This window comes from Trifolium pratense, linkage group LG2 (genome assembly GCF_020283565.1).
Source record: "Trifolium pratense cultivar HEN17-A07 linkage group LG2, ARS_RC_1.1, whole genome shotgun sequence".
Lineage (NCBI taxonomy): Eukaryota > Viridiplantae > Streptophyta > Magnoliopsida > Fabales > Fabaceae > Trifolium > Trifolium pratense.
The window spans coordinates 54,472,255-54,543,321 of NC_060060.1; the positions used below are offsets into that span (position 1 = coordinate 54,472,255).

Consider the following 71,067-nt stretch of genomic DNA (forward strand, 5'->3'; position numbering starts at 1 on the left):
TATCTGTGCTTAATGCTTTTATCGATTGATCACCGTTAAATTGATTTACGATTCATATTGTGATACGGGAGTTGAATTTATGAATGCTTTGATATAAGAAATTCTTGCCTTTGTAATTTAGGAATAGATGCAAACCCTTGAAACCAATTTAGAATTCTTGTTCATTCATGCTTAATTCTAATCTTAAATTCACTAAGGAATTAGGAATTATTTTAGAATTAACGACTCTGTCACTAAGGAATTAGGGCACGAATACTTTAGGGAATTCGGTAATAATTTGATAAATACCTTCAATAGTCATAATCAAGTCACTACATTAAGATAGTAGTCTAGTGAAACTCATCCCTGACATTTTTATTATTATCAAATACAAAGTAATTTTCGTTGTTATTATTATTATTGCTATTGCAACCAATTAAACTGAAACCTTTTGTTCAATCGAGTAAAAATCACAATTCAATAGTATAACGCGATCCTTGAGTTCGACACTCGGTCTTACCGTTTTAAATATATTACTTGCACGATTTCGTACACTTGCGAAAATCGCCATCATGAAACCACCCCTAGGAGACGAAGCAAGCCGAGGGTTTCGAGGCATAAATAGAGCTCGGCAATGAACTAATCAATGTTACTAATTAATGTTTGAAATTTAATTGTTATCGATACTTAAGCATCGCCCAGCCCAACCCATAACTGCTATCATTTGAAAAGTGATTTTGCATCATTCATTCATTTAGTTGGTTTTGTTTTCTTTCTTTCTTTCTTTCAAACATTCATTTAGTTAGTTGAAACAGTCTCAACAAATAATTGATGGATTATGGCCATGTTGTACATTGGAGTGATTGGACCACTTTGATAGCTTTAGTTCTAAATATACACCAATAATTGATATCTTTAATCCTAATTGATGGGCTAATCTTTATAGATATGTTTTCAAACTAATTGAATTCTTTCTTTCATCTTAGAATTATTTGGAGTGCTTATGTAATGTGGATATATTTCCTTCTTGTACCGGGACTTTGTAATTTCTGCATTGTCCTTGACTACTTGTACTATATGTGCTTGGACTTGTGCCATCTTAATGCATGTTGCCTTTTTTAAAAAAGTAATTAGACTTAAAGCATGATATGTTCTCAAGACTTGACTCCTAATCCTTTCTCCTCATCTTTCTAAAACTAGTCGGTTACCATTTTTATTCTTCTCTTTCTTCGTATATGGGAGAGGGGTGATTTAAGATTAATTTTGACAAGGAATCACCCCTCCCAATAGTCTTTCTCCTGAATGGTCAAGCTGATAAGCTCTGTTGTTGACCAAGTCGATGTTGAGCTTGTTGTGAGTGGTCAAGCTGGTGAGCTTGTTTTGAATGGCCAGGTTGATTGAGTTTGTCCTTACGATCCAAACTAGTGTTGAGCTGGTCCTTAATAATCATGTCGGTGAGCTCGTCCGAAAGAACAAGCTGGTCTTGATCTTGATCGTTCGTTAGAAAGGACCAAGCTGTAATTGAGCTCGTCTGGAAGAACCAAGTTGGTGTTGAGCTCACCCTAAATGGCAAGCTAACGAGCTCGTCCTGAAAAACCAAGTTAGAGTTGATCTCGTCCAAAACAACCAAGCTGGATGTCAAGCTAGTGTTGATCTCATCTAGAAAGACCAAGCTGGTTGAGCTATTCCTAAATGGCTAAGCTGATGTATAGTGTGACCTTAATGCTTGAGGTGAGCTGGACTTGACCTAAATAATCAAGTTAGTGCTTATTAGAGTCTAGATAGTCAAATTGAAATAGTAAAGGACACTTGATATGACAATCTATATCAGTTCATTCTCTAATTATCGTCACTAAGAGTCTCTTTGATTTTATGGAGAAAAAAAAATGGGAGGAAAGAAAATTACGCAAGCCAATGCGTGAACTTGAACTAAAATTAGTCTAAATGCATGCATTGATTTGCGTAATTTTATTTCCTCTCATCTTCCTTCCGTAGAACCAAACTGACGTTAAATGATGTGGTTTCCAAACAAATCCGAGAGCACTATTTATTATAAAGAAAGATATACTTAAACAGTTTAGTGGATATATCACATATATTGAGAAATTGAGAAGATCTTAATCCGCAAGCATATTTCCATAACATTAGAGATTAGATATGAAAAGGTGTAAATTCTTTAGTTAATTAGTATGTACTACATAATCAAGATTAGTACTATCTAAGGATATCTAATCTAAATAAAACTTTGCATGACAAGACATTATGATTTTGCATTATAAATGAGATCTCTCGCATGCTTTGTCTTTTTACGGCATCAGGTACTTGAATTGATGTTTTTCCCTGTTGAAGGAATGGATTCAAATGAAGTGGGAAAAACAGTGCAGCCTTTTTCATGAGAGGATGCCAAAAGCTGTTCATCTTTTTGAGTTTAGGCTCAAAATTGTAGGGCACTATGTCTTTGCGCGGGTGTGTGTGTGTGACAGATAAAAGAAAAGATAGTCTTTTACTGTTTAACCCTTATAGTATGCTTTCTTAGTTGTAGCCTGAAAAATGGTGCAGGGGAGAGTGATGAGAAAAAACCATCATTGCTAAAGAGCAAGTGAAAGTTTTGTTCATTGCTATGGGCCCTAAAATGAAATGTCAAACTTCACAGAAAGCATGCCCTTCACAAATCTCTCAAAATCCATTTTCTAATCATTTGAGTTTTATTTAAATGAAATGTAATTGATAAAGTTAATGTGAAAAAGTGTATCCACTTTTGTGAAAGTAATTTTCCATGGTTCATGTGACTCACTTTTTTATTAAAGAAAATAAAGATTCAATTTTTATTTTATTTTTTTCTAAGTGGCCTACAGTTTTAAAATTTCATCCGTAAATAAGTGAAGTGTCAAAAAGTCGAACTTAACTTCCGGCATATATAATACGATGTCTCTACCAACTAAGTTAAATTTATGAAAAATTAATGGTTACTTGTTAATAAATATTTAATTTTTAATAGTTTGTGCTAACAAGCATCTTCAAAATAATTTTTAAGGATAAAATTTCTAATTACTAATATATTTGACAAAAAAAATTAACTATACATAATTTTATAAAACTTATTATTTAAGATTTTAAAAAGTATACCGAAAGTACTTAGCTTGTTGGCGTTTACTTTTTTAATCTTACCCCATATATCTCCCCTGCTCATGTCTCATCATTTTAATTTTAAACACCAAAGTTTTTTCTTTTTTTGTTGGAAAAACTCCAAAGTGAAATCATGAAAAAGATCATGATATATCAATCAAAGAAATGAAAAAGATTAGTAACTTTTGGATGGTTATAATATATCCTTCCCGGCCCAGCTAGCCCTTTCATGCAAAGGCAAATCACTTTAACTTCACAATTCAAAAAATTAAATTTCATAATTGAACATCATAGTAGTGGCTGCAATGTGTTGATATATTAAAGGCTTATTTAAATTTTCCAGAATGATGATTATTATTATTATTATCTCTCTTTCTATATATGAAAAAGTTTGATTTGTTCCTCTTTACTCGACCGACAAAAATTGCCGAAATTGTTAGGTCTGACGTCATAATAAGGATTTGAACTCTGACTTTTTAACTTGTGTGTGAATTTATAATGGCTTTGATATTTCATCAATCTACCAAAAAAAAAATTTATTTGATTTAACTTTTTTTTTTGTTTTGGTATTAATCTTCTAGTTTCTAGGCCAATAATTATTTTCAAGAATCAAACTCGAATTCTCTCAAACAATTCATCTTAAAAAAAACTTATTAACCACTTGACAAAACATGAGAAAATCAACACCAGATTATCTTCCTCAAACATATGATTAAAAAATGAAAAAACATATGTTAAAAGAAATTATCTTCTTCAACAACAAATTTAAGTTACACTAAGATATTAATCTCTGCGGTTATAGCATGAGAAAATCAACAAAAACAATTTGTCACAATGATGTTGGACAAAAAGATGAAATTAAATATTGCTAATTCTTTCTTTCAAAATGTAATTGCTAATTTATCGCCTAGATAAATTGAAATGCAAGTGGGGTAGAGGATGCCATATATAATCATGCTGGGGATGAGTAGTTAATTCGAAAGCATCATTAAAATCTCTTTGATTGGAATTAAAATCTCACTATCACCTATGAATAGGAGAATCAAATCATATAGCGTCAATGTTAGCATTAGGCAGCTACCAATAGCCAGAGGGGTAAACAACAAAACAAAAGGCAACGTTAGTTTTTGCCATTCTTTTGTTTATTTGGTATGTGAAATTTCAACAGAGAATTTCTAGTTTCTAATTAAGAAAGTTTTTCAATGATTATTTGAATTTTATTTTATTCTTTTTTTTTGGTTGACTATCCTAAAATTTAGAAATTTATCACTTGAGATGGATAAATGAAAAAATTTGGGTTCAAATTACGACGACTATCAAATATATAATGCGTTGTTCCTACTAACTGAACTATTGAATTATTATTCTCTAAAGTTTAAGATGCATTAATTAATTTTTCACAAAAAAAATTTCTAATTAAATAGAATTCAAATATCAACTAGATATTTATCTTTTTTTTCGTCAAAATAAAAAACTATTTATCTTTCTTAATTATTGAAGACTTATTTTGAAAAAAATATATAAACAATTTTAATTAAAAAAACTATTTTTTTAACTTCTATATTTTTGTCGGAAGAATTTATATTTAAAGATGAGTTAGTATTATTAAGGTATCGTTTGACCTGACTTTTTGTCCTCTTATTTAGAGTTTCTGCAAACAACTTATGCAGTTTTTATATATTATTATAAATTTGTCAAGATAGTTTATGATAAAATAACTTATAAAATTATAATTTTCACTAGTGTGAACTTATAAAATAACATAAAACTTAATTTATATTACATAAGCTATTTGCATAAGCTTAAAAAAAAAGTTTGGCCAAACGGACCCTAAGGGTTAGAACAATCATGGTTTGCCATTAAAAAAGTCATGGCTTGCGTATAGAAATAGTACCATATATCATGGCGATTGAAAAAAATGCTCTCTTGAATTTTTCCACATATTCTAGAACTAAATTGAATTAAAATTTAAAAATAAATAAAAAATGTTCATGCTCTAAATTAAATTTAATCCTTATTATTTTTTGTTTAACCAGAGTTAGTAATTAGAATTTTACATATAAAATGAATAAACGGAGTTTTAGAGATTCAAACTCCAATTTATATATATAAAATGTAACGTTTCTATTAACTGAATTAGACACGCGAAATCATTCCTTCTTATTCTAGTTAAAGAGTGATTAAGGTCGTATTCAAATTTTAAAAAGGAATATGAAACTCTAACTAATTAAATCTTACACATGAACAAACAACCATCAAAGTCTCATTCCTTTGAGAGATTTCGATCTACATATATAATTAGTATTTTAAATTGAAAAACCATATTATAGACATTCCATTCCCCACAAACAAAGTTTTGTAAAAGAGCTGATTAAAGAAAAAAATTGCCGGAACAATTCACGAATACGATTTTCATTTTCCCTTTCCTTCATGCTAAAGTGTATGAAATGCGAGTTCACAAGTCATAACTCAATTGTTAAAAATATCAAAATTATTAGATCAAACATTATTATTAGGATTCGAACCTTGACTCTCTCATTATTATTAGTATTTTATAATGATGATGCTGCCATTTTATTTATCTACTAAAAAAATGTGATGCGAAATTAAATAAAACAAACAAATATGGTGGAGAACAATATCCTTTGAAAATAATAATATATCAATGGGTGCTTCTATATGCATCCTCCTTTTTTCCGTCTTTTCTACAAAATGTATTTTAATTGAAATGCATTGTACATAATTGACATTCTATTTTGGTACATCATGGTTACATATTCTTCTAGCAAAAAATAAGTAAGACGAACACTTCAAAATTAAGGAGTTTTGTTGGATATCTATTTATCATTTAATTATTTAATCACTTCAAAATTATGTGACTTATTTTGAATTTTTTTATAGCCTTATTTTAAAATGGTTATTACACATGCATTATATTTGCATGCACATGCATCATGCATGCATGTTATAATATTACTAATATCTTCATTGATTTTTTTGTTTTGTTTACGATGAGCTGAGAATCGAACCCAGGACCTATAACATACTACCCCAATCCCTCACCACTAAACCAAATCCAGTGGTGTTTTTAAAAATAAAACCGTACCAAATTAACTGTTTTGGTTGATCATCTTAAAATGTTTCATTTTTCAAACAATACATTCATTTTGTGTATTTCTTGCCATCATTTTTTTTTTATGTGTTATCTGCTATCAATTTTTTAAACTATTAAATTTTCATACAAACTATTTCATGCTCTCTATTTTTCAAACAACCTCAAATTAAATAAATTGATACATCATACTTAAAATAAAATAAAACTAATCAAAGACTGTCAATAAGATTTTTTATGAAATTATGCTCCACAATTGTAAGATTTTAAATGTGTTCCTAGAGTAATTTTATTTATGTACCAAAAAAAAGAGTAATTTTGTTTATTATTTTATTAAAATTCAATATGTTTTATGAAATTATGCTCCACACTTGTAAGATTTTAAAAGCATTCCTAGAGTAATTAATTTTATTTATATAAGAAAGTTCATATGAATTGGATCTTGCAGAACAGAAGGTGGCAGCTAGTGGAAGTTGAACATACATACTAACAGGCAGTTGAGGGAGTTTAATTTGGCTCTTTTAGGAAAATGGTGTTGGAGGATGTTGGTGGATAGAGAGGGGCTGTGGTTTCGAGTCTTGGCAGCTCGGTATGGGGTGGAGGGAGGAGGGAGTTTGCGAGTTGGAGGGAGGCACGGGTCGGTGTGGTGGCGAGATATAGCGAGTATTAGGGAGGGTGGCGAGGGGTCAGGAGGGAGTTGGTTCGGGGATCATGTGGTTAGGAGGGTGGGGGATGGATCCGATACTCTTTTTTGGATTGATCCTTGGTTGGGTGAGAATCCTTTGCGTGAACGGTTCGGACGCTTGTTTGATTTGGCTGAGACCAAAACGTGTTCGGTAGCTGAGATGTTCTCTTTAGGGTGGGGGTTTGATGGGGAGGCGTGGGTGTGGCGGAGGCCGTTGAGGGCATGAGAGGAGGAGTTGTTGAGGGAGTGTCAGCTATTATTATCTAACATTTCATTGCAGGCACAATCTCTAGATAGGTGGCAGTGGAGGTTAGACCCTGATACAGGCTACACTGTACGGGGAGCATATCAGTTTTTGACTACTATTGACTTGGTTACTATGGATGATGCGGAGCACCTCATTTGGCACCCTCAGGTTCCTTTAAAGGTTTCCATATTGGCTTGGCGTCTCTTGCGTGATAGGTTACCCACGAAGACAAATCTGGTTATTCGAGGCATCTTATCTTCTGCAGCTCACTTTTGTGTATCTGGATGTGGGGAGGCCGAATCGGCACAACACTTATTCATCTCATGTAGCACATTTGGTTCTCTTTGGACTCTTGTTTGCACTTGGATTGACATCTCTCCGACAGCTTCTACTTCTATTCGGGATCACTTTGTTCAGTTTACTTCTTCAGCTGGTGGATCTAGAGCGCGACGGTCTTTTTTGCAGCTTATTTGGTTGGCCAGTGTTTGGGTAGTGTGGACAGAGAGAAACCATAGAGTGTTCGGTGGCTCACCTTGTACTTTGCATCAGATGTTGGACAAGATTAAGCTTTTTTCTTATCGGTGGTTGAAGACAACGAGTTTTACTTTAGTCTTAAACTACCATAGCTGGTGGTCTAGTTCTTTGCTATGTTTGGGCCTTGTATGATTTGTATGTTGTGATTGGCCGTTCTTTCTATGACATGTTGTAAACCTTTTAGTCTATTTTGGCACATCTTGTGCTGAGAAGGCTGTTTGTTAATATATCTCATTTTAGCTTCTTCAAAAAAAAAAAAAGTATAATTCAATTTCTTACCAAATAAATCAAACTTTTATTGCCTCCTAAAAGTAAATTCCTACTTTGTCAAAAAAAAAATAAAAAATAAAGTAAATTACTACTATTTGTGTGTTAGATAGCGCACACATGAAAACAAATTTGTAATTATTATATTTTGTTGGTAATATAAAATTTATAATAATTCCCCTGTGTTTTATTCACGGGCATAATTATTTTTTTTGCAAAGACTCACGAGCATAATAATGAAATGAAATATTGAAATATAAAAAAACACATCTTGTCAACCGAAAAATAAAAAAGGAATAAAAGAAATGCCTAGCTATAATAAAAAACATATCTTTGAATTTGAAAAAGTAGATTACGGCGGCTAAAAATCCCCCCAATCTTGCCACCAATTACTCCTAGAATCTACAACAATTTTATATATAATTGTCCTTAAATTAATAATTGAAATAAAAAATGTAGAATATTAATAAATAATATATACACTTAAATATATAAATAAACTATAAAGCCTATAGAGGCTGCAAGACAATAGATACAGCCAACATGTATGTAACTTGTCAATATTGTTCAATTAATTAGATGAATGAACATTGCAATGATCTGAATAATAATAATCTCACACTTGTCATAAAACCAAAGTTTAATTATATAATTATCTAATAAAAACATGATTAAGCTATAGTGTATTATCAAAGACACAAATGAAGTAATAAACATTGAAACCTACTAAAGGTTTCTCTTGTATATTGCTATATATATATCATCATTAAAAAAAGCATAAATGAGATTAAAAAATAATGAAGAGTAGAAAGAGAAATACAAGCTACTCCATAGCCTAGTTGTTATAATTCTAAAAGGACTTAATGAAAAAGCAAATAAAAAACATTGTTGAATTAATTTGATTTGATGGTCGTGGTTTATGATGAAGATACCAAGATTCTTCTTTTCTTTCATTTCATGCACATTAGCGTTGTACTACTACTCTGCCAGCATAATTTAGTTTAAATAAATTATAAAAGTATAGAAAATAATAATTATATATATGTACGAACCTACCTTCTTAATTTACTTCTCTTTTCTTCATTAATTAATTTTGATTAATTATGTTAATCAGAAGAAGAACAATTAATCCATGATTCCACCGTACCTTCACCTCTTGTTGTAGCCACAGCACATTCTTGTCCTTTCTCTATACCAAAATCTGATGTACAATTCCTTTCTTCAATGCAACTCAAAGACCCAAGATTTCCTCCATTATTCGTTCTCGTACCCCACTGATTCCCCGACGAAGAACTACCCATATTATTGTTGACCACCACGTCCGACGACGACGATGTGGGAACCATGTTCTGACGATGAAGAACATTACCAATATTGTTGGTGTTGTTAACATTAACATGATGAGATAATTCTTCAAAAAGAGAACCCCTTTTGATATGAGAATCAACATTGGGCGAGATTTCCAAGGAGGTTTGTTGTTGGTGGGACCCAATTGGATATTTTGTTGTTGCTGTTTCAGAAATTGATTGAAAACCGAGAATTTGGTTGTGTTGCATTACAGGATGATGACTCTGCTGATTCTGATGCTGCTGAGATAAATGGTAGTTAATGGTAGTTGAATTATTATTAGACACTAGCAAATTTTCCACCATGGATGAAGAAGGTGGAAAAGAGTGAATTTTCTGAGCAAAAGGCCGAAGAAGATAAGGTGGTTGGAGTGGCGGCGGTGGCGGTAGAGAATCCATATGAGATGATGAAAAAGATGATCTTGAAGAACCAAAAAGATCCAATCTTGTTCTTGGAAAAGGTGAAGAAAATGGTTGTGCTGGTATACCAGTAAATTCTTGAACCATAGCTCTGAAATTCGTTGTATCTGTTGTTAAAACTGTTGTTGGTGCACGTCTTGAAGCTCTTGATCTTTTCTTAGGATTATTGTTTCTACCCATATTGCTATTGTTGATGTTTTGAAGATTTTGTTGATCATTGGTAAGCGATGTTCCACGTTGTTGACGATGATGATGATCTAATGGCTGAGAATGGTGTGTGGTAGGAACAGAACCACCAACAACGTTAATGTTTTCTCTTGTTTCACCAACCACTTGACTCAACAAAAAAGCTTGTTGATTTTGATGAGAAGATGATGATGGTATCATTAAGTTGCTAAGATCATTGCTATTTTGTTCAGATCTACCTGTAGCACCTTTAGACCACATCATATCAAGATTTAGAAATGAGTTTTGGTTTGATGGTGTTGATTTTTGTAATGAATCCATGTAATAATTTGCTAATGGATCAAACATTTGTTGTTGTAAAGAAGAAGATTGTGGTGGTGGGTTTAGAAAATGACTTATTGATCTTGTTGTTGTTGTTGTTGTTGAAGGTAATAATTGATTGTTCAGAAACATCGACAACTGATCCGATTCAGGTTTTGATGAATCATACTCTTCAATTTCATCACCACAGCTTGAAGATTGCATACTACCACTATTTCCTGAATCCATGATGAGAGAGAGACAGAGAGAGAGAGAGAGAGAGATTTGGTTTTTCTTTCTTTTGCTTTAGTGTAGGTGGTTACTAATACTACTACTACATGCTATAATAGTACTATTTACACCTCCACACATACTCCATATTTAAGTGGTGTGATCGTACAAGGACAGAGAATGAGGTATGGGACAAAAGAAAAAAACATGAGAAAGGGGTGTTTATGGACTAAGGTAATTATTAACAAAGAAAAAGATTGTATTCTTTCTTTCTTTCTTGAGAATATATTGTACTAGCTATACTCATCACACATAATATGACACACCCACGTTTTTTCATTCAAACCTTATGGATCTGAAAGAAAAACAAAAACCGTACACTGTTCTTACTTCTTTGCCTCACTTTTTATTACTTAATATGTCTTTGTGACAAACAAAAGGAAATATATGTGTATAATACATAAGAGGGAAGATGTGTAAACACGAACTTACTCTGTTTGGATTCAAGAGAAGAGAGTGATTCTTTGTAGTATTATTAGGGTTTCATGACAAACATATGAGTATGAGGGGGGTGTATAAGAAGAAAAGGATAGTTTTTTTTTTAGCTTTTTTGTTGTTTTGAAAGTGAGATTGTTTTTATGTTTGGGTTTGGGGTTTGATTCATCTGGAAAATATCAGAGTGGTGGTGAAGGGTGATGATAGGCTTATGTATGTATGGTCAAAGTATGTGAGAGTTGTGGTTTTTATTTGCAGTGTGAAATGGAGAAAAAAGTAAGATTAAGATATACTACTAGTAGTAGTATGATAGGGGTTAAGGTTAATTGGAAGTTGTTAATAATTTAATGAATCATTAAATTAATAAAATATTAATATATTTTTTTGTTTTTATTACAGATTTTTTTTTTTACTAGGAATAATGAGGTGGGCATGCAGTCAGATTGGAGTGATGGTTGTTGAGTTGCGTAAAGAGAACCACCATATGATATCTACCTTTTCTATACGCTTCAATAATTAAACCAATACAAAAATACTTGCATAAATATATGATTTATTACACATAATTAAAAGGATTAAACCAATAAAAAAATACTATATTAAAGAATAGTTTTGACGGTAAACCGGTCAAACCTTATATACCAACCCGTCAATCATGCATAAGCCAAAACCAAATAATAAAAAAAAAATTGTATATTGATTTCATTTTTGAATAGATTTGACTAAGTCAGAAGCAGTACTACACTAGAAAAAATCTGAGGGAAAATCGTGATACTACTTAATTCTCACGTAAAACCTAATATATTCCACTTTTAGATGGTCTTCCGCTAATACTATTATTTATTATTTATTCATCTATGCTAAGGGTGCGTTTGGCCCTACTTTTTTTTGGTTTAAAAGTCACTTTAAACTTAAAGTTGAAAATAAGAAATTTTAAGTTAAAGTTGAAGTTGTTTGGTATTTTTTATTTTTTTCAACTTAATTAGTACTTTTAAGTTACAATCTGTTTGGTGAAATATTTCTATATTTTTTTTGACATTGAAATACAAATTTATCATAAATAACATGAAATTCAAAGAGGATCCTTTTTCTTAATCTAATGGTTAATTTTCTCTCATTTTTATTTTTTGTAATTACTAACCCCTAGATTAAGAAAAATGAGAGAAAACATGAGAGAAAATTGGAGAGGATCCAAATTGGTTTTGTATGCGAGACATGGATCATCTTATTTCATGCAATTTGCTTGCTATTTGTTCTACTCTTACTGATCTAGGCATGACTTACAACTATTATTAATTCAATCATATCTCTTTGCATTTGAAAAAAATGCAAATATATAGTAAAGAAAATAAATAAATTTTACAAGATAGATAATAGGTGATAAAGAACAAATAGACAAAAAAAAATTAATAGAAACTAAGGAATAAGAAAGCAAAAACTGAATGATGTATATCTCAAATAAATGGCATAAAGTAAAAAACAAAACTAAGCAACAAAAGGACAAAAAATAACAAAATGGTATGAATTAAACAAATCAAAAAGAAAATCATACCTGCTGCAACTATGCAAGTGTCAGGCGGCGTTAGGGTTTTGGCATGTGGTGTAAGCAAAGCATAATAATAATATATAGCAGTCAGAACATTGTAAAAAGGGCAAACAATTGTAGCGGGAACTATTGCCTAAAATAAAATAAAAGCGGGAATTGTGCGTTTTTTTACGGTAAAAAGCGGGAATAGTGCAGACAAAATAAAATAAAATATAAATTGGCATACACGGGAATCGATGGGCAGACCTCTAGAGTGAATCATCCGTATAAGTTGGTTTTAAGTTGGTTTTTTCTTCTTTTTTATTAAGTCACTTATATTATATTTTCTTCACAAAAAAAAAGACACTTTTTATTTTAAGAACTTTTTCAAAATTATGTTTGGCCCTACTTCCACTTAAAAGAAATAGTAAAGTAGAAAATAAGTGAGGCCAAACACTACCTAAATTGCTGAATCAGTTGAACAACATCATAAGTTCGCTCCAACAGTCGAATCTAAACACTAAAATAGGAAGAAAACATTACTATCATCGATTATTTATTAATTAGTTATAATTAAGGGCTCTTTAATTTCTACATTAATATATAGATTTAATATTTTAGGTAAGAATATATAGATCAAATTTAATAATCCATTTTTATACCACAAATTTAATATATTATCCTCATAATAATCTACTTGATTTTTTTTTTATTTCATTGATATTAAATTTTAGAAATAATATATAAAAAAATGTAAAATCTATTGTTAATCAATAATAACTGTTAGATCATTATTGAAGTCCTTTACGGCGGAAAAATCCACCCGAAAAGCATCCAAGAATTTTTAAAAAATAATAATAATTTGTGGTGGTTTCTTTGAAATTAGTAGCGGTTTAAATCCGCCGGAAAAAAAAGCCAGGAATTAAAAATTGAAGAGAGGGATTTGCGACCGGAAAAGCAATGTAGATTAGCAGTGGTTTAGAAACAGCCGAAAAACTTTAGACGGGACGTTGAACTTCGAGAAACCGCCGCAAAAGAGGTCCAATGGCTATGAACTGTTTGTGGCAGCTGCAAACTAGTGGAAACACACACATAATTATTTCCCAGTCATTTGCGGCGGTTTAAACCGCCGGTAACGCCAACAACCATTTTGTTGCGGCGGTCTGATTCCGCTGGTAATTGCGATGTTTTTTTTTTTACCTATATATTCAACTCCACTTCTTTTTTTTTTTTTTTCATACTCATTTCTTCAAAATTTCTTCTCTTTATACACATTATCTCTCCCTTCTCACTAAATTTTTACGTACTACTCTTGCATTTAGCCAGTGTTCTATATATGTTATTTCTTTAATATTAATTTTAAATTGTTTTTAATATTAATTCTAACTATTTATTTATTTGTTGATAGATTAAATATACCATAAGTCTAGGAGAAAAAAGAATATGCACTGACAGTGTAAAATAATTTTACACTGTCAATCAATACCAACCATGTTTTCCGCCATATCACTCGACTAAACCCCACTTTCTTATATGATGTGAAAGAATGCTTCATTCTTATTGATTATCAGTGTAAAATTAATTTATACTGACGGTGCATAGTCTTTAAACTCTAAGTTTAATTTGGTAACCGAGATGAGATTAAACGTTAAGTAGTGGAGTCATAAGAAGTCCAACATTTAATTTTGAAGAAAAAATAATTAATTAGCAATATTATCATTAAAAAAGTATATCTTCTTTTTATACTTGAAATAAAAGTTATATGCATATATACTCTGGTTTAAAAAGATTATATTGTATATACAATTTTGTCAAAAAGAGAAAAGATTATATACATAAAATCAACTTGGTTTACAGAATATATATAGCGGTCCTTGTCATTTATACGTGTAATATCTTTATTCTTTTTCCTTTTTTAATTTATACACCTATGGTCTGTATTTACCCCCTATATATAATAATTATAATATAACCAATCTATACTCCAAATATATAATGTACTCGATTCTCACGTCTTCAAGGTCTACACGTAATGTATAATATGGATATAATTCACTTCATCATAACATTATTTTAACCCCCCTTTTCGCGTTAGATGGGTCGCCAAAAAAAAATCTCTTTTTTGCTTAACATTATTTAAATGGAGCCTAGAATCTCTTTTTTGCTTTTCACCAAAAAAAAATCTCAATTTTGCTTTATGGTATAAATAGTGTGTCAATTAATTCATTAGGAAGGCAAATTTGTCAACAATTCTAAGTGTGTGTAGTTCAATGGAGGTGCAATTTTAAAAAGTTGTGCATGGTTAGAGGAGAAAAGAGGGGAAATAATGAGAGACAATTGTTTTGTTACAATAATTAATTACATACAACATTATTCACCAAAGTGAAAAAAAGTCGTAAGAGAAAATATATATTATATGTATTTTGTCTCTATAAGTATAGTTAAATTAGTAGATGTATTGCATGAAATATATATATCCGCTTATAACAAACATAAATACAAAAACGCATTCAAAAACACGATTTTATTGTTCATAAGCATTACACTAATTTTTTTACATTTCTTAGTGGAAGGTATCTTTGCAAATTCTCTAAAAGCTCGAAGATTTTCTGTCTTAAACTGAAACACTATCCCTTTCTCCTAAAGTTTTTCTTATAAAGAGAAATAATTAAAAAAAAAACTACGCATAAAGGTCAGACCTATTTATACCTAGTTAGTTTTGTTTATGTACCAGTATAATTTAGGTCATTTAGTCTCTATTTAATATTGTAGACATAAAACTCCGCATAGCCTTCGGAGAGATTCTTAGTTTGAGCCCTATTAATATTTTTAGAGGAAAATAAATGTAATTATCTTTACAAATGTTATAAAAGCTCAAAGATTTTCTATGTATTGGACTGAAGCACTATCCATTCCTCCTAAATTTTTTTCTTATAAAAGGAAATTTAAAAAAAAAAAAACTGTTCCAACCTTTTGTACTACTCCTGAGTCCCTGCATACCAAAACTGCTGAGCTACATTTGGTACGACCAAGAATATTCTGAAAGGGTCATCAATTTATTTTATTTTGGGTAAAGTGGGTCATCAACAAATTAGAGTACATTCCTTTAAAAAAAAAAAACAAATTATAGTACATAATTAAAATTATATTATTAAACAAAGTTAAATATTTTGAATATAGATTTGTGTCGTTGGTTGCTTGTGTGTAGAGACTAGAGAGATATTAGAGATTCAGAGCCACTCACTTGATGTCCTTCAATCCTTCGTTGCATATAATTATGTATTAATTAAGTTACTTAAACATATAAAATTACTTTAATTTGGATTAACGGATGAATGTGGTCACCGTCCCTCCACCTACAAAAAAATTGTGGCAAATCTATGAAAGATTGGGAAATGATGATGGGACCTCTAATCTAATGCCCATTATTGTCATCATATGGATGGTACATTGGTATGGTTAGATTACTGTTCAACATACACATTTCCATGGTTAGAGTACTGCTCAACATACACATTTCCACGTTGGATATCTTAATTAGGACGGTTCAAGTGTAATCATTTTTCTTGCCATATTAAATAAGAGTTTTTTTTTATGTTCAGGTTCCGTGAGCTTAATTCATGACAGCGACATTGCATTATATATAGAGGTAGATCGATTATAAGTGAAAATTGATTCTGAGTGAGAAACTGATTATAAGTGAAAATTGATTCTGATTGAGAAGCTGATTATTGAGTCGCGATTATGAGTGAGAAGATCGATTCTGTGTGAGAAGTGATTATATGATTGAAGGATCCCTTTTCATCGTGATTATGAGTGAACTGGACGAAAAAAAGAAGCAAATAAGTAATTGAGTGAATTGAACGGAAAAAATAAGTAAATAAGTAATTGAAAAAGAATTTGGTAAAAAATAAATAAATAAAGATTGACGGTTAAATGGAGTGCTTTTTGATTGGGATTAACCACCAACACAGTTCGTAGCAAATGTTTTGTAGCAAATCTTATATTTTCTTGCAATGAGAGTTCGAAACATGATATTCGACTTATCTATTTTAAGAGTGAAATTTCTTACCGCTATACTATTTGACCAAAAAACAAATAAGGTTTTCTTTATGAGACGGTTAAATATGTTTTGAACCATTGTAAATCCGCCAGAAGTTAGAATTTGTTGGTGGTCAGTGATGGCCAAAATCTGCCAACAAATAGCTCGTCGGCGTCGCTATATTTCTTGGCGGCCAAAGCCGACAACAAATATATATATATATATGGGGAGGGATCAAATTACACCGATGTAACATTTGAGTAATGTTACACCGCTCAATAACGCTTTAACGAATACAAATTTTACAAAATCCACCGTTGGATTGAAAGCTTATATCGTATAGATCATCCATGTTAAATTTTACAAAATTCTAAAATCGTTTAATATGTTTTTTAGATAGATCAAAATTAATGGTTTATGCGTTTTTATTGAATACCGTTAATCTTGATCTATCTCAAAAACATATAAAACGATTTTAGATTTTTATAAAATTTAACATAGATGATCTAGACGATATAAACTTTCAATCCAACGGTGGATTTTGTAAAATTTGTATTCGTTAAAGCGTTATTGAGCGGTGTAACATTACTCAAATGTTACACCAGTGTAATTTGATCCCTCCCCTATATATATATATATATATATATATATATATATATATATATTATAAAATTATACCGTGAAAAAAAAAAAACTCTATCAATTAACGTGCATCCACAAAATAATCCCCAAACTCAGAACAATTGACTTTTCTTTTTTTTTTGTTCAAATCTCATAACAATCTTGATACGAAAACTCAAAACAATCAAAAATACTGCCAATCTACAATAATGAACAATTTTTCAAATCTGAAAGTAAAATAATGAAAACAAAATCAATGAATTAAAATAACAATTTTTATGTTTTTCAAATCTGAATCCAAAATAATGAAAACAAATTTATATTTTTTTTAACATGAGATGAATTTTTTATGTGTAAAAAACTAAAAAAAAATATATTTTATTCATCTATTTTTTTTTAAAAAGAAATTAACTTTTGCAAGAGAGATTCTTATAATGTATTACACATGGGCTTTTTCTAACATGAACAAGTGGTTCATGTGGTGCACCATGCACAAGTCTCGAATAACATTATAACGAATACGAATTTTACAAAATCGACCGTTGGATTGAAATATTATATCATATAGATCATCTATGAAAATTTTTAGAAAAATTGAAAATCATTTGATATGTTATTGAGATCCATCAAAAGAAACCTAGAAGAAAAAAAATAGCTTACCCAGTAAAACAAAACAAACAAATGAAACCCGGAAAGAAGAGAAAGAATAAAGTAAGAAGAAGAGAAAGCTGGCGATATTCTAGGTGAGAAAGAAGATAAATTTTCTGAGTTTCAACTTCTTTGGGTTGCTGATGAGAAGAGAAATAGAGAGAAAATTGTTGAGTTAAGACACAAAGAAGAAATATGATGGATTGTTTTGAGTTCACGTTTCCAATATTTTTTAACTTGTTGGCGGCCCAAACCGCTATAAATTTTAGACTTTTTTTTAAAAAAACGGTCAACATTTGTTGGTAGTCCAAATAGCCAATAATTGTTTTTTCATATATTTTTTAATTAAGAAATATTTGTTGAGGGCTTAAGCCCTCAATAAGTTGTTTAGGGTTTTTGGCCCTCAACCAATTTTGTTAACAAATTCATTTTTTCTTGTAGTAGATATTCACCCTCTCAGTTTCTCTACCTTGCCATATCTCCCATACCAAAAAACCCTAAGCTAGCCTTATCTGACTAGAATTGGAAATCTGCAATGCAATCTAAATTTTATGTAATTATTAGAATTAAGATGTGAGATTTAGTTCCCGACCTTGTATTGTAATCTTATTCGATGTTTGTGGATTTTTAGGCATAAGAAATATTTTGATGCCTCCTTTGAGCGTTATAAGGCTCATCTTGTAGGTGATGGCAGGTCACTGTTTCGCTTTTTTAAAGACTTGTGCAAGTATACACAGTCAATTGCAATAAAGTAATAAGATAGAGTATCGTACCCACATGGATTGCGAGTGGAACTTAATTTCAATTCGTATTCAGTCAATTCTTAACTTATGAGCATAAAGGTAACAAAATATCATTTTGGGGTTTTTATAACAAAGAAATATAAATGACAATAATGAAAATAGGTTTTGATGACAAGAGTTGGAAAGTGTTGGAATCAATGATCAGTTCAACTACGGTTCAATGCTTGTGTGTGATAAGTGCTGTCATGTGAACAAGCTTCCTTGTGGTGTATGTCTACAACGTTAGGTAATAAAATGAGGGATAAGGTGGGTCCTATGTCTAGGTCACGCTTAATTCATTTTAGTTCATAAAAGATCTTGCTTGTTTTAAATCACTATGGCCTCAAGGCTTATGTTTAAAGTCCTAGAGTAAGAAGTATGTGTCCATCCTCTATTTAACCATATTAGTTCATTAATTCCATTTACTATTAGATGTCTCATAATAATAAACTTGTATTTAATCCTAAGTTGATCAAGCTGAGAATCAAATATATAACAAAATAGCAAATGAACCAAAATAGCATAACAACACACAACACATCACATAAATGACATTAAACTTTCATTGAACTTCACATAATTCCAACATCAAGAGGTTTAGCTCATGGTGAGCGTTACAACACAAATAATAAGAGGAATAGATCTACACATCATAAGAGATAAGAAATGTAAACCTACAAATACGACCACCTAGAGATGATGTATCGACCTCCAAGTCTGCAGCGTCACGCCTCCAGTCATCGGAATTGCATCAGAGTTGTGGCGGCGGCTCAACTAGCTCTCCATGAAACTTAGGTATTCTGCCTCCAAGCTAGCACTTCCTTCTCATGCATACAGATTTAGGGTTATTGGCTCCTTTATATAGAGATCAATCTTGGATCATGAGCCATAACCACTTAGAATAAGACAACCCAAAAGAATAAGACATATTTCCTTAAGATAACAACAGACAATACAATCTGCACATGGGAAATCTGCCAACTGTCTTATCTTTCGTCTGATAGTGCTTTTGTCTTCTTTCACAGCATACGTGGAGTTTTGACTGCACATGCGACTCCACTCAATCTTAGTTGTACGAAACTCAAGTATTGACTCTAATTATCAATGCATTATCTCTGAACCCTTTTTGTCTTGCTTTAGGTCCAGTGGTCTGTCTTGACTCAAGTTATCATCAGAACTCCTCTTTTTGGACGAAGGATTACAATTATGTCCTATTTACATACTAGACTCAAAATACATAAAAATGACTCAAAACATTGAATGATCACCTTATGGTCAGGCAATAACAAAAGTAAATAGGGATAACAAATATCACATAAAGTGAGTTATCAGTCACATGTTGCATGTGTGGATTGTGATGTGACTTTTAGCCCTGTGGTGAAACCCGCTACCATTAGAATAACACTCACCATTTGCTCTATCTAAATCTTGGCTCATTCATCATCTAGATGTCCATAATGCCTTTTTTACAGGGTGATCTTCATGAAACTGTCTACATGCATCAACCATTAGGTTTCTGCGACCCCCATCATTTAGATTATGCATACCGTTTGAAGAAGTCACTTTATGGTCTCAAGCAATCTGGTACCAATGCTTTGTTGACTTCGTCACTACCATTGGTTTTCACCATAGCACATTAGACCACTCCCTCTTCATATATCGACAGGGTTTTGACATGGCCTACATTCTTCTATATACGACATCATCTTCAAACCACCAGTCACTCCTGTTGACACCAAGCAGAAACTCGGCACTTTCTTCGAGACTCCTTATGAGGATCACCTTCACTCAACCTGACATATCATATGTTGTCCTGCAAGTTTGTCTTCATATGCATGCACCTCGCACGAAACACATACTTGCTCTCGAGTGCATTTTGCGCTATGTTCAGGGCACCATACATTATGGATTACAATTGTCACCATCACCATTAAAAAGTTTATATCCTACACTGACGCTGATTGCACTAAATGTCCTGAACTAGATCTTCTACGTCTGGTTACTGTGTTTTTCTTGGTGACAACCTTATATCTTAGTCTTCCTAATGGCAACCTATTATCTCTCATTCTAATGTTAAGGTCAAATATAAGGGTATTGCCAATGTTGTCTCCGAATCGTGTTGGATTCATAATCTTCTCCCATAGCTTCATTTTCCTATTTCTCAGACCAATTTTGTGTATCGTGACAGTATTAATGCCTTATATATCTCTTATAAAAAGATGGCGAACCTAGCTATCAAGGAACATTGATGACATTCGGTCATTTGAGAATTTTTAATTATTATTTCATAGTATTTTAATTAATTTTTAGGAATATTACATGGTCAAAGAGAAGAATTTATGAAGAAATTGAGCTATGAAAGAGTTTGAAGAATAAAGACTAAGGGAAGAAAAACTTAGAAAAATATTCAATATATTGAGCTGATTTTCGCCCAACTCTCTGCTTTTCTCGCGTCCCCACAAGAATTTCATAGTGACACGATTTGCCACTTTCCTGCCCACTTGAATTATGCTGCACATGCACATCTCAAGCTGACACGTCATATAAAAAAGGAAGATTGATTGAATTGCTCTAGTGGGACCCGCCAGTCAAACAAGTGATGGTTTGTTTTGCTAGTGGTACGATTTGTCTCTCCGGGAGCATATAAATAGGGGATTATTTTATTAACCTAAAGGAGATCACGCACGCCGGGAGGAGAAGAAAAGCAGTCACGCACGCAGACGAGGCTTCACCTTGGAATAACAGTTCTTTGGTGCTGGCTTTCTACACATTCAATCACAATTTTATGTGTAATTCTTTATTCTCTATTATTATGTGTAGCTAATTTTCCAATTATTAGGGATGAATAAACCTAGATGACAATTTTTATTATATGATTTGATTTATGACTATTGAAGAATTCTATTGATTATTTTTCTTATATCTGTGTTTAATGCTTTTATCGATTGATCACCGTTAAATTGATTTACGATTCATATTGTGATACGGGAGTTGAATTTATGAATGCTTTGATATAAGAAATTCTTGCCTTTGTAATTTAGGAATAGATACAAACCCTTGAAACCAATTTAGAATTCTTGTTCATTCATGCTTAATTCTAATCTTAAATTCACTAAGGAATTAGGAATTATTTTAGAATTAACGACTCTGTCACTAAGGAATTAGGGCACGAATACTTTAGGGAATTCGGTAATAATTTGATAAATAGCTTCAATAGTCATAACCAAGTCACTACATTAAAATAGTAGTCTAGTGAAACTCATCCCTGACATTTTTATTATTATCAAATATAAAGTAATTTTCGTTGTTATTATTATTATTGCTATTGCAACCAATCAAACTGAAGCCTTTTGTTCAATCGAGTAAAAATCACAATTCAACAGTATAACGCGATCCTTGAGTTCGACACTCGGTCTTACCATTTTAAATATATTACTTGCACGATTTCGTACACTTGCGAAAATCGCCATCAAGTTTTTGGCGCCGTTGCCGGGGATTGCCAAATCATTGTTGAATTTTTATTTTTGCTTAATTGGAATTTTTTGCTCTGCAACAAAATTATAGTTTTTCTTTTATTCTTTATTTTTTATTTTTGTTTTATTTTTGTTTTATTTGTTGAGATTACTAATGTTGCGTGCTAGTGGTGTCTTTCTTCTTTGTTTGAGATAATTATCCACCATATAGCATGAAAGACTTTGATGATTCTGTCCTACAACAAATACTGGAAGAGCTTGATACTTGTCTTCTAATTGCTCAATGTCGTATACTTGAGGGACAAATCACGAGAGATGAACTTGAACAAGAGCTTCTTCAGGTGCGATTTCTTAGGGATGATGTTTATGAAGAAGAATATAAGGATGAAACTTTTGATTATAATGTCCCACCACAAGAAGAAGAGGAGTGTTACATGAAAAAGATCAATTGGGAACAAATGTTACCTCCTCAAGTGTTACCCAAGGATTTATATGACAAGAACTTTCACATCAAAGATGTTTTGATTGAATTCATACATATGAATCAAGTTTCAATTGAAAGATTTGAGAGCCGGTGTGAGAGTTTTTTTGAACAAATAGTGGGATTTGAAAAGATGAATGAGAAGTTGGAGATTGGAGATGACCTAATTGTTGTGAAAAAGAAAGATGAGGAGGAAGAATTAATAAAAGTTGATGATGATCTAGTGGAAACTCAAAAGTCTCAACTTTTGAGAAGTGAATATGTCGAACAAGAAATTTCTCAACATAAAAACATTCCTCAAATTTTTTTTAGCAACAAAGTTGAGAAAAAAGATGAGATTGATGAAGTTCTGGATGCCATTTATGCCTTGTTCATCAATTTCCACTTGAAAAAGTTATGGAGGAAACATCATCTATATCTCAAGTTCATGGAGTTCTTACCCAACAAAATGAAGAAGAAGGATGATGTGTTCTTTGTGTCATATATGCCACCTTAATAGTGGTTGAGGCGTCAAGCTAATGACGTTAAAGAAGCGCTGCATGGGAGGCAACACATCCATTATGCTTTACCGTTCATTTTTCATTCAAAAAAAAAAAAAAAAAGAAGAGAAAAAACAAAAAGACTATCAATGATGTCACCTGCTGACAATCCCTTGTGTTTCACCTTTCTGTTGTTTTGTTTATTATCAAGTTTAATGTTTTTATGTCTTTTCAGAATTGTCAGTGTGTTAATACCTGAATTTGCATGATGGAAATCTCTTAGACTTGCACATAAAAGAATAAGGACGTATGACTGCTCATGAAAGTGCGATGGTTAAAGAGACAAAGAGATGACTAGGAAAGATGGAGTTTTGCACGGTGTACTAGTTCAACCTTCAGATACCTCAGCTGGTGAGCACTTTGAGCCAAATAAATTCCACGGTATACTATTTCTTTCACATCTTATGAGTGTATCCATGTTTTGTATATTTTCTAGAACTTGCGACTATTCTCTACTGTTGATTGGTTTTACATTTACACACATAGAGGCACATTTGTTTGGTACCCTGAGCCTTTTCAAGCTACCCTGTTATTATATATCTATTGCTAAACCACTTTGAGCCAAAAAAAATAAAAAATAATCCCCTTTCTTTCGGTGACTAACTCAATTATAAGCCTTTTAGACCTGAAAATTTTTATCTGTTTACCCTCCTTGGAGTTAGGTAGAAGCTTTAAATTTCCTTGTCATGGTATCATTTTAAGTTTGGGGTTGCTTCTGGAATTAGCAACATCTTAAGTTTGGGGTAGGGGTACTAGAGAACAAAAAAAAAAAAAAAAAGAATAATAGAGACTCACAAAAAAATAATTGAGTTTCTTAAAAAAAAAAGAGAATAAAGAGCCATTAAGCATGAAAAATAGTGGCATCTTAAAAAAAAAATGATGAAAAATAAGTTCTCTAAGTACCTAATCAACAATGAATTGAGCCCCGGTTATGGTAATTTTTCAATAAGGAATAGTAGTTGATATCTAACTCCAATTTAGCCTACTTTTCCCAAATTTATCCCACTATTTACCCAGCCAAGTTACAACCTTTAAGACCTCAAAAATGTGTGTCATGTATTTACTTTGATTGACGGTTTAGAATTTTTTCAAGCTTATGGTAAAATAGCATTTGCATGTTGATGGAGTGAATACCCTGTCAAAATTGAGTGAATTAGTGAGTGAGAGATAAGGTTGAACCTTGAACATCGTGTGGAATGGTCATTGAACCGAAGCTGATTGAAGTCTTGAAAACCAAAACATTGATTGAGCAGGATCACTGAAGTTAAGACCGGTGGTTCTATTGCCGGATGAAGAGAAAAAGTTTTTGAGATTTTTATCATTCAAATTAATTTGTTAATTCATTGACAGTTTTGTTTCGACAGACATGTTACTTGAGGACAAGCAACAATTCAAGTTTGGGGTTGTGATGACATTCGGTCATTTGAGAATTTTTAATTATTATTTCATAGTATTTTAATTAATTTTTAGGAATATTACATGGTCAAAGAGAAGAATTTATGAAGAAATTGAGCTATGAAAGAGTTTGAAGAATAAAGACTAAGGGAAGAAAAACTTAGAAAAATATTCAATATATTGAGCTGATTTTCGCCCAACTCTCTGCTTTTCTCGCGTCCCCACAAGAATTTCATAGTGACGCGATTTGCCACTTTCCTGCCCACTTGAATTATGCTGCACATGCACATCTCAAGCTGACACGTCATATAAAAAAGGAAGATTGATTGAATTGCTCTAGTGGGACCCGCTAGTCAAACAAGTGATGGTTTGTTTTGCTAGTGGTACGATTTGTCTCTCCGGGAGCATATAAATAGGGGATTATTTTATTAACCTAAAGGAGATCACGCACGCCGGGAGGAGAAGAAAAGCAGTCACGCACGCAGACGAGGCTTCACCTTGGAATAACAGTTCTTTGGTGCTGGCTTTCTACACATTCAATCACAATTTTATGTGTAATTCTTTATTCTCTATTATTATGTGTAGCTAATTTTCCAATTGTTAGGGATGAGTAAACCTAGATGACAATTTTTATTATATGATTTGATTTATGACTATTGAAGAATTCTATTGATTATTTTTCTTATATCTGTGTTTAATGCTTTTATCGATTGATCACCGTTAAATTGATTTACGATTCATATTGTGATACGGGAGTTGAATTTATGAATGCTTTGATATAAGAAATTCTTGCCTTTGTAATTTAGGAATAGATACAAACCCTTGAAACCAATTTAGAATTCTTGTTCATTCATGCTTAATTCTAATCTTAAATTCACTAAGGAATTAGGAATTATTTTAGAATTAACGACTCTGTCACTAAGGAATTAGGGCACGAATACTTTAGGGAATTCAGTAATAATTTGATAAATAGCTTCAATAGTCATAACCAAGTCACTACATTAAAATAGTAGTCTAGTGAAACTCATCCCTGACATTTTTATTATTATCAAATACAAAGTAATTTTCGTTGTTATTATTATTATTGCTATTGCAACCAATCAAACTGAAGCCTTTTGTTCAATCGAGTAAAAATCACAATTCAACAGTATAACGCGATCCTTGAGTTCGACACTCGGTCTTACCGTTTTAAATATATTACTTGCACGATTTCGTACACTTGCGAAAATCGCCATCAAACATTTACATAGGCACAAACCCAAATAATATTTTATTTGGGCACACACACTAATCCAAAAATTTAAAGCAAAAATAATATAATGACATCAGTCAATATCATTTTATTTCTTTTCTCTACCATTTTTATTTGGGTCCCGTTTGAATTAGCTTATTTTTGAGTTTATGCAAACAACTTATGCAATTCTTATGTATTATTATAAGTTGGTCAAGGTAATTTATGATAAAATAGCTTATAAAAATACAAATTTCATTAGTGTGAACTTATAAAATAACATAAAACCTAATTTATATTGCATAAGCTATTTGCATAAGCTCAAAAATAAACTAATCTAAACTGGGTCTTGTTATGTAAGTGTGTCTAACAACTCATATTTATATTTGTTCTTGTCAAAGAATTTTCCCCTGTTATCTCGGTTCTGCCGTGTAGAATGGAAATTAAAAATTTAATGGTGATACACTAGAGAGACAGCAATTGGTTTCGTGATGTGTTGATCTATATAGATTTGATATGGAGAAAGTGATGTGAATAGACACACATTATTTTCAAGTCTGTATCTAATAATGTGACTCAAAATTGAAGGATATCAATTTCAATAACAGTAATAAGATAAGATACATTCTAATATTGGCGCCTATTTTTCTTTTGATTCGATTCCAACGTGGATTGTATTATGTTTATAATTAAAGTAATCTGAATTTGATATGGTTCTATACAAATTCAGAAAAGAAATTCAATAAATAACTCAAATTAAGTTTATTATGAAAGTTTGTTAAGTTGATATATTATTATTTATGAAAGATGAAGATTGCCTTTATATTATAAGAGAAATATTAATGGAACACATTTTTAGAGAAAAAATGGGACACAATTAACCATATTTTCATTCATGAGAAATATTCTCGTTAAGAAGTCTCCCGTCGGTTGCGAGATAGTTTGAATATGTTTTTAAGTGAGGGCAATCCTCACATTACAAGCCGATTTTGCAGAATTGAGTTAGACCCAACACACAATTCTAAGATGGTATCAGAGTCTCCTCTACGATCTGTTGGACTTCTTTTTTCGATAGGTCCATCCACTATTTATATTCGCGCTCCAAGTCCAATAGCGCGAGGGGTGAGGGCATTTCTCACCTTACAAGCAATCTCCCAATTCTTATAATTCTTGAAACACATTTTCATGGAAATGACAATATTGTCCCAAAATATATTTTCCAATAAAATTTCTCATATTATAAATTCATATTTAGGTTATCTCACATCCGATGTGGTAATTGTTAACACACCCCCCTCACGCTCAGCATAATTGAGTTTTATGCATGGATATAAATGGCGGTAGCTCCATAGCAAAAACCTAATAGCAAGTGGATCAACAGATCACAGAGAGACTCTGATACCATATTAGAATTGAGAATTTGATTTAACTCAACTCTATATTACTGAATTGAGAATTTGACTTAACTTAACTTTACAATACTGACTTGTAAGGTAAGAATTACTTCTACTTTATAAATTCATTCGGCTTATCTCGCGATGTGAGATTTCTAACAATTATCATAAATTTACCGTGTGTTAAAAAGAAAAAAAAAATTGAACCAGTAGTAATATGTTTGGGGAAAATGAAGTGGTGGAGATTGATAAGGAAATGAGTGGTGCAGAAATAAGGGCATAGTCAAATACTAGAAGAGTGTGGTCCAATCCAACGGTTTGGGTATGGTGGCGTTGGTCCTTTTGGGGACATGGTTGGTTGTTACCCACTGCCTACAAAAGTTGAGATGAGATAGCTAAGTGAATTTGACGATTGACTTGTCTTTGATATGGCAAGCATTCTGAACCTCATCCACGCCTCTTACCAACTCTTTTGTGGCAATGGTTTCAAGATTAGTGAATTCTTAAGATAACAATACTCCAAATTCTCCATTAATATTGCTAATTTCATTGACTTCTTTGGTAAAGTAATTTGGAAAGTTTTAGTAAGTGTTAAAATCTAAGTCCGTGTCCTAATTTGTTTGTTGCTCTTCTGGCATCACTATCTGGGTCCCTGAATAAAAAAATGTTATACTAATTAAATATGATTATTAAGAAAATTGTTATATTATTGAATTTGTTTACTAATTTACATTAAGAAAATGCTAACTAGTGTATCCAAATACTAGTTAAGAAAATCAAAAATAGTATATTAATATTTGTATATTCAATATATTTAAAATATACAAAATATTATTTTCAATGTAAAAATTTCTTTTTTAATTTCTTAACTAATATTTTGGGACACTAAATAGCATAATCTTTTCTCCAATATTTATAGTGCTTATACTTTATTAAAAGAATGTTTCCGAGATAGAATGAATAACTCAACTTATTTGAGTTAAATATTAAATTAAAACATTCACCAAAGAGAATTCATTGTAGTCAAAAGGCTTTAAAATTTGTGGTGACTTTTGCAAAATTACTCCTCCCTCCAAACATAAATATAAGCAAAAAAAAAAAAAACTTCAAATTTTGGTTATTATTATAAGCAAAAGTTTTACTTTTAACTATTGAGGAGGGCTAGCAACACACTCTTTAACAAACACACTTTAACACACTCTTTTCTATTGGTTAAAATTTAGATGGATCCCATAAAAGTTATATGGGTCCATATTTTTTTATGGGACCCATGTGAATTTCAATTAATAAAAGAGAGTGTGTTTGTTAAAGAGTGTGTTCCTAGCATTATTCTTTAACTATTATACCAAACATACAAAAATAGTATTTTTGAAAAGAAAAAAAACATGTTTTGATCATGTTGGCCATCAAAACACTTCAAACATGGAATAACATACAAAACATGTTGGCCATCAAAATTACATATTTTTGAAATTGTGGATAGAATGCGAAGAAAAGTGGTATTGGTATATGGAAATGGAATAACATACAGAACATTAAGGTGGTTGAAGTGAAGGAGTTAGGGAATGAAGTGATAAGTGTTGTAGTTATTTTAGATTTAGCGTTAACAGTTGTATTAAGTATTAACACAAGTTATTAGGATTAGGGATGTCAGTTGAATTTGTAAGTGGGGATCTACGTGTGAATTGTTACGGTTGGCTGTCTGAAGGTGGTGAATTTTTCGCTGTGAAGATGAGGATGGTGGAGAAAGTCCCCCCAAGGGAGGTTTGAAGATAGAAAAGATATTTTATTTCCTATCTCACCGAGACTTCATTCCCGAACATTTTATTAAAATAATTAGTTTAAAAACCCGTGCACTCGCACGGGTCCTTGACTTTTATTCGATATTTAAACTTGTCATTATATTATGGTATAAAATTTATTTATAATAAAATATTTAAAAATTTGTTATATAATATTGTTAAAATATAAGTGAAACTATTGTGCTATTTTTTAAAAAACTTATTAAATAAATAAATTTTATTATAATTATCAATGATAAATTATCCAATTTTTTATGTATCTGTCACAAATAATAGTCCCGTGTATATTTTTAATAAAAAATTAGAAATTTGATTAGGAATATTTAGGATAATTAATAAGTTTGTTAGTAATTAACTTTATTGTATTATTATTATTATTTATACCTATATATAACGAGGATACAAAAAATTTTGGTGTGGACTTTTCACAATACCACAAATACCCTTGATTTTTTTTTTAGCAGCAAAAATCTTTTATTAACAAACTCACCAAAATATAAGGCATGTCTTTTTTTAGCGACAAAAATCTTTTTATTAACAAACTCACCATAACATAAGACATGTCTTTTTTTTAACATAAATTTACATAATAGACACAGACAGGCGCGGAACGCGCCCTGTGTGGCCGCTAGTTATTAATAGTTAATAGTATTTTTTTTATGAAACATATTGTTTATGTTTCTATTTCTATATTCCTAATTTTATGCATATTCATCTTATTGTTTCTATAATTTTTTTTACCGACTATTTTATTCTTTTAATAGATTATTGGGTTTATCGTATTAATATGTTTTGTTGTTATTTTTATGAGTATAAGTTGTTCTATTTTGTTTCAATCTATAGTCTCTTTTGTTTCTATTTTTAAGCATATAATTTTTTTTTTGTATTTATCTTATAAAACTTGCAACGTGGTTAAAAGTAATGAGGATAAATTAATAACTTTGGTGGCAATCGATTTTAATATATTAGTAATAGATATTTATGTGTATATATTCAAGTTTTATATATATTATATTTATTTATATTTTGACACAATATGTGTATACATTTTATTTATGTCATGTTTATTATTGTCACATGACTCACAATAATGTCTTAATTTTTTTTTTTAAATTAGTTTGATTAAAAATTTGATATATTTTTTAACGTTAATGGATCCACGCAGTATTTGGGATTTACAAAAATAGAAATGAAAAAGAATATTCTCCAAAGCGAAAATTAAAATAGAAATGAGGACTATTTTCAATAGTCGAAAAGAGAATGAAAAATATTCAACTCCTGCCCTGGTGTTAGGATAGTAACTAATTATTGGGATTTTTTTGGGGTCAACTAAATAATAGGTAGTAACTAAAAATTGTTAGTTGTGGATTGTGTGATGTGTATTGGGCATAGTTAGTACTCTTACCGACCTTATTTATAAGGAAAAATTACTTTTTAGATTTATTGAAAAATTAATATATGTAACATGTATTTAAGCTAAATACATTAATTGTTCAATGAATCTAAAAAGTAACTTTTGCTAATAAATAAGGCCGGAGGGATTATATGCTAGCCCAAGTCCATAATGTTTGTACAAGTATATAAATAAGTGAATTTTTCTCTTCTTCCTTTATATTTCTTCCACCATCGAAATTTCAATTTTGTCCTACAAATAGTTTTTGGAAAACGTTTTTCAAAAGTCATATTTATTTATTTATTTATTTTTGAAACAAAGAAGTCATATTTATTTTTCGAAATAGACTTAATTGTTTTCAGATTTATTTTTTTCATTCACATTCCAATTTCGGATTCTATTTTTCAAAAAGTTAACTCTTTCGAAAAACATTTTTCGAAAATTCAAATATTTTGAAATACAAAATCCGAAATTGTTTTGGAAAATATTTTCCAAAGTGATTTTGGAAACCATTTTCGAGATCATATTATATGTAATTAGAACCGCAAATATATTATTCTAACATGATTTTTCATCAGTCTCAATCATTTTTTACCCCTGTTATTAACACTAATCAATATCCAAACATAATCCAAAATATAAACATCTCACAACGACCCCTTTTTTCCTATTTTTAAATTTTATTTATTTTACATAATATCAAATAAAAAAAATTACAAATAAGTTAAAGTTTTTGGCATGTTACAGCTGGATACATATGAAGCTCCAGTGCCTTCTTTTTCCGTGTCTTCTTTGTTGTTTTTCTATATGAAATGTCATTCTAAAATTGTTGAGATCCTTATTAAGCCAACCACCGATTTTGTAGGTTTTCCTGTCACTATCAAACCAAAAGCAACAAGATTAAAAAAAAATTAAGAAAATTAAAACAGATTTTTTTTCTTACAGATTTCAGAAAAGAAGAAAATAAAAACAGACTATTGCAACATTTGATTATTAACATTACAGCTAACTTGCCATCCCAACATTCTATTTTTCTTTTCTTTTTTGCTTAATTTTAATAAATTCATCTCATGATCACTCCTTCAAATTTCATCTCTACAATTTCAAAAGAGAGACATAATATAAAGTTATAATTTAATGTTTTGAGAGCCTCTCCAGGAGGAGGCATTGTTGATTAATAATCTCCTGGATCAAAAAATTATACAATTCAATTATGTCTCAAGATTGTGGATTATAAGGTGTTTAATTGTTTAAACCCTTGTCAACATTTTATTCCAAAGGATTTGGTGGGATTAATTCATATTTGCCTCACCCTTGTCTTGATTAGCTTAGGAAGAATTTATTTGACTTTGTAACAATTCATTTTACAAAGAATTTGTAACATTATACATAGAAAAAAATGGGAGACATTTCACCGGAGAGAAAATCGGGTTGTGGATTGATGACAACGGTATTCGGAAGACATAGTCAACGGTCGAAAAAAGCATCCTCTACAGGATCTTCTCCCATACCACGTAGTAGAAGTGCCTCTAAAGAGGTAGTTTACGTCGATCCACCTTCACGCAACGTAGCTTCTCGTTCTGTTTCCAATTCTTCTTGTTCATCAAATAATAATAATAATCCACAGAGAAGAAACTCCAACGAAACGACAATGCCACGTGGCATGTCAAAAAATTCAAATTCATCAACTACACAGGGGTATGTTAACCAAGGTAGGAGGGTGCCAAAAGAAGTTGTTGGAATTTCAGGTGAGTTAGATACCATGATCAATGATCACCAAAAATCTAACTCGAAAGGGAGTACTTTTGTTCGCGCTTCTTCTGGCAATGTTATGTTATATGGACATTTAGGTAATCTTAGACAAGGAGCTAAAGATAATAGTTATTCAAATGCAATGGATAATTATAACCAATACTTTGAAAATGCAAATTCAAATGTTGGAGGAAACACAAAGAATGTGTCGAGTATTAATAAAGAGACACATTCCTCGACGAAGTTGAAGGGAGAAAATACGGGTGGTGGTTCACTTTGTAGGGCTATATCAACTAGAATGGATCCAGAACAGTTGAAGATAATGGGGAACGAGGATTATAAGAATGGAAGATTTGCGGAGGCATTATCTTTGTATGATGCAGCTATTGCAATTGATCCTAAAAAGGCTGCTTATAGAAGTAACAGAAGTGCTGCTTTAACTGCTCTTGGTAGGCTTCTTGAAGCTGTGTTTGAATGTAGGGAAGCTATTCAAATTGATCCTCATTATCATCGAGCTCATCATCGTTTAGGAAGTTTGCATTTTAGGTAGGTTATGCATATGAAATAAAGCAACATTAATTCAACACTTCTATTCGATCTTGTTATCGGATACATATATCTTTTTGCTTATGTTTATGAGCGGAGGGAGTGACTGTCTGACTGATAGCGTGCGTTTCTTACTTTTTATTACAGATTAGGAGAAACAGATAAGGCCCTTTATCATTATAAACAAGCAGGGCCAGAGGCTGATCCTGATGAAGTTGCTAAAGTGAAGATTCTTCAAGCTCATTTAAATAAGTGCACCGAGGCTCAAAGGGTAGGAGATTGGAACAAACTCGTGGTCGAGACCTCCAACACTATATCAGCTGGTGCAGATTCTGCTCCACAGGTACTAATCAATTATTAATTGACCTATATATCATATCATCTCGTCGACTATTTTAGTTTATGGTTTTGAATTGTGGTTCCACCTGCAATTTCATTATGCTACAAACCTTTATATTGCAGTAAAATGTGGCTGCAATATATTGTGGCCACAATAACAATTGCGGGCCACAATTTAAAACTATTACCCTAATCTCTCTCTCTCTCTCTCTCTCTCTCTCTCATACACACACACCTAATGTTTCTATTGATCTATCACACACACATACATGTAATGTTTTTCTTGATTATGTCACTGGTTTTGGTTTTTAAGATATTTGCATTGCAAGCCGAAGCCCTGATAAAACTCCGTAGGCATCAAGATGCGGACAACGTAATGTCAAAATGTCCTAATTTTGATGTTGACGATTGTACCAAGTTCTTTGGACCAATTGGTAATGCAAATTTGTTAGCAACACGAGCTCAAGTTGATCTAGCTGCTGGCAGGTAATTAGTCCTTGTTTAGTTTCTGGTCTACCAATAATTTCAGAAAATAATGTAACTTGGAGAAATGACAATCATTGAACATTGTGTTATCAGATTTGATGATGCTTTGGAGGCAGCACATAAAGCAACTAGGCTAGACACTAACAACAAGTTAGCAAACAAGGTATTGGGAAAGGCTCGAGCCGTGACAGGTGCAAGATGTAGAGGAAACGAGCTTTTCAAGGCGTCGAAATTCTCTGAGGCTTGTAATGCATATGGAGAAGGGCTTCAGCATGATCCATATAACTCAGTTTTACTATGCAATCGAGCCGCTTGTAGATCAAAACTTGGTCAATTGGAGAAAGCAATTGAAGATTGCACCGCTGCTCTTAACTTACGCCCATCTTACACCAAAGCAAGGTTGAGAAGAGCTGATTGTAATGCTAAGGTGATCCGTCAACCTTTTTTTTATTTCTTTATATACTATACTTGATGCAATTTAGGCGAATATATTATATACAAGTTTCATAACATACGATTAATATTTAACTTGTTGGGATATATATATCTGCTAATAAGATTTGTGTGATGTCGATATATTGTGAAATTGATTATAGTTGGAAAGATGGGAAGCTTCAATAGGAGACTATGAAATCTTGTTAAAAGAGACACCAGAAGACGAGGAAGTCAGCCGCGCATTGTCGGAGGCTCGGGTCCAAATTAAGAAACAACGAGGCGGATAAATGACATAGTTAGAGGGGATCAAAGATCAATGAAGATACCAAAGGAATAAACATCTGCAAGTGTGAGTTTACCACATGCTTTGTTTCATGTCGAGAAAAGAGCGTTTTTTGTGTGCATCGGCAATTAAAGAATATTACACATCACAAGATCAATCCTTTGGAAAAGAAAAGTGAAATTGCAGTGTTTAGAGCCAAAAAATGAAATTCACTTCAGAATTCAGAACATTTCAGATATAAACACAGCACTGTTTGTTTTGAAGCTAACGGAACTAAAATTTAAAGTTACAAGTTAGTTAGTAATGTATAGTACTCTCTTTGGTTTTCTTGTTTCTTTTGTAAGAAACTACACAACACTTTTTATGATGGATTTGTATATTAGTCTACTAGTATTGCCACTAATTAAACCTTCATATACATCAAAATCAATTATCAATACAGTAAAAAAACAAAAGATAAACAAACACAAACAAGACAACTAAGAAGGGAAAGGTTAAACAAAAGAAAGCAAGACAACGAAAAGGAGATAGAAACGAACCTGGATTGCCTGCGGTCACTGACTGCACGCGATCACACATATATTAAGACTGCAGTTTTCCCAAGTCACCAAAGGTCATGAAATCAAATTCATTGCTGACAAAAACTTATTAAACCAAAATGAAGCAACCCCTTGTTAAGGCCTTGTGGTCCTTGATTTGAACAGCTCCATAATAGGTCCCATTTTATGATATTGTGTGTGAAATGATTGTATAAAATTACAAACATGTTTATCCTATATTGCATGACATAAAAGATATAAAACTACTACCATATATTAAAAGTAATGTTCCATAAACTAATAGTCTAATACATAAAACTTGCAGACACTAAAAACAAATGGATGGATCCATTTTGTCAAGCATCTCAAAATCACTAAGAGCCACTCATTTTATTCTAACTTAAACTCATTTCACAATTCATTATACATATTAATCTACAATATAATTTCAATTTTTTAAAAGTATATACTATGAACTTTTAATTTTGAAATCAATAATTCAATAATTACTCTATAAAATCAAAGAGAACTGAACATTTTTATTTCTGAAACTCAGTCCAAGTACAGTTTTTCAATGCATCATTTTACATAAAAAGACAAACTCAAAACTACAAAACTCCTCCACAAATCCAAGTTTTTATTCAATGACAATACAACATACAAAGGTTCTAGACAAAGAACCCGATAGCCAATTCTACTTTGCGACTTAAATAAGACCGCAAAGTAAATTACAAAGCATACCAAAGTCAAAAGGTACTCTCAGATATAATATCCTTATGGAAATTTAATGCACTGCAGAGCGCAAAATAGAGAAATTTGAGTCAGGCCCAGTCCCAAACTCAGATCTGACAGCATCAACAATCTTTAATTCGGGACGGGCCTGACCCAAATTATACTGACAGTCATTCCTAATAGCCGTAAGCTCGTAAGGTGACGTGTCGGTAGCAAGCCACTGTTCCACGGTAAATTCATGCTGAGCACAAGGAGTGTGGACCCCAGTGGAAGTAACCTCCACATAATTACAGTACCAACCGTGATGAGAACCCGATCCGTCTGAAGTCAAATTCAGATTACAAATGGGTCCATCTAAACAAGGACCTCTGCCACTGAATATGTCAAGGTTGCCCCGTTCGAAGTAGTTATAACCCGAACCCATTAACCCGCCCCATGCTTCAAGATTCTTGATTAAAATTCCGTAACCGTTTGCGTTGTATAATGTGAGTGTCATGATTGAGTCCGTTCCTGCTTTGATGATCGACCCGGTTCTAACGTACACCGTGTACACACAATCCTCATCCTATGTTAAAATATTTATATTATTATTATGTTTAGTAAAAATTATATTTAACCATCAGTTAATTAACAACATAAACATAAATGATTAGTGATGATGATGATGATAGTATAAAGAGAAAGTCTTACCGATTTGACGGTTGCGGTGAAGCAAAATGAGAGGAGAAAGAGGAGAGGGAGGAGATGAGTTGGGTTTGCCATGAGATTGAGATAGAGATGAAGTTGGGGAAATTGATGAAGTTGATAAATAGAGGACTGACATGTGGTTTCTTTGCTCCATGATTTGAGCGGGCTCCATACCTGGACCCTTTTATGATTTTTTAAGAGATATTTGTGTGTGAAATGATTATTGTATTGTGTAGAATGTAGATGTAGATTAACAAATTAGATGGTTTCTCTCCCAAACCCCCCTCAATTCTTTTCTACCCCTAAATTTTCGTTTTTGTTCCTGGGATACTGCGGTTTATACGAACCGAAATAAGCTGACATTCTGATAAATTTCGGTAACCACTTACCGAAATCTGGGACATTTCGGTTCGCAGGTACCGAAACAATTATTTCGGTAAACTTCTACCGAAAATGGCCTAATTCCAGCGACCAACGTACCGAAATCTAGGACATTTCGGTTCGCAGATCCCAAACAAGCTGACGTTCATTTTTTGTGTACCGAAAACGCTAATGTTCGGTTTGCAGTTACTGAAATGGTCTAATATTTGGCTTCGGTGAATACGAACCGAAGTTTTTTGGCAAAAATGTTTCAAACCGCAAGGGGCAAACTTGGATTTTTGGGGGGTAGAAAAGAATTGAGGGGGGTTGGGAGAGAAACCATCAACAAATTATATTTTAGATTGATTGAACAATTAATGTATCTGATTTATTTTTATTTATTTTTATTAATTTTTTTTTTGGTAGAGAATGTATCTGATTTATCATACAAACTAAATATATTACAGTAGTTGTTTAATTAACTTAAAAAATGATTTATTGACATGAAGGACCGAAAGAGTATTTGATTATTACAACCATGTTGGTCCGTTTGTATCACTTATTAAGGTTTTGGAAGAAGTTAAATTAGCTCATCCAAATTGGCACTAAAGAGAATGAAATCTGAGAGCTTAAGAAGGAGCACACACCCAAGTCCCAAACCAATACCACCAGACCAACCCAAGGGTTGCTGTGATTGGTCAACATACCATATAAGAATTGTGACACCGATGTCCACTGAAATCACAGTCATACAAAAAAATAGAGAAAGAAAAATGTTGAAGATAATTGATGTTTAATGGTTGAGATTGAAAACTTAAGGATGTCTGGTGAAATTTCTATTAGAGAGGATCCATTTTCGAAAATTGTATAAGATAGGTTACCAACATGACAATGATAAATAACATGGCACTAGTAAATAACATTAGGATACCAACAATCTGTTGATATTTGTGACCATCATTTCTGATACGATCATGAGTTCCCTAAACATGTGGAAGGAAACTTATAAAAAAAATGCACAAAAAAATATTTGGTGAAGATGCTTGAGCCCAACTTGAAGCCCAATTCATATGATAAGAAGCATCCTTGGGTTGATTTATGGTCTAATAATATTGGACTAAGTAGAAAACAATTAAGTCCAATTTTTATTTTTATTGTAATTTTCGTTTTTGGTATTAGGAGGGTTTTTAGATGACCTTTAGTTACTCCCTAGGCTATCTAAATGCTTCCTAGTGGTGCACTAAGTGATTATAGTGGCTAGTGGGAATTTATAAGCATGTTAGTGAGAATTTTCTAAGTCCTATGGTGAATGTATGGTAGTGGACAATAAATCATACTATGTAAGGATATGCTATAAATATGACTATCATGTACTTTTCAGACAACTTGGAATATAATCTAATTTGAGAGTTTCTCTTGCGAGAACTTTTTCTTTGTTCTTGTGATAAGAACATTGTATTGTTCTTGAGATAAGAACTTTATAGTGTTGGTTCTACCGGCAGGTCGCGGTTAGGGTCGCACTTTCTTTGATAACTTTGGTTCTACCGGCAGGTCCCGGTTAGGGTCAAGTTCTTCTTTTCCTTGATAACTTTGGTTCTACCAGTAGGTCGCGGTTAGGGTCGAGTTCCTCTTTTACCTGTTTTCAAGACGATCCTAAGCAATCGCTTATCAGTTGGTATCAGAGCTTCGGCTCTTGAAATCAGGTTTGATCATCTATCATCTTTTTTATCTTGTTAAAAAAAAAGATTTGAAAAAAAATGGAGAAAGAAATGCATGTCTCCATGAAACAGTTGGAGAAGTTAATACTTCGAGAATTTCAAAAAGTTCATGAAAAGTTTGATCGCGTAGAAAGGAATTATAGAAAAAATTATAAAAAAAGAGACAAAGAAAAGAAGAGAGAAGATAGAAGGATGAAAAGTGAGGAACAAACAAAAAAAAACATATTGCAAATTTGATGTATTTTGGGGTAACTTCCAAAATAAAGATATTGGTAGAGAGAAAAGAAAACAAGAGAGCAAGGAAAAACTTGAAAGTGAAGTGAAGGGAGAAGAGATTATTGAAAAAGAAATTGAGAACATTTTTGTGACGATAGAAAATGTCACCATTCCTTAAGAGTGAGAAAGAAAAAGAAGAGATTATTGAAAAAGAAATTGATAGCGGTTTTGTGGCTACCGAAAATGTCATCATTCCATCTAATAATGTTTCTTTTACTTCTTGTACTCTAGAGTCTTTATCTCAAGGAGAAGTTATTGAAGAAAATAGAAATTTCAATTTTGAGAGAAGTAAAGAAAAGGAAGTAAAGAACATAGAAAATTGTGAGAGAGAAGATAATGATGTTATAGAAGTGGAGGAGAAAGAAAATATTGAGAGAAAAGAAGAAAAGAAAAATGAATGTAAAGCGAAGGAAATTTATGAGAGAAAAATAAACGAGAATGTTGAAAAAGATGACAACTTTGAGAAGATTGAAGAAAAAAAATTCAACTTGCAAAAAGAAAGGGAATATCCAAAAGAGAGAATTTTTGTTACTAATCCTTTAGTTATTTATGCAGGTTTGGATTTGAGGACAAATCCTCTTGAAGAGGGAGACAATGATACGATCATGAGTTCCCTAAACATGTGGAAGGAAACCTATAAAATAAATGCACAAAAAAATATTTGGATGAAGATGATTGAGCCCAACTTGAAGCCCAATTCATATGATAAGAAACATCATTGGGTTGATTTGTGGTCTAATAATATTGGACTAAGTAGAAAACAATTAAGTCCAATTTTTATTTTTATTGTAATTTTCATTTTTGGTATTAGGAGGGTTTTTAGATGACCTTTAGTTGCTCCCTAGGCTATCTAAATGCTTCCTAGTGGTGCACTAAGTCATTATAGTGGCTAGTGAGAATTTATAAGCATGTTAGTGGGAATTTTCTAAGCCCTATGGTGAATGTATGGTAGTGGACAATAAATCCTACTATATAATGATATGTTATAAATATGACTATCATGTACTTTTCAGACAACTTGGAATATAATCTAATTTGAGAGTTTCTCTTGTGAGAACTTTTTCTTTGTTCTTGTGATAAGAACATTGTTCTTGAGATAAGAACTTTATAGTGTTGGTTCTACCGGCAGGTCGCGGTTAGGGTCGCACTTTCTTTGATAACTTTGGTTCTACCGGCAGGTCGCGGTTAGGGTCAAGTTCCTCTTTTCCTTGATAACTTTGGTTCTATCGGCAGGTCGCGGTTAGAGTCAAGTTCATCTTTTACCTATTTTCAAGACGATCCTAGTCGCTGATGAAAGTACAAAAGCAAGTATTTTCGTTATATCGTATCCACAGGGACTAGTGTGATATCAAACGTTGATGAGCAATTTCCATGATTTTAAGTGCGTGTTTTTGTAAGATTTGTTTTGAAAACATAAAAGTGCGATTGGTTAAAAAGATTTTTAAACTTTCGGATAACAAGAAGTTGTCGGGACTAGATTCATTATCTCATTAGCATGTATCAATCAACCTCACTATATATATTTCATTTACCAATCATTATTATCACATATCACACATCGAACGTATCCGTGTCCGGATTACGCCGTGAAATCTATTATATCTATTAACGTTCGATGTCTCGAATCATTAATCGACATAATAGCATTAAGATCTGATATTTAACGTGATTATTAAACTCAACATCTATGTCTAAATTTTGAAGTTTAATAAGTGATTATCTTTATTCTTGATTCAAACAATATATGTCTATGCCATTCAAATCTTTTAGAAATAGACGATTAAAACAAGATAACACTTATAATGATTGATAAAGAAAACATATATATTAAGATAGAATCGACTACATGATCACAAAATAACTACATCTAATCCCAACAACAAAGGAATTTAGCTAGACATGATAAAAGTAAACTTACAAGAACAATGAGTAAAAGGGATGAAGAACATCTCTTGATTTCTCAAGTACAATGATGAATCCACCTTCAAGAACTCTTAAACTAATGTTACTTATGTTTCTGAACTATTACAAAACGATATCTAAGAGAATGACTTCTGAGTGCTATTTATAGATTTTAAGGACAGTGGAGTTCGCTAAGCGAAATGATGTTCACTGAGCGAACTTAGTTACTTAAGCAAGGGGTTTCTTGACACGTAGCAAAAAGTCTGACTCATCATTTGTTCGCTGAAGCTCGCTATCTCTCGCCATCAGATCATCACTCCCTGGTTTTGCTCGCCATCTCTCGCTATCTTTCGCTAAGCGAATGTTGATTTTGTTGTTCAGCTCGCAGAAGCTCGCTGAAGCTCGCCATGGACCTTTGACCCACTGGTTTTGTTCGCCATATCTCGCTATGGATTCGCTGAGCGAAGGCTTTAAAATCTTGCTTTTCTAGCCATTCCTAACAAAATGTCTTGGGATTAATTTCAATGCTATATTTACATCAAAAGAGGTTTTTAATCATGATTTCTTTATGAATGTACTGCTAAGTGCCCACAATTCATGATATATTTTAACTAAAATTGGGCACTTATCAGTCGCTTATCAATTTCACCATTTTCCTCTTTCTCTTTCGTGCTATAGCGTTCACCGTTCTATTCATCTTCTTCTTTGGTGCTAAGGTCCTCCTTCGTCTTCCTTTGACTCAAATGCGCCTAAGCAAGTTAAATAAGGTCTTCCATAGTCTTCCTCACGCCAGTTTGAACTCAAACATGTTTCTCTTCAATCGAGCTTCAGGGTTCTACCTTCAATGGCGTTCGAGCTTCGATCGCCTTTTTCCTTCTTCGTATTTGTACTGTTCAATTGCTTTTTGTATTCCTCTTTATTTCAAGCTTCAATCGCGTTTGTAGCTTCTTCGTGGTGTAAGTTAAATGAGAGATAAAAAATAATAAATGAAAAACAACGAAAAATGAATTACAAATCAACTTTCAACATTCAAATAATATAACAAAATTTAAAGTCACATGAATATTGAGATTTACGATATTAATTACATAATCATTGATCGAATAAGTGGTTTTTAAAATCAATGAGCTAGCATAATATTTTTCTTTTACCCTAATAAAGTCAATGAAAACCAAATATTTTTATGTTTGAAACTTTGTGCGCATATTCTTAAAGCATCATTTTTACATGAAAGCCAATCCCAAAAGTCCAAAAGCCCTTGATGAAGCTGATTTTATTTTTCAATGATATAATAATACAAATACAAGGGTTCTAGATGGAGAACCTGATGACCAATAGTACTACTACTTTGCGACCTAAACAAGGTCATGTAGGACACACTATCTGCATAGTAACTTCAAACCATACCAAAAAGTACCTCAAAATATGAAGTACTATCTCATCAACACTAGCAATACAAATTATAGAACCACCTCCAGACAATAGCATAATTAAAATAACAACCGAGAACCATACAGATTTATTGCTCTAATAATCATCCTACACCCGAACAATTGACCTCAAAATAGCGTAATCGGATCCAGGCCCGGACCAAGGCCTGGATCTAACAGCATCAACGATCTTCAATTTATGATGGGCCTTACCCAAATCATTTGAGCAGTAGTTTCTAACAGCAGAAAGCTCATAAGGCGAGGTGTCGGTAGCGAGCCATTGTTCAATCGTGAACTGTTCTTGAGCACAAGGAATGTGGACTCCAGTGGAAGTAACCTCCACATAATTACAATACCATCCATGATGAGCACCCGACCCGTCTGAAGTCAAATTCACAGCACAAACAGGTCCATCCAAACAAGGACCCTTACCACTGAATATATCAAGGTTGCCCCGTTCATAGTAGTTATAACCCGGACCCATTAACCCGCCCCATGCTTCAAGATCCGTTATGTATATTCCGTAACCGTATGCGTCATATAACTTTAATCCGATGATTGAGTCTGTTCCTCCTTTTATGATCGACCCGGTTCTAACATACACCGTGTACACGCAATCCTCATCCTATACATCAGACAAAAAATATTTAGACATATTATTTTGACGTCAATAATTATAATTAATCCATACAGTTGCGCGTAGAAAATATCTTATTATAACACAAACAAGAGAGCGAAAAGAGAAAGTCTTACAGATGTAACGGTTCTGGTGAAGCAAAACGAGAGGAGAAAGATGAGAGCAAAGAGAGATGTTGGGTTTGCCATATGAGATTGAGAATTGAGATGAAGTGGGAAATTGAATTTGTTTCAAAGTGATGGATACTGACAATATTGTGAAGTAGGTGTGTTCATAAATAGAGGAGTGACATATGGAGGGTGGAAATTGAATTGATCAAGCTAGCTAGCTGAAATGTTAAATATGTTCTTTATGGACAAGTTTTGATTAATTTGCTTTTTATTTATTATTTTTGGAAATGTTACTGTCATGCGGTGTCCTCTGTTGGTTTGCTCAGCAATCAGTTACTTTGAAAGGAAAATTATATAGATAGGAAAATTTTGAAATTCTTAAAAATAAATTTATTTTTTAGATTTATTATAATAATTTTACCTTATTTTAGTTGAATATTGATATTTCTACAACTAATTTTAGTTAAGTAAAAAAAAAAAACTTTTGTTTCCTTCTTTTTTTGGGATAAAAACAACAAAGAGGAAAAAAAAAATAGAAGAGAAAATAAGAATAAATCAGAGTATGAAATAGAAAATTGTCCAGAATTAGTTCTACAAATATAATTTATCTTTTAGTTTTAACTTTGTCTCTTAAGGGTGTTCGTACATCTTGTACATATTTGTCATTGATAATTACAAACAAACACATTTTTTTTTATAGTACTCATATATAAGATAAATGTTTGACATTGATACATAAAAAAGAAATTAATAAAAATTAAATATATTAATCCTTGATAATTATAAACAAAAAAACAGAAGATAAATATTTTTCATTGATGCATAAAAATAAATTAATATTTTAGCAAAAACAATATTGGATTTCTTATCAATATTTGGCACTTATCATGCATATAGTGATAAGATCATTGAACTGACTAAACTTAGAATTTTTAATGGTCGATATTATCTTAAACTGTCAATAGAAATTCTAAAGAAGAAATATAATAATTTTTCTTTGATCTGAGATTAACATAGTAATTGGAGGTCGCTGAGAAGTCTGCTTTATAGCAGTTATTGATTGGTCTGGTATTGCGTGTTGACAGGGAAGATAGATGGAGATGGGTGCCAAATGCTTCAGGCCTTTTCAGTGTCAAATCTGCCTATATTTTTTTGCAATCCCGGTTGAATTCGAGTTATTTAGATTCTGATTTAGTTTATGATTTGCACAAACTGTGGAAGAATGATGTTCCGTCAAAAGTGAGAGTATTTGGCTGGCGCTTGCTTCTTGAGAAGCTTCCGACTCGCGCCGCTTTAGCATCTAAAGGTATTTTATCTAATCCTCATGATTTACCTTGCGTTTTCTGTTTTCAAGAAGTGGAAGATTGCAACCATGTTTTCTTTAGTTGCTCTAAAATCTTTGAAGTCTGGAAGCAAGTCTTTTTGTGGTTGGGTTTTGATTACAACCAACAAGAGGGCGGATGGAAACATTTCTTGAGGTTTGGATCATTAGTGAAAAAGAAGAAGGGAATGAAAGTTCGGCATTTGATTTGGTTGGCCACATCTTGGTGCATTTGGCGCATGCGGAATAATATCTTGTTTAGAGGAGAGAAGACGGACTACTCAACTTTGGTAGATTCTATTAAATTCATTTCGTGGCTTTGGTTTAGTGGTAGAGCAGGTCGCAATGCAGATTATTTGTACTAAAACTGGTGTATTAATCCTCTCTACTGTCTTCATAGTATATGAGAAGTTATGTATATTTGTTTTTGTAAGGGTTTGAGTACGCCTTGTACTCCTTATTAATACAAATCTTTGCTTATAAAAAAAAAACATGTTATTTATTGTACTCTAATTCTGGACACCTAGTATCTCAGGGTACTAGTTGAAAAGATATTGAGTACAATTAAATACTTGTATAATTAATGATTAACCAAGATGGGAGCTGTCAACTCATGGTAATGAGTTTGAACTCTATGATAAAATGAAAAACATGGCCAGGTGAATTGAAATAGAAAAGAGTTTCTTGAGTCATATATGTTAACTTAATAGAGCTTGACAATAGTATCATGCTCTAGAGTTAACCAGAGTTGTAACGACAAAGGAAAAATAAATATATTATTCTTCTAATGGTTCTTGAAAGTAAAATAGTACTTCATAGTATCCGGACGTTAAGGAGTGTTACTAGACGCCTACCTTGATTAATATATTTATTTGATTAATATATTACCGACTTAGTATTGAACCTACAAAGTCACACACAAACGAGTGTTCTAATTCTTACTAAGGAATTATTTTATTTGACAAATTAAATTAATGATTTTAATTAAAATAAAACTATAATTCTAAGTGGAATATTATTTTATTTTTTTTGCTAGTACAAAGAATACAAATAATATAAGTATAAATTGAGCATATTTATTTTTGAAATAAATATACTATATATATATATATATATATATATATATATATATATATATATATATATATATATATATATATATATATATATATATATGGATGGTGAATTGGTATATGAACAAGTAGTGAACTGATATATGAACAAGTAAGCATATTGATTCATAGTGGAGGCAATTAACATGTTAATTGATTTTCATATTAGTGGAAATATGAAAATAAAAGTTTTTCTATTGAGTGGGAATTGATTTCTTTTATTTTGATAAAAGTTCACATGCCTATAAATAGATACCATATAACTTGTTCAAGACACACTACTTTTCATCATACATGCATTTGCTTAGTTTTCTTGTTTCACAAACGCAAGAGTTGCTGGTAAGGATTGAGCTCGGTGTGGATAGCGTAGAGACTTCACACTATTGAAGAAATTTTTCATGATTCAAGAACTAATTAACAGGTACATGTTTACTGTTATATTAGTTTGTCATATAATTTAAACAAAAAAATAGATCTAATTTTATTCGCTGTGCGTGTTTTGAACACATTTTTTCTTTATATGCACCATGCATAAATCCTAGCTCATTTAGTGGTATCCCAACATAATTGCTTCGTACACCCCAGCCCATTTCGTCATACACCCCCCAACATAATTGCTACGTACACCCCATCCCATTTCATCATACACCCCCCAACATAATTGTTTCGTACACCCCAGTCCATTTCATCATACACCCCTCCAACATAATTGTTTCGTACACCCAACCCATTTTGTCATACACCTCCCAAACTCATCTCCAAACTAATTGCAACTAACCGTTATAATTTCTAATTCACTTTTCTGTCCAAAACCAACACCAACACCAACAACAACACGAAATCATCGTTCATCATCATCACCGTCACCGAAATCATCACGGGAATCATCATTCATCGCCAAGTTCGAGATTAGTGATTGAAAATGGTTTCTTAATGGTATATCAATTCTTATTAATAATTTCATTGTTTTTTTATTTTATTACACAATTATTTTGATTTTACATATAAGACTATCAAAACCATTAAACCACAATTATTTTGGTTTCAAAGTGATTTTGAAAAAACTAGACAAAGGCAAAAATTCGTTTTACAACGGAAGAAACAAAAGAGAGACGATGGGACTTTACAAAAAAAAGCGGTAAAACAATGAAATTATTATTAAAAATTGACCACTTTTTTTGGTCAATCGGTGAATCAATCAATCAATCAGTGACCACTTTTTTTGAAGCGTATAGATCATCCATAAAAATTTTGAATTTTTTTTGAAATCATTCGATATGTTATTGAGACCCATCAAAATTAACGGTATTAATAAAAACCCATAAACCGTTAATTTTGACGGGTCTCAATAACATATCAAATGATTTTCAAAAAAATTCAAAATTTTTATGAATGATCTATACGATATGAACTTTCAATCAAACTGTTGTGAATTCGTCTATAAAATCACACCAATAAAAGAACTTGATGTGTGGAGCAATAGAACGGCAACCAATGATTAAGCGGAATAAACAATAATAATAACAACCGATAAAAGATAAAGGAGAAGAAAGAACACAATATTTGTTTACCCAGTTCGGTCCAATAATGACCTAGTCTGGGGGAGAGAGCAGCCCCTCCGTTCCACTATATCAAACGAGTAACTTTACAAAGAGTTCCAATTGAGTTACAAGAATTAATCCTAATTCTACCCAAAAACCCGAATCTCTTCCCGTGGCCAAGAGACTCAATTTGATAAGTGTTTCCCAAGGTGTACCACAAAGATAGTTCGCCCACCCTAGAGTTGTACCAAGAGAAAAAACCCTTTTTTCCTCTCTAAGACTCTAGCCCTTGTGTGGTGGCAAACCCTAATCCTTGCCTCTACATCTCTACTCTCTTTCTCTCTCTCTCTCTCTCTCTCTCTCTCTCTCTCTCTCAATTTTTCTATGAATAAAGCACTCCCTATTTATAGAAAAATATATGCCAAAAAATTAGTAACAAATCTGTTTTAAAATAAAACAAATCCAAGTCAGAATATCTTCCAAGAAATTTTTTTTTTCTTCAAAATATCTTCAAAACATCAAAGATGCAAAAAGATTCAACAAAGATTTTTCTGACTTCTTGTAACTGAGATTTCAAGGCATATCCAACAATTCTCCACCTTGCCTTTAAATCGATGGTGATCCCATCAACCACCGTGCTGCTCTCTCCATCTTGAATCTTCTATTCAAGATCACCAGATTGTACCTCCTTCTTCATCCTCGGAATGCCTTCCGCTCTCATGAAGATCTTGCATCCCACTACCATAGGATTTTAGGTAGCCCCACAAGATTCACCGCACTCTCTTCAGACTCCGAAGTGGTCAACTTCGTACCTCCCTGAAGACACGCTTGCTCCCAACTATCATCGGAATTTTAGATAGCTCAACAAGCTCCACCATCCCTCTTCAGCCCCCGGATTGTGCCTTTTCCGTCCTCCTGAAGAATCGCTTGCCTCCGACTATCCATGGGATTTTGTGATAGCCCTACAAGCCTTCACCACTCTTCGACCCCGGAATGCCTTCCGTACTCTCGAAGTTTTGCTTGGCTCCAAACCAACCTTGGAATTTTAGGCGGTTCCACAAGCTGCAACATCAAACTCTCCTTGTATCCAACTACCTCCAGCAGTCTCACAAGTTACCAAGTCTGATCACTTGTTGCTTTCAATTGTCTCCCTGAAGATTTTCTCAAGGTCTTGCACTTCTTCAGCCACAATTGAAACATAACCGACAAGGTCTCCATGGTCATCCCCTTTGGTTCAACAATACAACTCTTCTTCCTATCTCCGATTAGATAGCCAAGAGCTAATGTTGATTGTCTACCACTATTGGAAGACTCCACCTCAAACTGAGTTTCCACCAAAGTATACCCACCATGATCTCCACCTTGTAACACGCAAGACCTCTTCAACTCCTCTGAAACATACTTCAAGCTATTGTTAGTCTCCAACAATTCAAGTTCAGTTCAACACTTAGTAAACCTTGTTCACTAGTCCAACTAAACCCATGTCACTAACAGGTCCACCCGAAGTCCCAAAACTCAACCACATTATGAGAATCACCACTAGTTATAGATGCATGACCAACTATCTTTACATCTAAGTTCAGAAACATACCTCACATCGTGTAAAGAAACTCACGATTGTCAAACTTCGTAAGACAAACTGAATTCATACTTTGAACCTTCAAGCTTTCCGTTTTCAAGATGAACAACTCCACCTTCAACTAGCTCTAGAGTCTCAATGTATTCATTCTTTGACCACATGTGAAAGGAGTATCCAACGTCCATGACTCAACACTCCACTGGTTCCCAACTTCCACTAGCACCTCCGCATCCTCATAATAAAGTTGTTGTTTCAGAAGTAACCCGAGTATTATTACCACCGCCTCTCCAGGCCGACCGTCTTCTTCACCATCTCCATTAACTTTTTATTTTCGAGGCACCGGATAACAACACTCCATGTTTTACCCATCATCCCGAACATTAAAATTGCTTCCATCTTCACTTTCAACAATTCCAAATTGTTTTCGAAAAGTCCCTCAATATCCGACTTAAAACCCATGGTGCTCACTTCAAATTGTTCCGATTGCCCCACGGTGGGCGCCAATTGTTGTGAATTCGTCTATAAAATCACACCAATAAAAGAACTTGATGTGTGGAGCAATAGAACGGCAACCAATGATTAAGCGGAATAAACAATAATAATAACAACCGATAAAAGATAAAGGAGAAGAAAGAACACAATATTTGTTTACCCAGTTCGGTCCAATAATGACCTAGTCTGGGGGAGAGAGCAGCCCCTCCGTTCCACTATATCAAACGAGTAACTTTACAAAGAGTTCCAATTGAGTTACAAGAATTAATCCTAATTCTACCCAAAAACCCGAATCTCTTCCCGTGGCCAAGAGACTCAATTTGATAAGTGTTTCCCAAGGTGTACCACAAAGATAGTTCGCCCACCCTAGAGTTGTACCAAGAGAAAAAACCCTTTTTTCCTCTCTAAGACTCTAGCCCTTGTGTGGTGGCAAACCCTAATCCTTGCCTCTACATCTCTACTCTCTTTCTCTCTCTCTCTCTCAATTTTTCTATGAATAAAGCACTCCCTATTTATAGAAAAATATATGCCAAAAAATTAGTAACAAATCTGTTTTAAAATAAAACAAATCCAAGTCAGAATATCTTCCAAGAAATTTTTTTTTTTCTTCAAAATATCTTCAAAACATCAAAGATGCAAAAAGATTCAACAAAGATTTTTCTGACTTCTTGTAACTGAGATTTCAAGACATATCCAACACAAACTGTGAGTTTTATAAAATTCCTATTCATTATAATATAAATCACTACTTATGCACCATCCACAACATAAAGAGCTTGTGCTAGACTTGGCCCCCTATCACATGATTCACATCCACCAAAGGATTAGTAAAGATTCAAAATGACAACAAAACCCAAACACACGTTTCTTTTACAAGCGCGTTTCTTCAAATGGTGGAATTTACTGTTGCTTTAGCCTTTAGTGATGACCAGCAAAGCGAAGACTCATTGACTTTTGAGGAAAAGAAGTAAGTATCTCAGTCGAAATTTCACAGAGCTATCTTGTCTTCATACAAGAAATCATAAGCAAGTTGTGTGAATGGAGCCCTTTTGCTTTTTTAGAAAGAAGGAAGTAACTCGGTAAGGAGGTTGTGTTGTGTTGTGTTGGTAAGGAAGAAACTAGGTAAGGCATGTGAATGACATTTGTGTCGTTTTTTTTCACATCATTATTCGGTCAATTGAACTGTCTAATCTAGTTCGAAAGTCAGTTCTGAGATCAAGTGATTTCAACCGTCTCCAATTATAGTTGTAGGGATCAAACCGTAGTTCTTCCTGCCGATTTCAGCGTCAATCACCGCTAAACCAACTAACAATTGATTTCTTGTATCATTATTTTATTTTCTATATGAAGGAGTAAAGAAAATTGAAACCATGTCAATCAAATATCATTTATTGTTTTGTCTACACACATTACTACAATATTTAGAGCTTCAAACATGAACACACATATTGGTAGCCGGTTGAAAGCTGCAGCTGAAGCCGGTAATATAAATGATCTCTACAAAGTAATTCAAGATGATCCATCCATTTTGGAGGATATAGATTTAATGCCATTTATTGAAACTCCTTTGCACATCGCTGCATCTCTTGGTCATCTTCAATTTGCCACTGAAATTATGAGGTTAAAACCTTCATTTGCTTGGAAGCTAAATCCACAAGGATTCAGCCCCATCCATCTTGCTATGCATAATGACCAATGGACGATGGTGTATCGCTTTGTTAACCTCAATAAAGACCTTGTTAGAGTTCAAGGGAGGGAAGGCATGACTCCTCTTCATTTTGCAAGTGAAATTGGTGAGGTTGACCTATTAACTACATTTCTCATCTTGTGTCCAGAATCCATTAAATACTTGACTGTGAGGCGTGAAACTGCTCTGCATATTGCTATTAAGAATGGACAGTATGAAGCCCTTCAAGTACTTGTTGGATGGCTCAAAGTAAATGATGAGAGAGGCGCTATAAAACTAGAGAAAGACATACTAAACCAGATGGATGAGGCCGGCAACACCATTTTGCATATTTCAGCACTAAGTAGCGAGCCGCAGGTATTCTTATGCAATAACTAAAATAACATGTCTCTTGTATATTTTTCTCCCGATAAAAAAATAGGTTTAAATAAGTTTCATAAGGGATTAAGGGGTACCAAATATAAATACTAAATTTGTTGTAAAGATTTTAGTTGCTAACATGAACGATTTCTAACAACTGCATTGTTCACTAAGTACAGGCTCTTAAATTGTTGATAAAGACTAGCATAAAGTTGAATGAAAAGAACTTGGACAACAAAACCTCATTAGACATAGCAACCAGTTCGGAGATGAAGAGTATATTATTCAGTGTTGGAGCAAAATCTAGCTCAGAAGTCGTTGCTGCTCGGACAGTTGCACCTTTGCTTATTAGATCAGATATTATTCTTCCCAAATGGTTAATTGGTCTAGCTCGCACAAATGGAGAGATAACAGAGGAGAATCGCAACACTTGGTTAATAATTGCGACTCTTATTGCAACTGCCATGTATGGATCAATTATGAGTCCTCCCGGTGGAGTTTATCAGATTAGTGTTGGTGACGTCAATAATTTGAACATCACTTCCTTCAATTCTACTCTTCCTAATCCTACCTTCGGATTTCCTGGGAGCTCGGTATTGTCACCACTGCGTTTCTATGCGTTTTCAGTTTTGAATACGCTTTCCTTTGTTCTAGCAATTATAGCAATATATATTCTGATCCCAAATGGGAATGGGATAGTAAGCAGTCTGGTACCCTTCTCAATAGCTTTGTTTTTCATGTCATATATGCTTTCTTTGCAATGGATAACCCCGGACGATGTAGATTCTTATCTAGTTTTTATAATTATAGTTTTCATTTTAATTTTTTTTGTCAGTTTCTCATTCTTTAGTGTAATCGGTTTTAGACTAGACAGTTTCAATGTACGTGTTTGGAATCGCAATGTTAAGAAGATGAGGAGATATTAAAACATTGATGCAATAGGAGAAACACCAACGAAGGCTGGTTCAGAGATAGATATGGTACAATCATTAATGGGATCCGCAACTCAAACAACCGCCGGCCAAATTCATCGGTTCTCATTGTTATTGTTTGTTTTGTTTATGTTTATTTTTCTATAGATTTTGTTGATTTGATTGTTTATGTTTGAATCCATGTTCTATTTATGTACTATTCTTCCATTGGATTTTTCTTGATAGGATAGTGTTTTGGACGGGGCCTTGGCCCCAATAATAGCTAGGAAATCCTCCTCTCTAAGTGTCGAGCACGGCTCAATTGCATAGCATCCCAAATTCGCACGACTCAAGTAAACATATGTCATACCCCACGTATCGTAACGGCCGACATCGGAATGATGAATATTTACTGTCCATCAAGGCTTCTCAGCTGGACGCCATCTATCTTCTTTTTTCAAAAATAATTTCAACCGTCAATGATACTTCTATCTATCTAATTTTTAAAATGCATGGGCCCATCGTCAGAGATTATTAATTAGTTTTGGAGAGATTTTTTTGGCATCTCTTGTGTTTTTTTCGTCCTACTAAATTACCAAAATATCTTCTTTTTTTTTAAAAGCGAACACTGCATTTACTTCATCCCAATGTAGCATGCGAACTGGGAAGTTCCAATTTGCCAATTTACAAACTCTCTTTCTAAGTAAGGATATGGGTAAATTGAAAATATCAGGAAAAGCACACATGATACGCGGAGTGTGAGAAGAAAAACCCATTAAAAATCTCAGTCGACATAACACTTGACCCAAAAAAGTTAAGGCCGACAAAAAACGAGTGTTGATTTTGATGGTTTCTCTCCCAACCCCCCTCAATTCTTTTCTACCCCCCAAAAATCCAAGTTTGCCCCTTGCGGTTTGAAACATTTTTGCCAAAAAACTTCGGTTCGTATTCACCGAAGCCAAATATTTGACCATTTCGGTAACTGCAAACTGAACATTAGCGTTTTCGGTACACAAAAAACGAACGTCAGCTTGTTCGGTATCTGCGAACCGAAATGTCCTAGATTTCGGTACGTTGGCCGCTGGAATTAGGCCATTTTCGGTAGAAGTTTACCGAAATAATTGTTTCGGTACCTGCGAACCGAAATGTCCCAGATTTCGGTAAGTGGTTACCGAAATTTATCAGAATGTCAGTTTATTTCGGTTCGTATAAACCGCAGTACCCCAGAGACAAAAACGGAAATTCAGGGGGTAGAAAAGAATTGAGGAGGGTTGGGAGAGAAACCATCGTTGATTTTTAATCACACAAAAGGCCACATACCAAAACAGAATTAAAATCAAAATAGGAAACATTTGATAGAATATTACAATGGCCCTTCACTCCCGTAGATATTTTCAAAATCATATTTAACTTGCTGATTCAATCGGTTGCAACTTGCATTTGGCTCAACTATTTTATTTTTATTTTTATTTTTTTGGTTACAACTATTTTTATTTAGTTTTAAGTATTGTTTTTAACTAGTTGTTTATTTGTAAAAAAATAAACTAGCTGTTTGCATTTTTTTATGTGAAAAAAAAAATTACAGCAAAGAAATAGTGAGATCTTGAAACCGCATGATTTTTAACCTGTTTTTATACCATACCATTAGATCATGTTAACCGAGATTAAACCAGTTGAACGAGAAAGGATCCTCTGCAGTCAATTTATGATCCAGTGAAATATCAGCCTTAGATTTGATAATAAAAAATTCAAGAAAAATTTAGAGTAGGCTGTTTTAAATTAAACCAACTCATAAGACTTGCGAATTTGATCTAATTTCTGTCAAGTGCGCCCGGCAAACAAATTTAGAAAAATTATTCTGGCCTCTTCACTGAAATTAAGGGTCTCAGCCTATCCATTCAATTCCCAAAAAATTATGACTAAACATGACTACATCATCATGGCCAAATTAGTGAAATTACAAGCTCACTATCACACACTTTTTATTCTATCTATAAAATTATTCACTATCACTCATTTTCCAATATAATCATCAAATCTGAAGGTTGGCTTTTCTCTGAATCCAGCTCATTTAATAATCATATACTTTACTTAAAAATGAAATCAGACAAAAAAATCAATTTCATGACTATTATACAGCAGAGTGTACTAGAAAAAACAGCAATCACATTTTCTAATATAAGCATGCAAAAACACACTCCATGCAAATTACACATACACACACCCGGCACTAACTCCGGTTTTTCCTCAAATATTGGTTGTTCTCTTATCACTTTCATTAAATTTTCCTAACACCGCCATTCCAAAATTTCATATATAAACACAACTATACAAAACCCTTCATTTCACATATTAACTAACTCTCATACACATATCCTGCATTTATTCTTATCTTAGTTTTGTTTATAAACCTTTTTCTTATAGTTGAAGCTAGCTATGGTTGTGATCAGCAACGAAACCGAGCCTTATGGAGAAGAAGAGGAAACAGAAACCGAAAGTGTGGACTATGAGGAGCTGAAGAAACGTATGTGGAAGGACAAGATCTTGCTACAAAAGATGAAGGAAAAACAAGACAAGAATAATGAACCAGAGTTACAAGCAAAACAAGAAGCATCAAGAAGGAAAAAGATGTCAAGAGCACAAGATTCGGTGCTCAAATATATGGCGAAAATCATGGATGTTTGTAAAAAGGTTTTGTCTATGGAATTATACCGGAAAAGGGGAAACCGGTATCAGGTTCATCTGATAGTTTACGCGAATGGTGGAAAGATCAAATCCGTTTTGATCATAGCGCGCCTCTTGCTGTTGCGAAATACTTGCCACTTCTTGAACAAGACGAACAATTTAATACTATGATGGCTGATCCGAATTCTTACATACATCTCCTCCAAGATTTACAAGATTCAACTCTTGGTTCGCTTCTTTCTGCTTTAATGCAACACTGTGTGCCACCACAGAGAAGATTCCCTCTGGAGAGAGGGATATCTCCTCCGTGGTGGCCCACATGATTGGAAAATTGGTGGGGCGAACAAGGTTTAACGGCGCAAGAACAAGGCCCACCACCTTATAAGAAACCACATGACCTTAAAAAGGCTTGGAAAGTTTCTGTTTTGGCCAGTGTTATAAAACATGTCACCTGATTTGGAGAAATTAAGGAGGTTGGTTACTCAGTCGAAAACTTTGCAAGATAAGATGACAGCAAGAGATAGTGCTACTTGGTCTAAACAGTTATGAATCAAGAAGAAGCCTTGCTTGGTGTCACTAATAAGTGTTTTAAAATGTCTATTTTGGAGGAAGGTGAAAGCTCTGGCAATAGTAGTAGTAGCAGTAGTAGTAGAAACGAGAAAAGAAAGTGTGTGTTTGATGTTGGTGGTGATGATGCAGAGTATCCACAACAAAGTAAATTACCTATGAGTTTGGCTAATTTTCTTGATTGTGAAGCAAGAGTTGAAAATGTTGATGATTGGATGAAAATGGGAGAGATTGAATATGAAGGTGGGAAATTTGGATGGGATGTAGAACATTGGTTGAATGATGTGGATGATCATGATATGGAAGCTGCACTTGAAATAGTGAAAGGTAATCATAACATAGATGTTATTCCTCAAAATTCAGTGCATTATATTCAAGATCAAGAGGAAGAGAACTCTATTTGGGACTTTAAATATCAATACCATCCAGAGCAAGACTAATTAACATGTTTAATGCAGTTAATTATCTTGTCTCCATGCTATTTATATATTAGTATCTATGTCACACTTTTAATTTGTTGTAATGCCTTAGATTTATTTCTTTAGCTGGTTAGGTATCTTATGCTTGCAATTGCAGAGACTAATTTGTCAAGTCAGGTAGAATCACAATTGTCGCCGAAACTCTCCCTCAAGAGTTTTGACACAGCGTCGCCTTAGCAAGCTAGTTACCATATTTTTAGATATATCCTAATTCTTTTCATATTTGTTACTAAGAATAAAGTAATTATAGGAGATACTAGAATGTATTGTAGTGTTTTCTTCTTTAATTATTGAGTATCTCTCGGTGGAATGTATTTGAGTGTTTTATCAAGAGAGATGATAAATATCAGAATAATATTTCCATGATTCATGAAACCTCTAAGTTGTAACTTGATCCATTTTTAAAGATGCAATAAAGAGCTATGTTCTTGATAGGTCTGACTCTGAGATTAGGATGGATTATTCATCCAAAGTGTATGCAATTTGTTTGTTTATTCTTCTTGAGTTATTTTTAGTGACAAACAACATTTTCCTTTTATTAATTTGATTCATTGATAAAAATACTTAAACAACACATATCTAAATTGAAACGTCCACAAATTCTAGCTCAACTAATAAAAATGTCGAAATTGTTAGGTTGACGCTATGATCGGAGTTCGAACCCTGATCCCTCCACTTTGTATGTATGAGTTTCCAATGGTTTGTCATTTCGTTTATCTACCAACAAAAAATTGAATCTAGTAACTAACTGCCACATTAAATTGTAAAACATCAACAGCAATACATCATTTATAATCATTATAATTAATTAATATATACCACAATCAAGTGGCCTAATTACTTAGACAAAGTAAAACATAATTGTAAATAGTAACTAGAACTTAGTACACCTTCTATGATGTCCACAAGTACAAATACTTCAACACTAGTAAAAGAAACATATCCTAGTAATTATTAGTGAATAAAACATAACAAACAGAACAGAAACAGATCAATGTTATTGATCAAATATCTGAATCAGACAAGTAATATTTGAGGAGTTTTTGGCATTGAGGCAATGGCTCATCCATCAAGTAACCCATAGAATTTGCATAGTGAAGATGGTTGAGAACACCATTTTTGTAGTGACTAAGGACAATACTCGATCTGTTTCGCCCCGGATCTGGAGTATTACACCCTGCTATTGGACTCTTAACAAGCACAGTTTTGCAAATATGATCATGGTGATCAGTCTCAACTATAATGTTGTATGTTCCTGTTGAATCTGTCACTCCTTCTGTGTAGAAAACTTGGTTCATAGTCTTTCTGTCTTGGCATCGAATTCCAACTCTTGCACCTAAATTAAGAAGCGCGCGTCACAATAACATACACATTGTTAGACATAGTTTGAGATTCGTTAGGAATATTACTCGAATACTTCCTCTGGTCTTATATATATATAAGCAAATGTTCATTTTTTAAGTTCATTCAATAACTAATGTATTTGGTTCATTTGTTCGGCTCTAGCATGCTTCTCGACACATATCAAACACAAGAACATTAAATTAAGTGGTGTGTGTGTGTGTGTGTTTACCTTGAATGTAGAAGGTGGCGTTGGTTTCGAATCCGGCACGGCATGTATCACAATAAACACAACCTTTGACATGGAACATTGCTGTAGTAAGTAAAGGGAGGACAGAGATAAGGGAAAGGGACATTAACATTAACACTATTTTTGCCATGTTTGAAATGAGAATTATAGCAATGAATTGGATACCAAAATGAGAGGAAGAGAGGACTATATATTTTTCAGTGCGCGCGTTCCTTGCGCCATAAGAAGTGAATCATGTCTAACACTACAAGTGAAGTGAGATTGGTGGCATTAAATTCCACATGCTCATTCCTTTTCAGTGGCTTCCGTTTTTATAATTTATATTTGTTTAAAGAGTTCGAGGTTTCAACATACTAGTAAGTTTTTCCTCCGGTCTTTTTTAATAAGGAATACTTTGAAAAAATAAAATTTGATCTTTTTTATAAGAAACACTTTTTAAATTTATTCTTTATTAAATACACAATTCTATTTGTACCTTTATCAAATAAAATCAAATAATCATTCTAATCCTAATGCATAAATTAGAGAGACTTATTTCTCATGCAAATCTAGGATTAGTTTTGGATTAAAACATAAAATTTTAGAATTATTAATGAGAAAAAATAGATTCCTTAGTCTGTATGATTTTTTCAAAGTGTTCATAGTAAAAAGGATCGGAGGAAGTAGTAGGGATGCAGTCAACAATATTTGTGAAATTGTGGTGTCAGATTCACTTGTGTGGTTGCTCTTAGTCCAGTGTGTCGATTTAAAGGGTATCAGAGTTCGGATATATCAAGTATAAGTTAAGTCTCATATTAATTGGAATAGTTGATGTTGAACAACATAAAACATGAAAGAATTCATAAACATAATGTCTGAATATTTTAAGTAAACTTGTGGTGTTAAAACCACTTGTATGTAATGTACCAATCTAATCCAATAATACCCATCAAAGCCCAACAATTAGCAAATGTAGTATTAAAAATTTGGATTACATACATCTTTTGCATCTTGACTTATTTTTTAGATTCATTTTTTATCTCTTAACTGATCTAAATATGAGTTGCCTTTAACTTGAGTATGTTAATGCAAGTTAGTCATTTATGAGTCAAAGTCAAACTTACTCATAAGTGGATCTAACATGTCACTTGAAATACATCTACTTTGTAAATTGTTTAGTTTAGACATTAACTATAGAAGACAATGATTCATATCAATAGGCAACTTTCATGTATATGTCAAAAATATTGTTTGTTTCCCTTTTTTTTTCCATTGCTTTGATTTTTCACTGCGGAGAATTTACTTGAAAATATAAAAAATACTCCCTCCGGACACAAATATTAGCAAAAAAAGTTGTTTACGCAGTGTTTACGAAATTTAGTTAAGTGTAGTTAATTTTCTTGATTTAATGCAAAATATGAGTTAAGTTACTATATTACTCCTTTTGAAAAGTGTAAAAGTGAAATAAATACATAAATAAATAGAAATAAATAAGGGGTATATTAGAAATAATAGTATTAATTAGTTTAAAAGTAGTTAACTTTTGCTTATAATAATGATCAAAATTTGAAGTGTTTTTTTTCTTATAAATGTGATAGGAGGGAGTATGTTTTTAGAGTTTTACTCTATTATTATGCTAATTTGCGCTATTAGGCGTAGGCAATTTTCTCCCATACGCTACACGCCAACTTGATGTATAAGAATTTGGTTTTTTTTTTCTTTATTATTTTTTTTACAATGAGCTGGTTATTTTTGGTTATTTTTTTCTTTGTATTTTAGGAGTGAGATTCTGTTTAGAGAGAGAGAGTTCAATTAGAATTTTTCGCGAACATGAATAAGGGTTTTAGGGAGTGAGAACAAAGATTTAGGGAGCGAGAACAAAGAGGGTTCTCTTTTGCTAAAATTTTAGGGGTTGAGCAAAATAATCATTGAATCTGCCTTATAAAATCTAAATTATCGAATGGTAGAATTATGATTTAAAGTTAATTCTTGAAATTGCTTTTGGAATCTCTTTGTAATGAAATTTTTTGAATTAGTAGAATAGAGAGATGATCTAATGTTGGATCAACCGGGGTAAATAATATTGTGTGTTACTTCTCATTTTGGGTAACAGTGTGGTGTCAAATGAGTTAAGTCTCGCATTGGTTAGAAGAGACTTGTGTGAATGCTCAATGTCCAATGTGCCGATATAATCCAGTGAGGCTCCTGAATCGCAGACACGGATAGACTCACACTTAAGGGAAGATGTTGAGATCTATCAAGTGTGAGTTAAGTCTCACATTGGTTGGAAAAGTCAAAGTTAAATCATTTATAAGTGAGAGAACCAATAAATCTAATGCCTTAAACTTTTAAGTAAAAATATGGTGTCAAAGTTACTTGTGTGATTGTTCATCGCCAAGTATGTCAATTTAATCCAATGAACCTCCCCCTCACAACCCAACAATTATTTGCTTATAAGTTTATTCCCTTTAGTCTATGAAGAGAAAATGGTGTTTCTCTTCCCAGCCCCGTGTTTCTTTTCCACCTTCAATTTTTCATTTTTGCCCTTGAATAAATATTTAAGAATGCGTTTTCTGAATTTTTTTTGTCTTGAAAAAAACTTCGGAATGTGTTTTTCGAATTTTTTCAGAATTTGAACTAGAAAAACTTCAGAAAATGTGTTACGAAGTTTTTATACAATGGCAAAAATGAAAAAATGGGGGATAGAAAAAAATGCAGAGGTAGGAAGAGAAAAATTCGAAAATGATGATGGCATGTAAGTCATGTACAATGAAGACTTGTCTTTAAGGAATTGTTTAGTCCATTTGAACCACTCTTGGACTTTTGTGATGATGGATCATGGATGTATAGAAATGAGTTAAGTTTGCTAACTCTCAATCATTTCTCAAGTATAAATTTTGTGAGAGGTAATAATGTATTAGCTATACAAGTGATAAGGTAAATGAAGATAATGTAGTGTATTATTCTGAAGTTAAAAAATAAAAGCACATTTGAAATCATTCTAATATATCTAATCCTAATATTATCATTCTTTGAATCATGACATAAAAATGCTTAAGTTTCATGTGACTTTTACCTTTGAATTTATACCGCTAAGTCTCATCATATACCATATCCATATTATGATTTTTATTTTGTAATAATTTGTTCACTTAGAATTATTATTCCATCAATTACCCTCACTATAATCTCAAATTAAAATTTTAAAAATTGGGTTGTTACATTAACAATGTACTGTGCATTGAGTTTTCTCCCCCTCTTTATTGTGACTTGTTATAAAAATGATAACATGACATAAATCATTAGTGCCACATCTCTTATATTTTAAGTTTATTCCGATAAACTAACCTTAAATTTAATCATTTTTCCCATCTTTTTATTGCAGTTTTATATTAAAAAAATATAATTTATCTACTATGAGTATCGAACCTGCAACATTTGCTTACAATAAAGTTTTTCAACCACTAGAGCATGTGCTTTAATTGTGATTAAAGTTAAAAATCCTAATATGTTAACATAATATTAAATGTATTTATAATGTTCTTTTATCTCTTATATTCTAAGCTTATTTTTTTCCGCTCATCTTCCCTCTCTTTTTATTGTAGTTTTAAATTTAAAAAAATAAATAAATAAATTTGTTTACGGTGGAAATCAAACCCGCATCATTTGATTACAATAAAGTTTTTTTTAAAATATCTTTTAATATTACAATTTTTTATTATGTATTAGGCTAATTAGACCTGTGCAATAATAGGTATGTGATGTCTCGTTGAGTTTGCATTAAAATGTTAGTTGTATCAGATAAAATCTCCCTAGAGATTGTCCCGTTCTTTGGAGATTTGGATTTTGGAGGCAGAACTATACTTTTCATCTAAATAAATAAACTTATACTTCAGAACTAGCACATGTTATTCATTTTATTGTCCCGTAGAATTTCGCAACTACCACATGATATTATTATTATTGGTATTACACGTCAGAACTACCACATGATATTGACACATTGTAGATACTTTTCATCCTCTTTTTCATGCTCACTCCCAACAAATATTGAAATGGCAAGACATCATTGTGGCCACATAGGTTTAGTATGCCACTTGTCATTGGTTGATCTCAACGTACATCATCATCACGTGACATTAACATGTGATGCCAGCATTGTCATGTGGCATTGAACTACAACATTACTACATGACATGTCACAATCCAAAAACTACAACAATATTAGTAAATTATAATAATTATTTAATAACTTACTTGTTAGATATGTGTTGATCAATGTAAGCCTAGCAAACTGCAATGCTCATAAGCGAGTTTGCCAAGCCTATGAGCAGGCCTGCTGCTAAGGCACGTGCGGCTGCAGTTGTAGCTTAAGGCTTAAGTAATCTGTTTAGAGTTTGTTAAGTTTGTTGTAACTAACTTGTAAGCTTGTACATTGACTATATAAAGCCTTGCTATGATCAATAAAGATTAGAGGTTCCATTTGCCTTATCAATTGGTATCAGTTTACCTTCTAAAAGATCAAGTTCTTTGAATAACCGTTGTTAGTTACAAAGTTTCATCGTGTTCTTGCTTGAAGCTTCCATGGCGGAATCAAGCAATTATCTGCAACCATCAATTCCCAAGTTTGATGGACACTATGATCTTGGTCAATGTTAATGGAGAATCTATTGAGATCCAAAGAGTATTGGAGTCTCATCGAGGATGGAGTAATCGTAGCTCCTGTAGGAGCAACACAAGATCAAATTCAAGCTGTGAATGAGAGCAAATTGAAGGATCTGAAGGCGAAGAACTACTTGTTTCAAGCAATTGAAAGATCAATTCTTGAAACAATCCTCACTCGAGGTACTGCGAAGGAGATATGGGATTCTATGCGCCAAAAGTATCAAGGATCCACCAAGGTCAAGAGAGCTCAGCTGCAAGCTCTGAGGAAGGAATTTGAGATTCTGAACATGCGAATTGGTGAATCCATTGATGACTATTTTTCAAGAACACTGAGTATTGCAAACAAGATGGCGAGTCATGGTGACACCATCACTCAGAGCACAATAGTTGAGAAGATCTTGCGTTCTTTAACCTCAAGATTCAACTATGTGGTTTGTTCGATTGAAGAGTCTAATGACACCACCACAATGACTGTGGATCAGCTGCAGAGTAGTTTGCTTGTTCAAGAACAAAGAATGAAGCATCAGAGAGATGAACAAGAGCAGATTCTGAAAGTTTCTAATGGTGGAAGAGGCTCAGGTGGTAGAGGAGATAACTCTAATGCAAGGGGTTGTGGTAGAGGTAGAGCTCGTGGTGGAAGAGGACCAAAATTCAACAAAGAATTGGTTGAATGCTACAAATGTCATAAATTAGATCACTTCCAATCAGAGTGTCCTAACTAGGAGGAAGACAATGCAAATTATGCTGAGTATGCTGAGTTTAATGAGAAGGGGGAGATCTTACTAATGGCTCAAGAAACAAAGCTTAGTGAGGCTCAAGAATCTGATGCAAAGAATGAACTGTGGTTTTTAGACTCTGGATGTAGCAATCATATGGTTGGGAATAAAGATTGGCTCTTTGAGTATGATAGCACTTTCAAAGATTCAGTCAAGCTTGGTGATGATTCAAAGATGGCAGTTGAGGAAAAGGTAACTTGAAATTGCATATTGAAGGTTTTACTCAAGTACTTACAAATGTATACTATTTGTCTGGCCTGAAGAATAATTTGTTAAGCATAGGTCAATTACAGCAAAAGAATTTGACTGTTATCTTTAAGAATGATACTTGCAAAGTTTTTCATGAGGAAAAAGGGTTGATCATGGCCACACATATGACATTGAATAGAATGTTTGTTATTAAAGCACCAGTTATAGTTCCTCACTGCATGAAAACATCAAATTATAGTCATGTCAATGCCAACTTATGGCATCAGAGATATGGTCACCTCAGCTTCAAGGATATGAATGTGCTGGTTCATAAGGAAATGGTGACTGGTTTGCCAAAGTTGAAGCAACCAAATGAGGAATGCTCCAACTGTATGAAGGGTAAACAACAGAGAAAGAATGTGCCAAAGAAAAGTTCATGGAGAGCTAGTACCAAATTGGAACTTGTTCATTCAGATATATGTGGACCTATCAACCCTGAATCCAATGGAAAGAAAAGGTATTTCATTACTTTCACAGATGATTTGAGCAGAAGAACATGGATTTACTTCATGAATGAAAAGTCAGAAGCTCTAGCAATGTTCAAGAAATTCAAAGTAATGGTTGAAAATGAGTCAAAAGAGTCTATTCAGTGCTTAAGAACAGACAGAGGTGGTGAATACACTTCAAATGAGTTCAGTGAATTATGTGATCTTCATGGAATTAAAAGGCAACTCACAGCTGCTTACACTCCTCATCAAAATGGAGTATCTGAAAGGAAGAATAGAACCATAATGAATATGGTTAGATGCATGATCAGTGAAAGAAATGTACCAAAGACATTTTGGCCTAAAGCAGTAAACTGGTCTGTGCACATACTTAACAGATCCCCCACTTTTGCAGTAAAAGATGTCACACCAGAAGAAGCCTGGAGTGGGATCAAACCATCTGTAAGCCACTTCAAAGTTTTTGGTTGCATTGCTTATGTGCACATACCAGACAATCTGAGAAAAAAGCTAGATGACAAAAGCATAATATGTGTTCACTTAGGTATAAGTGAAGAATCAAAAGCATACAAGCTGTATGATCCTATAAAGAGAAGAATTCTTGTCAGCAAAGATGTCAAGTTTGATGAGAAAAAGCAATGGAATTGGGAGAACAAAGTAGCTGATAAATCAAATTCAAGTAATCAAGTGATTGACTGTGAAGTTGATACAAAAACTTGTTTAACAAGTAATCATCATGATAATCCAAATGATGCAGAAGATAATACTAGCAATGCCAGCAATGCCCTCAGTGAAGAGATGGATCTAACTGTATCTGATTCAGAAGAAGAGGGAGACAATGAGGTGAATGAACTAGGCAAAAGAGTTTCAAAGAAACCTGGTTATCTGAATGATTATGAAACTGGAGATTATGAGACAGGAGAAAGTAGTGACAGTCGAGCCTTTTTCAGCCCTAGTGAAGATCCAATAACATACAATGATGCAGCTAAACATGAAGTATGGAAAAGGCTATGGACACAGAAATAGCAGCAATTGAAAGCAATGATACCTGGGAACTGACACACTTACCTGCTGGAGCAAAGAAAATTGGTGTTAAATGAGTGTATAAGACTAAGTACAATGAGGAAGGAAAGATTGAGAAACATAAAGCTAGATTAGTAGCTAAAGGGTATTCTCAGCAACATGGCATTGATTACAATGAGGTGTTTGCACCTGTGGCCAGATGGGATACCATAAGAACAATACTAGCTATAGCTGCAACAAACAACTGGTATGTGTTTCAACTTGATGTGAAAAGTGCTTTTTTGCATGGTGAGTTAGATGAAACAATATATGTGGAGCAACAATTAGGCTATCAGAAGGAGAAAAGGGAGATGGTGTATAGACTGAAGAAATCTCTCTATGGATTAAAGCAGGCTCCAAGAGCTTGGTATAGCAAAATTGAGGCCTACTTCAGTAAAGAAGGTTTTGTCAAGTGTACTCATGAGCATACATTGTTTGTAAAAAAAGAATCAGATGGGAGAATTATCATTGTGAGCATGTATGTAGATGATCTCATCTTTACAGGCAATGATCAAAACCTGTTTGAAAAATTCAAAACATCAATGGAAAGAAATTTTACTATGACTGATTTGGGAAAGATGAGGTACTTCCTTGGGATTGAAGTAAAACAGACAAAAGAAGGCATCTTCATGTTTCAGCAGAAATATGCTTGTGAAATTCTGAAAAGGTTCAATTTGGAAAACTGCAATAGTGTCTGCAACCCTATTGTGCCTGGAAGCAAATTGAAGAAAGATGAAGATGGAATAGCTTGTGATTCAACTAGCTATAAACAGATGGTAGGCTGTTTGATGTATCTGCTTGCCACTAGACCTGATTTAGGATTTTCAATGTGCTTGGTAGCTAGATTTATGGAGAGGCCTATAGAATTGCATGTTGCAGCAGTGAAAAGAATCCTTATATATGTAAAAGGGACTGTGAGCTATGGATTGTGGTTTGAGAAAGGAAAGGATGATGAGCTTATTGGTTGGTCAGATTCAGATTATGTAGGAGATCTTGATGATAGAAAGAGTACATCAGGGTATGTGTTCATGGTTGGTTCAAAAGCTGTGTCATGGTCATCAAAAAAGCAACCAATTGTAACCCTATCCACTACTGAGGCTGAATTCATAGCAGCAGCCAACTGTGCTTGTCAAGCCATTTGGCTAAGTAGAGTACTTGATCACATCAGCAGCAGAAAGAAAGACTGCATTACTCTGTATTGTGACAACAGTTCAACAATCAAACTGTCAAAGAATCCAGTGATGCATGGAAGGAGTAAACACATTGATGTTAGGTTTCATTTTCTCAGAGATTTGACCAAAGATGGAAAGATACAGCTGCTGCACTGCTCATCCTTTGAGCAAACTGCAGACATCATGACTAAAGCCTTGTCCCTTGAGAGTTTTTGCAAATTCAGAGACTTGCTTGGATTGTGTAAGCTTGAAGACATAAACTGAAGCCTTGATATGGTTCAGTTTAGGAGAGGCAATGTTAGATATGTGTTGATCAATGTAAGCCTAGCAAACTGCAATGCTCATAAGCTAGCTTGCCAAGCCTATGAGCAGGCCTGCTGCTAAGGCACGCGCGGCTGCAGCTGTAGCTTAAGGCCCAAGTAATCTGTTTAGAGTTAGTTAAGTTTGTTGTAACTAACTTGTAAGTTTGTACATTGACTATATAAGGCCTTGCTATGATCAATAAAGATTAGAGATTCCATTTGCCTTATCATTACTGAATCATCACAGTAGTTGTCCATATAAATTTTAAGTAAACTACTAACATTATCGAAATTGTTAAATCAAATGATTTAACAAAGTTTAAACTCTAACTGTTTTTTTTCTTATATGTATAAATTCTCAATATAATTATTGTCAATTATATCTATCTACTAAAAAAATTATGAGAGTAATTTGTCACTAATGTTATTGCCATGTGGTATTGACATGCCACAGTAGCATATTGCCACGGAGTAATTTTCCGCTTTCAACATCCAATATATCGGTGTCGCATGTTAATAGCAATAATAATGATTTAAGATGAATAGTCTTATTTTTTAAATTGAAAAATGAATTCTAAAATAAATTTTATGGTTTCAAAAATGGATATCACTGTTTTAAAAATGGTTTAAACATCACGTCAATTTCTATTTTTTCATCAAGTAATTTTGTATATTTTTTTAGTTTACAATTAGCTGGGGATCGAACATAATATCAAGTAGTTTGATATATTTCATATCACTTTAGTTTTTATTTTACCGAATGCAAATTTTTTTTTTTTTGAAGAAGCTAAATCAGTCCACCCAAATTGGTGTCAGAGAGAATCGAACCTCAGACCTCAAAAGGAGCACACTCCCAGGTCCCAATTCAATACCAATGCACCAACCCAAGTGGGTTTTTACCGAATGCAATTTATTTTCAAATGTATATTTCAAAATAGAGATAAATATGTAAATAGTCTTGTATCAAAGATTTTGGTTTTGATCATTGTAAAAATGTTTCTTTGTTTTGGATCTTTGCAAATATAACACTTTCTATTTTTAATTTATAATGTTTTTTTAATTTATAATGCTGTAAAATGTTCATGTTGAAATTCATCTATGTAATATTTTGAATATTTGATTTTAGCCTCTTAAAATAAAGACTAAAAACTTACAGAGACTAATTTCTTTTTATTTTTTGTTATAATCAAGATTTTTTTACGTCAAATAATTTAGTTTTTAAACTCATACTATTTAAATATTGAAAAATGAAAAATCCGATATTTAAATTACGATGCATCTATCTATTATTTATATGTTTAGGAGTTTCTCTCTCTTGATCACTCTCATATATGACATCCTCTCATTTATCATAATCTATGTGGCAACTTGTGAGAGCATGTTTTCCTATGTGGCAACCTTTGAGAACTTCAATAGAAATTATGTAATGTATGTACTCATATAAGGAATTTTTTTTTTGGTGTCCTTCTCAATCAAAATTTAAGGTGAACACTTCGGTACACGTATTATGTGGACGTGTACCGGTACACCGTTGACGTGGTAAACAAGTGGCAAATATTTAATGCAGATTTTGTTTCTTTATTAAATTTTTTATATTAAATACTACTTTTTAATATTTGCAAATATATATATCTTTCACATAAATGTAATCACTAATCATGTTCCACAATAAATCAAAGCATATATCAAATCTTTCAAAAAAATTTTACAAGATTCAAATATTATAATATCCTATTAAAATAATTTATTTATTTTTTGGATAAGCTCCTATTAAAATAATATGATTTTAGTATTATTATTTTTTTACAAACATATGGTACTTTCTGAAAAAAAAAACAAACGTATGAATTTAAACTTATTATTATTATTATTATTATTACATCCAATGGTGATTTTAATATTTCACTATTATTACCTTTCCATTTTTTTAATATTATTAGTTTATAAAGTTTAATATGTATTTACGGTTGAACCATTAATAGATACAATTATTAAAATACATTTATTTTTTTGTGAAATTTTTTTTATAATTCTTAATATGTTTATATATTGACGATATATATTATTGTTTTTTTTACGATATATATATATATATATATATATATATATATATATATATATATATATATATATATATATATATATATATATATATATATATATATATATATATATATATATATATATATATATATATATTATTGTTATACTGTTAATTTTTAGTGTTGCCTAATATTTTATTGGTTAAATAAGTTCTTTTTTCTCTGCAAAATTACTAAATTTAAATTTTTGTCTTCAAAAAAAATGTCATGTTTTCATCTCTACAAATTGTTTATGCATACAATTATCCTCATGTTGTTAAGTTGATGTGTATTTATGATAATTTTGCAAATACATATTGAGCATTAAAAAAAGTTTGTCAAAAAATAAGGAGTTCAATATTTGGTTTTTAAGTCAAAATATTTGTTACTTTTATCTTCATATTTTGATTTCAAAAACTCATATTTAATTCATTTTATTTTGAAAAATGTTAAAGTTTTGTGAATGAACTTTTTATATTGTTCTAGAAATGCTTGATTGTCGAAATTTAAATTCATAAGTTATTGTTAGTTCAATTAGGTGATATTGAACGACTTGATTGAGAAATTTAATGAAAGTAAGTATAATTATAATGATAGTATTTTTTGAAAGAAATCAAACTTGAAAGATGTTGTTAACTTTTGTTTAGAAAGGTAGTATTTTGAAGAAAAAAAATCAAAGTTGAAAGATGTTGTTGATTTTTGTTTATAAAGGTAGTATTTTTGAAGAAAATCGAAGTTGAAAGATATTCTTGATTTTGTTTAGAAATATAGTATTTCTGAAGAAAATCAAAGATAAAAGATGTTAATTTTTGTTTATTGTACGTGACGACAAATGACATTAAGAAATAAAGTTAGGATGCTGTTTTACATCTTTATTTTTATTTTTTATTACTTTAACAAGATGATTATTTTTCTTGTTGGTAAGTTGTACGCGTTGTTAACGTATGATCATGGGTTCTAATTCTAATCCAAGTAAATTCTAATATGGACCACTTCATCAAGCGGTCCATGATAGAACAGACATGAATAACATTATAACGAATACGAATTTTATAAAATCTACCGTTGGATTGAAATTTTATATCATATAGATCATCCATAAAAAAATTTAGAAAAATTGAAAATCATTTGATATGTTATTGAGACCCATCAAGATTACCGTAAATCTTGATGGGTCTCAATAACATATCAAATGATTTTTAATTTTTCTAAAACTTTCAATCTAACGCTGAATTTTATAAAATTCGTATTCGGTAAATCACTTGTCCACGGTGGACCACTTGTGAAGGTGGTCCACCGTAGCATTAGCCTTCTAATCCATCCTAGGCCAAATTTTATTTTACTATTTTTTTAATAAATTTTTAGTCTTTACAAAATTAGAATCTTTTGGTCTATTGGTGAAGGTTTGGTTCGTCGGTTAAGGTCATGGGAATTGTAAACTAACAACAACAAAAAAAGTCTATTTGGATTAAATTATTTTTAAACTTATAAAAAAATAAGGGTTAATTGTACTTTTGATCCCTTATCTTTATTTTAGGTTTCAAGTTGGTCCCTTATCTTTTAAAAGTTTCAAGTTGGTCCCTTATCTTTTTTGCAGGTTTCAAGTTGGTCCCTCCCGTCAAATTTTTCACTATTATCGTTAAATTTGGACACGTGGCAAACAGAAACCACCCTTGAAAACATGACACGTGTCCAAATTTAACGATAACAGTGACGGAATGGACCAATTGAAACCTGAAGAAAAGATAAGGAACCAATTTGAAACTTTTAAAAGATAAGGCACCAACTTGAAACCTAAAATAAAGATAAATGACCAAAAGTGCAATTAGGCCAAAAAATAACTTATACAAATAAATAATTGTTAAATCTCAACTAACTGAAATAATAGTTACTTAAAATTTCTTCATGGACCAATTTTTATTTTTCTTTTATTTTTTAGCTTATGAAAAATATTTGGCTTAATTAGTAAAATGGTCCCTTAAAGACATTTTTGGTTTCACATTGGTCCCTTAAAGAAAAAAAGGACCAAATAGGTTCCTTATAAGCTTGTCAAAGTATTTATGAAAAATTTGTATGGGATGATCTATATGATATAAACTTTCAACCCAACAGTGAATTTTGTATAACATGCACAAGTGCACCACTTAAGACACTTGTACATGTTAGCCTTCACCATTTTCACTAGGTAAAACTTGTAAATTAATATATTTTTTTTAAGCAACTTATAAATCAAAGTTTAATTGTTTGTACAAAATATTCTAGGTTTAATTAGTAAAATAGTCCCTTAAAGACATTTTTGGTTTCACATAGGTCCCTTAAAGAAAAAAAGGTCCGAATAGGTCCCTTAAAGAAAAAAAGGACCAAATAGGTCCCTTAAAGACATCTCCTTTAATCAGTTTGGTCCTCGAAAAAATGGACGGAAAGGACCAAACTGATTAACGGAGATGTCTTTAAGGGACCTATTCGGACTTTTTTTTCTTTAAGGGACCTATTCGGACCTTTTTTTCTTTAAGGGACCTATGTGAAACCAAAAATGTCTTTAAGGGACTATTTTACTAATTAAACCTAGAATATTTTGTACAAACAATTAAACTTTGATTTATAAGTTGCTTAAAAAAAATATATTAATTTACAAGTTTTACCTAGTGAAAATGGTGAAGGCTAACATGTACAAGTGTCTTAAGTGGTGCACTTGTGCATGTTATACAAAATTCACTGTTGGGTTGAAAGTTTATATCATATAGATCATCCCATACAAATTTTTCATAAATACTTTGACAAGCTTATAAATAATACATAAGAGTATATTTATTTTTCCAAGTTTAAAAATAAGTCAATCCATCAGCCCTAAGTTTTATCCTTAAATCATATTTAACCCTACGAACCTACTAATTTCAAAAATCTTAACTCAACCCTAAACGCCGATATTAAATCATATTTCAATTAGATTGTTCAAAATCACTTAATTGGGATGATGGGCAACAAATACTTAGAAATTGTAATTTTGATAATCTAATGGTTAGTCGAGTAGACTGCGGTACCATCCGCGGGATTTCTGTAAATACCTGAAATGGAATGATGACAAAAAGAATTTTGATACAAACATAACGAATGTGACTAGGGAAATTAAATTTCTCTGAAACAATTCAATACCACCTAATTAGAATGACACACGTATGATTCAAATTTCTTACAATATAAACGCCTGAATATCAACTAGTTTGATTAATTGTTACTCAAAAACCTATTTATCAAGAACTGATAATTAAGTCTCTACCAATTCTTTTTTTTTTTTGGTCAGTAGTCTCTACCAATTTTACCGTAAGAACTACGGAAATAAAATGACCAAATTGGAATGAAAAATATTTATGAATTTAAATGTCGACAATTAACAGTTCGACATCAACCGGTTAGATTAACTATTACAATAAAATATTTAAGCATATTAAAAAAATAAAGTTTTTTTGTACAAAAAAATAATTATATGTTGTGTTAATGGTTAAACTGTAAATAAATATTAAACTTTG

At 32.5% G+C, this 71,067-nt stretch overlaps 6 protein-coding genes and 1 pseudogene across 6 annotated transcripts; 3 read left to right on the forward strand and 4 right to left on the reverse strand.

Annotated features, from left to right (window-relative positions):
• Nucleotides 1-8,826: 8,826 nt before the first annotated feature.
• LOC123909721 (probable serine/threonine-protein kinase DDB_G0267514) lies at nt 8,827-11,213 on the reverse strand. The gene is made up of 2 exons (XM_045960604.1): nt 9,098-11,213; nt 8,827-8,933 (listed from the first exon to the last, which is right to left on the reverse strand). The coding sequence occupies exons 1-2, from the start codon at nt 10,449-10,451 to the stop codon at nt 8,929-8,931; spliced, it is 1,359 nt and encodes a 452-aa protein (XP_045816560.1). The 5' UTR covers nt 10,452-11,213; the 3' UTR covers nt 8,827-8,928.
• Nucleotides 11,214-31,198: 19,985 nt separating this feature from the next.
• LOC123909925 (TPR repeat-containing thioredoxin TTL1-like) lies at nt 31,199-34,346 on the forward strand. The gene is made up of 5 exons (XM_045960857.1): nt 31,199-32,552; nt 32,700-32,895; nt 33,205-33,377; nt 33,471-33,804; nt 33,974-34,346. Exons 1-5 carry the CDS (start codon nt 31,654-31,656, stop codon nt 34,097-34,099), a joined length of 1,728 nt encoding a protein of 575 aa, XP_045816813.1. The 5' UTR covers nt 31,199-31,653; the 3' UTR covers nt 34,100-34,346.
• An 807-nt stretch (nt 34,347-35,153) lies between these two features.
• On the reverse strand, nt 35,154-36,217 carry LOC123909924 (PLAT domain-containing protein 3-like). The gene is made up of 2 exons (XM_045960856.1): nt 36,057-36,217; nt 35,154-35,931 (listed from the first exon to the last, which is right to left on the reverse strand). The coding sequence occupies exons 1-2, from the start codon at nt 36,126-36,128 to the stop codon at nt 35,419-35,421; spliced, it is 585 nt and encodes a 194-aa protein (XP_045816812.1). The 5' UTR covers nt 36,129-36,217; the 3' UTR covers nt 35,154-35,418.
• Nucleotides 36,218-41,556: 5,339 nt separating this feature from the next.
• LOC123911092 (PLAT domain-containing protein 3-like) lies at nt 41,557-42,728 on the reverse strand. The gene is made up of 2 exons (XM_045962438.1): nt 42,493-42,728; nt 41,557-42,364 (listed from the first exon to the last, which is right to left on the reverse strand). The coding sequence occupies exons 1-2, from the start codon at nt 42,562-42,564 to the stop codon at nt 41,849-41,851; spliced, it is 588 nt and encodes a 195-aa protein (XP_045818394.1). The 5' UTR covers nt 42,565-42,728; the 3' UTR covers nt 41,557-41,848.
• A 6,732-nt stretch (nt 42,729-49,460) lies between these two features.
• LOC123908841 (ankyrin repeat-containing protein BDA1-like) lies at nt 49,461-52,380 on the forward strand. The gene is made up of 2 exons (XM_045959568.1): nt 49,461-50,575; nt 50,758-52,380. The coding sequence occupies exons 1-2, from the start codon at nt 49,967-49,969 to the stop codon at nt 51,502-51,504; spliced, it is 1,356 nt and encodes a 451-aa protein (XP_045815524.1). The 5' UTR covers nt 49,461-49,966; the 3' UTR covers nt 51,505-52,380.
• A 925-nt stretch (nt 52,381-53,305) lies between these two features.
• On the forward strand, nt 53,306-55,455 carry LOC123909912 (annotated as a pseudogene).
• A 550-nt stretch (nt 55,456-56,005) lies between these two features.
• Nucleotides 56,006-57,015, reverse strand: LOC123909485 (protein DOWNSTREAM OF FLC-like). The gene is made up of 2 exons (XM_045960326.1): nt 56,794-57,015; nt 56,006-56,556 (listed from the first exon to the last, which is right to left on the reverse strand). Exons 1-2 carry the CDS (start codon nt 56,939-56,941, stop codon nt 56,225-56,227), a joined length of 480 nt encoding a protein of 159 aa, XP_045816282.1. The 5' UTR covers nt 56,942-57,015; the 3' UTR covers nt 56,006-56,224.
• Between the last annotated feature and the right edge of the window lie 14,052 nt (nt 57,016-71,067).

Bases quoted from the DNA above. Each gene is read 5' to 3' on its own strand.
- LOC123909721 (XM_045960604.1), bottom strand. From the start codon at position 10,451: ATGGATTCAGGAAATAGTGGTAGTATGCAATCTTCAAGCTGTGGTGAT.
- LOC123909925 (XM_045960857.1), top strand. From the start codon at position 31,654: ATGGGAGACATTTCACCGGAGAGAAAATCGGGTTGTGGATTGATGACA. The intron at 33,378-33,470 runs GTAATTAGTCCT...TTGTGTTATCAG, and splicing joins GTTGATCTAGCTGCTGGCAG to ATTTGATGATGCTTTGGAGG. The intron at 33,805-33,973 runs GTGATCCGTCAA...AATTGATTATAG, and splicing joins GAGCTGATTGTAATGCTAAG to TTGGAAAGATGGGAAGCTTC.
- LOC123909924 (XM_045960856.1), bottom strand. From the start codon at position 36,128: ATGGCAAACCCAACTCATCTCCTCCCTCTCCTCTTTCTCCTCTCATTT. The intron at 35,932-36,056 runs GTAAGACTTTCT...ATTTTAACATAG, and splicing joins TCACCGCAACCGTCAAATCG to GATGAGGATTGTGTGTACAC.
- LOC123911092 (XM_045962438.1), bottom strand. From the start codon at position 42,564: ATGGCAAACCCAACATCTCTCTTTGCTCTCATCTTTCTCCTCTCGTTT. The intron at 42,365-42,492 runs GTAAGACTTTCT...TCTGATGTATAG, and splicing joins TCACCAGAACCGTTACATCT to GATGAGGATTGCGTGTACAC.
- LOC123908841 (XM_045959568.1), top strand. From the start codon at position 49,967: ATGAACACACATATTGGTAGCCGGTTGAAAGCTGCAGCTGAAGCCGGT. The intron at 50,576-50,757 runs GTATTCTTATGC...CACTAAGTACAG, and splicing joins CACTAAGTAGCGAGCCGCAG to GCTCTTAAATTGTTGATAAA.
- LOC123909485 (XM_045960326.1), bottom strand. From the start codon at position 56,941: ATGGCAAAAATAGTGTTAATGTTAATGTCCCTTTCCCTTATCTCTGTC. The intron at 56,557-56,793 runs GTAAACACACAC...TTCTTAATTTAG, and splicing joins CGCCACCTTCTACATTCAAG to GTGCAAGAGTTGGAATTCGA.